The 60,948-nt window shown below is 34.8% G+C and overlaps 3 protein-coding genes across 20 annotated transcripts in view; all 3 read right to left on the reverse strand.

The window, feature by feature from the left end:
* LOC137828459 (ATP-dependent 6-phosphofructokinase 4, chloroplastic) overlaps positions 1-11,243 on the reverse strand; it is a 13,062-nt gene extending 1,819 nt beyond the window's left edge. For 2 of the 6 annotated variants that reach the window (XM_068635047.2, XM_068635049.2), the window contains exons 1-12: positions 10,945-11,243; positions 9,624-9,670; positions 9,437-9,476; positions 9,279-9,341; positions 9,070-9,207; positions 7,044-7,202; positions 6,903-6,956; positions 6,609-6,677; positions 6,145-6,274; positions 5,939-5,979; positions 2,575-2,799; positions 1,895-1,943 (exon numbers count right to left, since the gene is read on the reverse strand). In XM_068635047.2, coding sequence (XP_068491148.1) covers positions 1,895-1,943; positions 2,575-2,799; positions 5,939-5,979; positions 6,145-6,274; positions 6,609-6,677; positions 6,903-6,956; positions 7,044-7,202; positions 9,070-9,207; positions 9,279-9,341; positions 9,437-9,476; positions 9,624-9,670; positions 10,945-11,199 — 1,270 coding nt within the window. In that variant the 5' untranslated portion in view covers positions 11,200-11,243. Of the gene's footprint in view, positions 1-1,894; positions 2,096-2,574; positions 2,800-5,938; positions 5,980-6,144; positions 6,275-6,608; positions 6,678-6,902; positions 6,957-7,043; positions 7,203-9,069; positions 9,208-9,278; positions 9,342-9,436; positions 9,477-9,623; positions 9,671-10,944 lie in introns of all 6 variants that reach the window. The other 4 variants (XR_016522862.1, XR_016522863.1, XR_011083891.2 and 1 more) reach the window with 4 other exon arrangements.
* A 765-nt stretch (positions 11,244-12,008) lies between these two features.
* LOC137828462 (uncharacterized) lies at positions 12,009-17,569 on the reverse strand. Of its 2 annotated transcripts, none has more exons than XM_068635053.2 (6): positions 17,142-17,569; positions 14,890-15,378; positions 14,110-14,331; positions 13,959-14,031; positions 13,177-13,284; positions 12,009-12,710 (listed from the first exon to the last, which is right to left on the reverse strand). In XM_068635053.2, exons 1-6 carry the CDS (start codon positions 17,256-17,258, stop codon positions 12,343-12,345), a joined length of 1,377 nt encoding a protein of 458 aa, XP_068491154.1. In that variant the 5' UTR covers positions 17,259-17,569; the 3' UTR covers positions 12,009-12,342. The 2 variants fall into 2 exon arrangements, with proteins under 2 accessions (XP_068491154.1, XP_068491153.1); XM_068635052.2 differs by having other exon boundaries at positions 13,177-13,287; positions 17,142-17,531.
* A 9,559-nt stretch (positions 17,570-27,128) lies between these two features.
* LOC137828466 (ubiquitin C-terminal hydrolase 13) lies at positions 27,129-60,214 on the reverse strand. Of its 12 annotated transcripts, none has more exons than XM_068635063.2 (32): positions 60,024-60,214; positions 59,763-59,811; positions 58,809-58,941; positions 58,554-58,711; positions 57,647-57,912; positions 57,327-57,545; positions 57,121-57,229; positions 56,918-57,033; positions 55,851-55,949; positions 53,454-53,563; positions 51,627-51,701; positions 50,859-50,937; positions 50,592-50,738; positions 50,427-50,507; positions 50,193-50,312; positions 48,995-49,117; positions 44,765-44,842; positions 44,576-44,664; positions 44,391-44,499; positions 44,230-44,298; positions 43,973-44,083; positions 41,247-41,302; positions 40,859-41,036; positions 40,633-40,734; positions 40,481-40,552; positions 33,598-33,663; positions 33,036-33,101; positions 29,427-29,513; positions 29,168-29,284; positions 28,862-28,936; positions 28,635-28,721; positions 27,129-27,471 (listed from the first exon to the last, which is right to left on the reverse strand). In XM_068635063.2, the coding sequence occupies exons 1-32, from the start codon at positions 60,042-60,044 to the stop codon at positions 27,391-27,393; spliced, it is 3,348 nt and encodes a 1,115-aa protein (XP_068491164.2). In that variant the 5' UTR covers positions 60,045-60,214; the 3' UTR covers positions 27,129-27,390. The 12 variants fall into 12 exon arrangements, 11 of the variants coding, with proteins under 11 accessions (XP_068491164.2, XP_090160657.1, XP_090160663.1 ...); XM_090304531.1 differs by having other exon boundaries at positions 58,554-58,655; positions 60,024-60,129; XM_090304537.1 differs by lacking the exon at positions 60,024-60,214 and having other exon boundaries at positions 50,592-50,649.
* Positions 60,215-60,948: the final 734 nt, after the last annotated feature.

Raw genomic sequence — 60,948 nt, forward strand, 5'->3', positions numbered from 1 at the left:
ATTTTTCTCTTCTATAAGTAATAATAGAGAATTTTGTCTGCACAAAGTCTATAATTCTTTTAAAATTACTCTTGAATCCCTCTTTATATATATATATATATATATATATATTACACTGCTCTTATAGCTTGCTGAATTAAATGAATAAATTAAAACTTTGTTATGTCTCTGCCGTAATGAAACGTAATGTATATATATCCGTTAGATGAATCAAATTGTCCAATTGAAGCAGATTCCAGCTCTTTTTGACTAATGAAAGTGTTGATCATCAAAGCCAACTCCACTCCACGTGGAGGGCTTTTTCGAATAGAATCACGACTAAAAAGAATTTACAGAGAAGGGGTGAGAAGGGGTGTTGCAATGGAGGATACTTTATGCGTTTTATGTAGGAAGGAGGAGGAGACAACTTCGCACATCTTAGTTTTATGCGAGGAATCAATTAAAGTTTGGAATTTGTGTCTCAGTTGGTTGGGGATTAGTTCGGTGAACCACAATGATTTGTTTTGTCATTTCGAACAATTCTCATGCTTATGCTTAAATCAAGAAGGCAACAGATTATGGAAAAGCATGTGGGTTTCAGTCGTGTGGTGTATATGGAAGCATAGAAACAGGGTTATTTTTAATCAAGGTAGATGCAGAGGAAATCTTTACTTTGGCACAAGTACAATCCTGGGTTTGGATGAAACATAAAGAAAGGAAAGTGAACTTCTCTTATTCTGAATGGGTTTTATCACCCCTAACCTGTATTAATATGGTAACAAAATAAATTCAGCTTGTAGCAATCTGTGTAACTATTTCATATTCTATTCTTAAAGCATGAAAGGCTGGATGGTACTAAGAACTGTGTTTGATTTGAATATCCATGGTTATAGAACATTCTGTTTTATGTCTTTTGATTGGAGTAGAAGGTAGTTGTCTTGTGTTGCAGGTAAACAGGATGAGGAGATGTTCAATAATAAGTAGCAGAGGACAGAGAAGCTGGCATAGTTGGAAGGGTGAGGTTCAATATTTTGTTGTGGAGCTGTGATGAATATACTTGGAATTTTTTGCAGGGAGGAGTAAGAAGTGTTGTTTAACGGCAAGAAGATAGTAATGGTAAGAAATCCCTGCAGACAACATAGTAAGAGGAAGAAAACAAGATGTTAAGAAGGTGAGAGAAGTGAACCCAACAATGATAGAGAAGATGGCAGTCACTGATAAACAACTGGGAAGGAAGAAGGCATCCATTGGCGACAATTTATCTAAGAAAGGGGGGAAAGGGTAAGATGAAAGGTAAGTGATGACAAAGAAGGGATTATAATTTAGATTGCGTAACAATTAGCCAAAATGGGACAATGGTGAAGGAGTTCTTCTGCTGAGGGATTACGTGAAGAATGCTGGTATTGAGGAAACAAATTCTGCAGATTTGCTGTTATCTTAGAGAGGTGGATCAAAACTTGTAAAGGGAAACAATTTGTTAATGTTATTTCTATTAAGCTTAAACAATTAGTATAATATAGCAATCTGATCAGGATGCAAGAATAGGTAGAGAGTAGGTTGTATAAGGGTTGGGACACCCCTAAAGTATTCCCTTTTATTTTTTAATTTAATTAATTATTTGCTGAAAAAAAAAAGGAGCCAGGATGAAGGATACACAAAAACACACCCTCAGTCACACTCTGAGCCAACACACACCTTTCGACAACTTTTCTTTGTTTAGTCTTTTAGAATCAACTAAGTTGTACAGTTAAATTCCTTTCCATATGATACAATAGCATGTAAAATTGACAAATATTCAGATCTACTGGATAACACATTTAAACGAGATTTCTTCCAAAGATTAAATGATATCAAGCAATTGTTAGAGGCGGGCAAAATAAATAAAAAAATATTCGTGGAAAACTAAAGAAAATACCTATATATTTCATATTCACTGTCATCTTTCGAAACATTGTGAAATGATTCTGCAATAAAAAATATGTCAATGAGGAGACGGTGAATAACTTAAGAGATGATAAATCCCAGTTTCTGCACTCTACAACGCTCAGCTCAGTCTTTTTTGTCAGTCCCTCCATAGGTAGTCCTTTCCGGTCTAAAGGTGACCACAATAAGATGGCTTTCAAACAAAGAATAAAGCATAATCAGAAAACTAAAGTGATGAACTAGATTATGAAGTTAGGATCGGATAGTTGTAAAGTCCACATCAACGAATTTCCAATCTCACAGCAATCTCTCAAGGTGTCGTGATTAAAAGGAGAGGAAACATAACGTCAAAACGAACTTAACAAGAAAATTACAGATAAGTGTAATTGATATTTAACACTCTAGAATCGGTCTTTTAGCAAGTTAACTGGTCCCATCGGCATAAATCAGATTCTGAAAAGAAATGCAAGACTTTCTTTTGTGTAGATGTTTTAGCTATGGTCATAAATCTTTTTAAGTTCTAAAATCAACTATCGAAAAGATATGCAATTTTATACAGTCTCAAGTCCAGTCAATTTCAAGGTGCTCACGATATAACTTGTACATTTCTTCAGATATTATATATTTATAACAGAGACGAAATACAAGTAAAGGAAAGATAACGCAACGTACTTTGATTTTATCAGATAACCATGGACCAACATCAAGAAGCAGCTTGTTTCCTGATGCATCCTTTTTACCTGCAGCATGCCCTTCTGCAGCAACATATTCCTGACCTGCTCCTTCAGCTACCACAATAACTAAATGCCCATTTTCTTTTAGCCTCTCTTCAATAAACTCAAAAAGCCCACCTCTTCCTTCCAAATAAAAGGGAGACTCTGGAATCAAGCAGCAATCCTGTAATGACTCTAGCTATTATTGGCATTTCATTTCTCCTCTTAATCATGTTCAAATAAAAATCTATGAAGCCATATAAGAGTTTCATGGTGAACTCTGTTCATTCATTTAAAATATCTTTTACGAAGAGGGGTGAAGTGTCCATCTACCAAGAAAATGAAATTTTAAAAAATAAATATCTATTGAAATAAAAAACAATTCATACATCAACATGGTAAGTCTTGGAATCTAGGTTTGGACATAAGCCAACTACACAAAACCAACTTGAAACTTGAGAATAAGCTTTATTTAAGTTATATCTCAAGGGAATGTGAGTTTCTTGATGTTGAAATTAAAGCAACCCCCAAAGAGGCCGCAACTAAGGCAGGCCAGGTGGTAACCATAATTAAGATAGCTTTGAGAAAAGTTGCAAGCTAAACAGCTTATTATCCGGCGGGCTGATGTTCTGACAAAACCTTTGTCTCTCGAAAGGTGCTAGCTATACAGTTTCTCTTACTCAGAGCTCATAGTGGTTGATCTACCTACAATATCTCACCCACCTTGAGCTTTGGGGAGGGGGGTAGTTAGAGAGATTTTTCTATGTAATTTTTCACAATTCACCTTACTTGCATCTACTTGCTTCGGTCAGTTAGTTACATCTAACACCCGTCAGTGATGATCCTCTGGGCTCTCCATAGGACTTCTGTATCAGATCAATAATATTAGAGTTCTCTGTCTCTACTCTGGTCACATCTCAATAGCAGAGAATTTAAGAAAATGAAACAATTGATTTGATGAGAAAGTCCAAAAGCCACTGAATCACCAACTTACAGCCCTATATATACTGTCAGGACTCAGCCAAGAGTCAGTTATAACTGACTAGAACAGATAAAGTAAAAGGAATATAGAGAAAAAATATCATAGATATACTCAAGAAGTGTATTCTCTTACAGTAAATAATCCAGAAGAGGTTGGCTTAAAGATAAAACTATCCCACTGTTTTATTGGTTGACATTTGATATCAGGAATAACAGTAATATCTCAGCTTTATACGATTATAATATTTTTGAGTTGTTAGGTGTTTGTGTTCTACTGAGAATACAATACTTGGTATAATATATTTTCATTACAATATGTATTTTAGCAATTTTATGTTGGGAACTAAATTTGAATGTTTACATTAATTTTGGATATTATACCACCACTGGATTTCTAGCATAATAAAACATGTCCAAAACTATTTTATAGGCCAATATGTAATAGAACTTGACTGGAATGTAAAAAAGAAGCTCCACAATGTACACTAAATAGAATAATTATATCTAAAGATATTCCAATATTATAATTACTGCAAGACAAAATATTATTAAACTATTTACTATCATCCAACATTCTTGTAGTTCCAATTCTACCATTTTCCGTGGATTTGGATCCTCTTCTGTTTAGGTTATGTTTAATAAATTTTAACCATTTATTGCATTTATTATTTAATATATATGGTTGAAATAAAAACTACCTAACCCATTATAGCACTAAATTAGGCATCCATGATCCTCATTCTTCTTTTATAGTTATAGTTGGTCTTTATTTGAAACCACGGGATGCGCGTTATGCGAAGGCTCGGTAGAAACCTCTTACCACCTTTTCTTGGAATGCAGAGTAGCACAACAGGTGTGGTCTTTGTGTCTAAGGTGGATGGGGATTTTGTTTGTCCAACATAAGGATTTAAAGGTTCACTTTGAAAACTTTCACCTGGTACACTTGAACACAAAGCAAAACCTTGTGTGGAAAGGTTTGTGGGTGACAGCTGTGAGAGGAATATGGGAACAAAGAAACCTAGTCATTTTCAAGCAGGGGAAGCCTGATGCGGAAGAGATCTTTCACCGGGCACAACTCAACTCTTGGCTTTGGTTGAAAAACAGAGTACACAATTTTAACTTCTCTTTCTCAGATTGGATCTTAAATCCTGAGCTATGTGTTAAGAGTTATAGATGAAGCACTCTGCTGTCAAGAGGCAATCCCTGGATCGGTGGTAGATGCTCGACTACAGGCATGGAGTATGGGGTTTGTTCGTTGTCAAGGTGGTGTTGTTGAGGAAGTTTGAGGTTTGTGGTAACAAAGCCCGATTCTGCCTTTGTAAGGAGGGGTGAAGGTACAGGTTGACAGGCAGGCCCCTCAGTTTGGTTGAGCTGGTGGTTACTATACCGATCTAGGCCATCATGGCTTGTGTTTTCGCAATTGCTCTTGTATGAACTTTGGAGGTATCGGCATTGTTGATATGCTGGTTCTGCTATATAAACAATGCACTTGGTGTTTTTTTGGTTTTGAGGCATATGCTGCGTTCTATGGTCAAGCTATTGATATGCTTGGTAGATGCATGGTGGTATGTAGTGGTTCAGGAAGCAAATGCAGCAAGGTCTGGAGACCTTTTAGTTTTTGCTCTACTTGGTTTTGTTGTGCTGGTCACACCTAGCGGTTAGCATGTTTCCCCTAGTAGTTTTCCTTCATCACCAGGATTCTGGTTTGTGTTATGCTGGTGTTATGCAGTTTCAGGTTTTGGGACTGAGTATCTTTAACTAGTTTTAAGTTTTTGAGTTAAGTGGTGTGCCGCTTAACTTTGATCTAATTGTTGAATGCTTAATTAGGAGTTATTATGTATAAGGGTTGGAACATCCCTAAAGTGTTTCTTTTAAATTCTATTAATTCGTTGCTGATAAAAAAAAAAAGTTGGTCTTTATTTTAATGGTTAGATTTAGTAGTAAATATAATAAATAGTTAAGATTTATTAAACAAGATCTCTCCTATTAGCAGTAAATAGGAGAGGGGGGACTAAATCCATTTTCAGTTAAATCCACTCGAGGTCCTCACCAATGTTTTTTTTTGGTCAGCAATGTGCAGATAGTGTTTTTCCTCTGTACTATCTTGTACAACATTGTATTGCTACCCAAATTTACTGAAAATAAATACAAAGACCGCACCCACATAGGGTACACTTTCAAAAAATATTCCTTTATTTTACAAGTTCTAAAACTTATGATGCATCAGACTAATTTGTAGAATGGCAAGAAACAGTTAACGAAATACAAATCTTACACAACGAAAAGAATCAGTTCAAATCTGACCATCACTGATAAATGCTGATATTAGACAAATGTCTTACCACATCTCGACTTGCCTGTGTTGCATACATTGCAATGAAACCTGCATATGGAACCTTGTAAAGTTCTAATAACAACATTTCATTCATAGATAAAAGCTCCCATTTTTTGTCATTTCATTGAATGAAATTATTTAGAAAAATTGAATTGCAATACTAAAACGAGAAGCAAAAACAGAATATAACATTTCTGTAATACTACTATTTACCACTGTATCTGCCCATCAGCTTCACAATTCCAACTCCATTTTCAACACTTTCAACCTCCACATGTGCAGCATCAATGGCTCTCTGGGCTTCTTCCACAGCAGTATCAAATCCAAAAGATTTGTCTATCACCTAGATCCAAAATCACAAGCAAGCAGAATAACATAAAAAATGCTTTCTCTATCTTAGAACCTCTGCTTTGCTATTCGTAAATTTAGAAATGTCTTAGTTTTAGGGGTTTCTTTATCTGATTTCCTGAAGAATTTTTCTTGTTTTCCTATGATCTTGGCACATGGTTAGAAGACTTGCCAGATTGGATAGTCATCCTACTCTCTCTTTGCCATGAATTTTGGGTTGTAACATATTTACATTGTTCTATAAATCAAACTACAAGAATATTTCACTAATGGCCTAAATATCTCCATGTAAGTATAAATTCAAAATATATTATGGACTAAGAACTTACAGCAATATCATTATCAATTGTCTTTGGAATCCCAGCCACAGCCACTTGAAGACCACGCCTTTTAACTTCCTTCATAAAAAGATGATTATATTACATTATTTCATAAAGAAAACTACATGAATGAGGGAATGGATCCTGTGCAGTGACATTACAACAGCAGAGGATCTTAGCCTTTTATTAATATAACAATTTTATTATAAAAAAAAATAATGGCAGGATGATAAGACTTCACAATATCATGTTTTTTTCACTGCAGGAAATCCAATAATTACTTTCGTGAAAGTAACCAATTACCTCATAAATGAGTGAAGCTCCTTTGTGTGTACCATCACCTCCAATAATGTATACCTAACATAGATAGATCAGATCATCTTTGGTTCAGACATCATGTCCAAATTTTATAGAAAATTTAAATTTTTGTTAACATGTATACACCTGATTTATTCCTCGGTCCTCAATGTTATCTACTATCTTGTGGGTATCATGTCCTCCACGAGATGTTCGAAGAAAGGTGCCACCACGTTTATGGATATAGTTAACCACTTTAGGAGTCAACATCAAGGTATTTTTTGAATAAAACCCTTTATATCCTCCCTAAATCAGTTTCAAAAATAACATGGTGACCAATAAGAACTCATGGAAAGATCATAAAAGGAAAATGCTAAGTTGCTAACAATGCCCAAAGGGCATAGGTTAATGAAACAAAAAATAGTAAGTATTTAATATTTATTACTCCCTTTCCTTCTTGTAAGAATCAAACTACATCTTTTTCATGATTTTTTTATAAGAATCAATCTAGAATGCTCCTAATTAACTCTTTGAAAAAATGTCCCTAATTATGAGTCAATTCTCATACATAGTAGTAGGCAGGAAACATTAGTCTTAGGCTCTTCTGAGGCCAGGAAATCAAACTTCACCTCTTCATAGGCAGAGCATTTTTGGGAACTTTATTTGCCTCTTCACATGCATAGCCAATAAAACTCAAAGCAATAAACATATCACTAACCAGAGAGATTAAAAGAATTAAAGCTAGTAAAAGTATAGGAAAAAAGAATAAAAGTACTCATTAATGTTAGGGGAAATTTATAAAAAATGCCTTTAGGATAAATTTGATGCTAGTAACTCAATTTAATTTCCTTAATTCTTATGAATTAGTTAGTTTATTAGGAATTATAAAAATGACAGGATGGAGCATATTGAAAATATAAATTCACTTCATAGTTGACTGTCAAGTAATTAAAATCATTTAAGAAGGAGGAATCAATGCTTTGGGACATTGATTAGCTAGTCCCTTAAAAAAACTGCAAAGCTAAGCTAATAGCGGTAATAATATTTTAAAACTCAAACAATAAGGCTGTTGAAATTACAATTACAATACCAAACCTAAAAGTTGATAAAGTATATATTATTTCCCATCTCATTCACTTTAAACATAGTTTTCTTGTAATACAAGAATTCAGGAAAGAAAAAAGAAACAGGTGGATCAGAAATTCACTAGGCTAGTAACAAAAAGAGACATTCCGACAAAGCAAGTAGAGATTATCGCATTTAAGTATACATAAAATACCTTATTATCTCTCCTGCTCCCTTAACATTTATAATGATTCGGAAAATTACTTCCAAATTAAGGGTCATAACCAGTACTCTTCTTAAAGCTCAAACAGATCACTCAAAAGTTGCCAAGCTACCTAACCTTCAACATAATTACATCTAATGTATGGTTTAAGGTAACCATTAGGCAGGTAGTTAGTTCCATTAAATAATCGGTGTATTTGATGAATTTTCAGTGTGGTCATTCAGTTTAGAAACCTCAGATCAAATTAAAGGCTTTTGGTGAAAAAGGAGCCCAAACTCTGACAGGGTAAATTTATGCAGTTCTTTAAGGACACCTCTTTGCCACTAGATTGTTAAGGGGAACAATATACAACTGCATTTATGTTATGGCTTCTCTTTGGTTAATACCCTAATTAAATTTTTTTTTAGGAAGAATGTGTTTTCGGTCTCTGTACTTTTTGTTGAACTTGGTTTTGGTTCTATACTTTTAAATTGATGAATTAGTCATCCAACTTTTGAAAATATATTTGAATTTAATCATTCTTGATACTTAAACTTAACATCTACTGGCAGATTTTTAATCGCCACAAATAAAGGAATGACAAAATTCACATGTTTTTAGAATTTGAGAACTAATCCATAACTTTAAAAGTACATGGACTTAAAAACATATTTTTCTCAACTTATATTATTTGTATATCATTGGTTTTTAAGTTTTCTTTTAATTCAACTAGAGAGAGTTTTTTTTTATATCTCATTGCATTTTTGAATATGTTACAACAAAGATTATAATACAAGTAGCTTGCTCTATAAGGAACAGAAACAGTTGCAGACTGTTTACAGTAAGTTGTCACACATCAGCAAGTATATCTTGAACACCAGAATATTATAATTTCACAAAACTAACCTCAATCCCGAGTATATCTTGAACACCATACATGATGTTCAAGCCGCATACAATTTCCCTAATCACTGTATTAATTCCTGGGCATAATCCTCCACAAGTCACAATGCAAGCACGTACTTCTTCTGGCTCGAAATAAATCTAATATTAGAAGAGAAGGCACCATCAGTTTTTAAAGATTACAAATGGATAGACGTTTCCAAACTTTATACCTTTTCTCGAGGTCCCGCACGCCGAAAATGAACTCCTCTTGGACTTTCCTTTTGAATAACAACCTGGACATGAAACGTTACAAGAAATGTAGACATCGATCAATCATTATAAAGAATATAATTTCACGAAAAAGAGCGGAGAGGATTGTGTCACTTACATTTTGAGCAACCACGTCTTCTGGGCTCACAAAATTTTTCCTTAAAGTATAAAACAATTTTTATAAAAGAATCGTATTAAAATAATTAAAAGAAACAAAAATTTTGGGAACTTGAAAATTTAATCTTTGAAGTAACAATACAAAATCACAAGCATTATTTAAAGCAAATTGCATGAAGTAGACTTACTTGACAATTGAGTAAGCTTGGCTCTTCATCAATGGGTTTGGATATGCCTACAAAAGACGAAGAAATGCATTAAATATTAGAAATCACCGTGCAGCTAGAAAACAAGAAAAGAAAAATCACCATTATTTTTTGAAAAAGAAAATGATTTACTTAACAAGAAAAGAAGGAGGGAAAAACCCACCGCTCCTCAAATATACTGAAAAACTGATATCATACATGTAAATTCATTCTTATTAAACTTTGCGACTGGTCACTTGTATTACGTATCAACCTTATAACAGAAGTCCTAGACTTTGATGAAGAGCTTTCGCCTTCAAAAGTGTGTCTAGAAAGGAGAAAAGCTCAAATAGTTGGATTTAGAATTAAAATAAATTTATTTACAAGTTTCTATTCGACCAAACAGGCTAAAAGTTAGTGATTGGGTATTGGGAACAATAATTCCCTAACTCTAAAAGATCAGAGAGTGCTTTTCTGATCAATCTCATTGTATTTGACAACTAACTTTAGTATAAAATGATCAATTAGTGATTAATAGTAAAAAGTTTTGCATTGCCAAATAGTATGCCTATAAGTAAAAAATATTTAATAGTTGAAAGTATAAAAGTTTAAAATATGAATTCATTTTAAGAAGAAAAAGTTTATGTACTGACAACGTAATTTTTTTCTAGAATAACCAGTTCAAAAGTCATATATAAAGTGATTTTTTAACTGATGTCGTGTACATGAATTAAACATTAAAACCTTGTTTGGTTTACGGAAGGAAATAAGATTGAAATAAGTTGGTATTCCTTGGTTTTAGAGACATAAAAAATAATTAATTTTGAAACTCACGGGACCATATTATTTCTCACTCATGTGAATCTCTTCTTGATTTTTAACCATGGTGGTAACACACATTGGGATCTTAACCACAGACAAGTTGAGTATTACATGTGTAATCAAAATAACATCATCAAAATTCGATCCCTAAAGACTTAGTTAAGAGACAGAAATAGGTATTACTTGTGTCATTGTTCTATTCTATTTCTCTTCAATAAAGATTTATAGTTTCTATTTTATTTCACACCTATTTTAAATTATCTTTTTATTTTAATTCACATTGTTTCTCTCCACTCTGCCAAACAAGGCCTAAAGCTAACTAAAATATGGAAAACTACGATTGCATGATAGTATATTTTCATCAACAAAATAAGAGAATGGTATAAACAAGTGGCGTTTGGGCACTAGAATATCACAATCAAGGACGTCATCCTAACAAATTGAAAACAAGAAATGCGAAATGGCAACAGTTTCGGTGAAGTAAGGGAAAAACAAGTAGTACCGGCAAGTCGGGAAGGTAGTTGGTGAGATGTGGAACGTCTTCGAGGACAAAATCGTCATTCTCAGATTGAGTCGAAACCTGAATTGCAGTGACGACGGCGAGCTTGTTTTGGCGGGAAATCGACGGCGGTTTCCGGAGAAAGAATGCGGAATTTCTGGAGAATCGCAGCCGTTTGGGAGCGTTTGGACGGAGGGAGAAAGAGAATGGAGGAAGAAGAGTTTTAGCGAGAGAAGACGAAGCAACTGAGAGATCCATTGTTGTTTCCTTCGTTTAACTGAAAGCCTTCTTTTGCATTTGGATTATTATTATTATTATTATTATTATATTATTGTTTCTGTTAGTTCATAAAACGACCTTTCTATTTTGCTCTTAATATATAAATAAATATAATAGATATTTTCTTTTAAACAAATTGTTCTTAAATTATTGTGCATGTATGTTGTATTAACATCTCATTCTTTCCTAAAATTAAGTATGTAATTTCGGATTTAATTTAAAATTATCAGGTGGTTCAGAAAATTAGGGAATACTTTAGTCAACTATTTATGTATGTAAAAAATGTGTTCTCCTAATATCTATTTCATTTCATTAATATAACTAAATATACAATTATTCAACACGTAATTTAAATTGAAATATTATATTGGTTGAATTGGGATAGAGATCAAGGTCAAGTTGAAGAAAAGGGATCATTTTTAGGATTGTGAAAACAATTGAAATGAAGGTTAAAAAATTTCATGAGACACAAACTAGTTTAGTTTCCTAAGAACACTAGTTAAAAAATAAAAAGAGTGTATTTCTTTATTGGAATGCATTAAAATATTCTCCTTTATGATTGCACTCCTATATAATTTCTAATAAAAACTATTGAAATTTATCTAAACTTTTTAGTGTCATAATCCCTTGAGTTTCTTATTTCACATCTGTATATTAGAAATTGAGAATTAATATGCATTTTATTGGCGACTAGTATTTTAGAAATAATTAATATTATTCAGTTCTAAGACAGATTTTATGGTGTAGCCTCGTAAACTTTTGTTATATTATTTTAGTTTAACATATAATTTTGAGTTCAAAGTCAGATAAATTAGATGGCATTTCAATCAACACAACAGCATTACAGCTTAAAAACGAAACAGGAAACAGAATGCTGAATTCATCTAAGCTCCTAAAACAAGGGCCGAGATGGCCATTGAATTTTCTCAAATGCTCCTACATAAATTTGCTCCATTGCCTCCTTTCCTCTACATGCAGCATACCCTCCTTCCACAAGGATAACAACCAACCCTTTTTCTCTTACAGCTGCATCATTTTGCATGATCTTAAGCCTTGGACTCTTATCTAGCAGATGCAGAGAGAGAGATAATGGCCATTCATATTTTCCATTATTGCTTATCATCAATCATCTGAGCTGTATTCACTAGATTCCGGCAATAAGGGAACAGCAGCACAGCAGAATGACTCCTTGTCCTTAAGAAGTAGACAACTGCCATCCGAATTCCATTTCAGGTCATTTATGATAAATTGTGAAAGAGGGGCATGAACACAATAGGCACCAGATGGAGTCCACAAATACAAGTGACTACTTCCGGTGCAAAGCACGAGGCGTGTGCATGTGGGGTCCCAAGCAGCTGCCCTTATAGGATCTTTCTGGACTAAGATTGCAGCAAGCTCCAGGTGCCGAATATCCCATATCCAAAGTATTGTAGGCATACTATCATTTCGAGTGCATATGTATTGGCTATCATTGCTCCATGACAAAATGCCTGCAACAAAAATAGTTTAGTCACAGGAACCTTGACTGGTAGTTTCCAAAAGCCATCAAGCAAAACCAGCAACTTAAAAATTCAACGAGTACAAGTCAAGTAGATGATTCAGTCTCTTCAGTAAAGTAATATTGAAAGGAAACTGATGAATATGAATAATGCAAAGATAGCAATCAATATGAATGGCTGCATTTCCATATACAGTCACTTGATTACTTTGCAGCCTGATCAACTAGTTCAAGCTACCAACTGTCTTTAATGTCATGGTTCTGATTTATGCTAGGGTTTATGCTAGACAGCCCAAAAATATCAGAAAATCTCATCCATATCATGAAGTTTCATTTCTTCCTGTTTATTATACAAATCATGGAATTAAGAACCATAGTTTTGCTTCTATGGATTGTTGAATTATTTAAAAGAAAGCTCATAATTAATGGCAGTCGAAAATTAGAGAAGCGTAGCTTACCAATTCCTTGTTTAGGGTTAGGTTTCTCAGCAGGAGGCTTTTGGAATGGTAAATTGATAGGAACTTCCATGACCTCATACCTGACTCTAAAGGGTTCTTCAGGAGAATCTGCTCGGAGAAAGAAATATAAAAAAAGTAACAAAACAAAAGAATGTGAGTGTCATGAATCAACAACCATAAATGCCCAAGCTGTTACATCAATGCATGATAAATGGTTTCAATACTTTTATTTATAACACACCCCATGCAGAAGGGCTTTGAGCTTGAAGTGTGGAAATGCACAGTGCACATGCCCACATAACTACCTTGTGATGAATTCCAACTTTTTATTACAAGAATGGGGAAAACAAGGATTGATGGAGGAAAGTGTACATGAAAAAAAAAAGTCCTCATTTAGAGATACTTATGTTGATTTTGTAAATAGATGAAAGCATAAATGCTATTTAAGGGCAGCCCACATATGGTAGTTTTCAAGCAGTGGTTCTCTTCCAAATTGTCACAGGCAATAAATCATATCAAATAGGAAAAATAAACTAAGTAATTTTCAATCTCTTTGGTCTCTTGAATTAACTTGGACACGACCCCTTTTATGTTCATGACATGAAGATGTTACTCAAGAAAGCTTTATTGAAAATTTAAAACTAATCTAAAGTTAATTATCAGCCAATCCCGACAAGTTTGCACAAGAAAGGCTAAAGAAACAACTGCCTGCAGGCAAACTACAAAAAGTAGCTAACAGCCAAAATAAAAAAAGAGCTGGTTCCCAAAGTAATTGTTCTTACCATCATTCCCTTGTGAAAAATCATCACTCAAACATAGTTCAGACATATCAAGTTGTAGGGGCTCATCTACTTCCTGCAATTTCAGGGACAAAGTAAATATTTTTTTCAAACTGTGATACCATCAACATGGGGAAGTGTCTTAAAGGAGTACTTTGAAAACAGCAGCATAACAAGGGCCACGGACTGTATATGGGTGCATTAGCTCTGCAAATGTCTTCCAAGTTAGGTGATTCAGGACCCGCAACATCTGATCATAACTGCCCACTGCCAGAAACTGACCACAAGGAGACCAGGACACACTTTTAACTCCCAATCCACTTTCATATGCCTGATACTTGAAAAGGCACCTTCCATCTGGAGAATATATTAGGACCTATGTCAAAGAAAAGTTTTAGAAAATTGTAAATTACAGCATAAGTTTCTAACAATAATTTATAGCATAACCAGTGGGTTATACAAAGCAACAGAGTATAATTAACACTAAATTGTGATAGATTGTATAATGTGATATATGACATGCATGAAACTTTGGTAATCAAATGCATGTACTTTAATGATGATAATTATGACATTGCAATAATTACTCTAGCATCCCCTGTCAAACTTGGGCAGTGTGGGACTAATAACCAGTTTGAGTTTGGAAACTAGAGTTTGGAAACTAGAGTTTGAAACTGACTGGCTGCATCAATATGGTATCTCTAGCCAATGTACACACTCGTGAGTGTTACCTGGGACGATCACTTGACATTTAGGGGCCAAAAACAAAAATTCAACCTATTGAGGAATAAAACCAAAGAAAGTTTTTTGAAGGGACTAAAACTAAAACTCACTAATTTTACATGGATTAAAAATATACTTAAGCCTATCTTAAATCATAATATTTCACATGTTAAGAGGGATAGAAAAGAAAAATAGAATACATGACGGTTACCTTGTATTCAAGTGACGAATCCCATATCACTATAGCACTATCATCAGGAGACCATTCAATATCAGCCAAGTCTAGAGTGTCAACTGCAAAATTGCCCATTATTTCCCATGTCTGACAAGATAACAGATTTATATAGTCCTTGCAATCACGCCTTGTGCATATTGCTGCAAATTTTCCATCTCGTGTGAAAGAAACTCCTTTGGAAGCATGCTTTGGCCACTGTAAATGCACACAAGCTGTATTTAACAATGACCAAACAGTTAAACGCAACTGGAAATCTGATGTTGTGAGTATGTGGCGACTATCTGGACTCCACCTTGCATATGCAATACCAGCTGGTCCTTCATCTATCTTGCATGTCCATTCTGGCTGGGTCAGCGACCAAGCCTGTATCATTGGCTTTTTGTAGAGACCACAAAGAATATATTCAGAATCAAGGGCCCATTCAATATAGCTAATTTTGTCCAAGCATGAAAACAACTGGACAACCTGCATACACCAAAAAAAATGATTGCAAACCATGAACTAGAGGCAGACAGTCGGAATAAAGCAGCTTAATCAGTGAGTTAGGTGGAAATGTGCATGACACCAAAGTGTATAATTGACATAGATCACATCAAAACCAAGAGAATAGTCCCAAAGAAACTCTTTGACTGTCTTTATACCCATGTCTTTTAGTATACATCATTCATAATCGAACCACATATATATTTCCCTTTTCAAGAATAAGCTTGTACTTTAATGCACTATGTAATTCTTAGAATAAGCTTGTACTTTAATCCAATCTTACAAACCCATATTGTAAGGTTTGCACCTATTTATATACTCTATTTTAGTCATATATTTACATAATATAGAATCTCCAACACAATCCCTCACATTAATTACTGAACATCTCCAGCCTCATCATAGAAATAATGAGTTTAAGTCTACCTCAACTCTACGTAAACGACTCGTACGCTGAGGGTTATCCTCACTTTAATACTCTATTTTAGCAATATGAGATGTGTATCATTAATCAAGTCAAGAAACAACAGCATATGCACTCACAATTATAATTTAAAATAGAAAGATATGAGAAGCACTGATGAAGTACAGTTAGACATCACAACAAACAAGGTGAATAATTGCTAACGAGCCGACTGATTTATGGTTTTTGGAAGATTGAAGATCTTATTCCTCATAAACTACAAGGAAATGTGGCATACTATGTGTTCTCGAATGACATTTAAACTTATTCAAACATTTACTGGTTTATTAGCACATAGCTTTTACCCCTTAATTCAGACCCTCGGTTCATTCGTACCATCTTGGAATTTGGATCTAAAGAACCGGAGCCATCACAATGTAGTGTTAAAAACCTATGGAATTTAAAGTCTTCCTATCTCCATACAATCATTTTACGGTCAAATTTAGTGTTTCTCTTCCTAAGCCTGAATTTTCCAAGACACCAGTAAACTGCCTCGTGTGCCTGTAAAAATTTTGATACCAGTACCGGAATCTAAAACATCAACTTTCATGATAGCTAGTGTCTAGTTGAGTTCCAAGTCAAAACTCCAACTTCTTTATACAGAAATCACCTCACTCCACAGGATCACCACCTTTAATTTTCCTACAAATCTAAGTACTTAAGAAAGAACCTTCAAGCTTTGCTTCTACAAGAAACCCATGAACATAACAACTTTTCCACTCATCAGAAATATGCACGTGCAAAGCGATAAATAAAAATACGTTTTTGTCATACTGCCTCGTGTGCCTGTAAAAATTTTGATACCAGTACCGGAATCTAAAACATCAACTTTCATGATAGCTAGTGTCTAGTTGAGTTCCAAGTCAAAACTCCAACTTCTTTATACAGAAATCACCTCACTCCACAGGATCACCACCTTTAATTTTCCTACAAATCTAAGTACTTAAGAAAGAACCTTCAAGCTTTGCTTCTACAAGAAACCCATGAACATATCAACTTTTCCACTCATCAGAAATATGCACGTGCAAAGCGATAAATAAAAATACGTTTTTGTCATACTCATGCAGGAAACTGAATAACCAACAAACAATAAAAACAAAAACCAGATCCCGTTCCTTGCCATGAGTCCCAAGTGCCCAAAAGTTGAAATTCACAAACTGGGTCTCTTAAAAGTGTCCCAGAAAACCTAAGTCCCAGAAATTCAAAACTACAAAGACTGCAGCCACAGAAGAAAGATTGAAAATTGAAGCAGTGTGGTAAAAAGGGTAACAAAAAACAAAACCTTGAAGGAAAGGGTCTCCCGAATGACGAGGCGATAATCAACGGCGACGGCAATAAAACGAGCATTGGGAGAGAAACAACAGGGACCCGTTTGCTTGTAAGATTCAGTGAACTCCATCAATAGATTATCACCAAATGGGAAATGTGGTGTTGGTTATGGTTAAAGTTTGAACTTTGCACAGAGAAGAAGAAAAAGAAGGAGGAGGGTGCATGGAGTTAAAGTATGCAATGGTGAGTGAGAGAAGAGGTGAAGATGGTAAGTAGATCTGGGAAAGGAAGAGAAAGTGTGTTGTTGTGTTGTACCATTCGTTTGAAAGTGAGACAGACAAGATTTTAAATCCTTTTATGCAACCAATGTACCGCTAAATCATAAATCCATTTGGTGTGATGCTTTTTGTTCTTTTGCCTTCCACTCTCCTTTGAACGGATAATTCTATTCAGTCAACCAAGCTTATTTAAAAATACCCTAAATTATAACTTTTATTTTTTGTCTAATTATTATTTATATATATTATTTTGGTGTTTTTAGCCAGTTAAACTTTAGAAATGTATATACCTTAAAATAGTTACTCAATCAAAATATAAATATAAAAAAGGAAATTAATACAAAATTCAGTATTAAACTGAATATTTTTTTCAAAATACAAATTGAAAACAAATATTGTTCTCGTCGGTTAACCTTGAATAGATTAAATGGGCAAGCTTTCCTTTTGACTTGTCTCCAATTGGTGCTCCGAGATGCTGCTCCTTTGGGACAAAGGGGCTCTACCTTTTGATCACACTCTGATGATCAAGTCATTCAAAGCAAACAAAATAAATATTCAATTTCAGTCTTATGTATTCATAAACAATGTACTTTTTACTCGGGGTCTCAGGCCCCTTTTATAGATATCCCTCCAACAACTTTCTCTGATGAGCATATAATCTCAACAGAAAGCATATAATCATAACAGAAAAACATTCTACTTACGTGCACCTTTATTCTCGGGTGCTAACAACATAAAAACACTTTGTTCACAGGCCACCTTTATTCTTTGGTGCTTGTTACTTTATTCCCAACAACATTTATTTATATTTAATTAGTGTATATATTATAACCAATCTGAATATTCTCTCTATTCTTAATTATCTTTTTCGAGCTGACCACCAATATCTGGGTCGAGCTCATGACTCACCTTTTGGGTCCAAAACCGAGCTGACCATACCCAAATGCTTAGATCGAGGTCTCTAGCACTCATGTCTAGTACATAAGCCCCCAGACTCGAGCCAAGCTCAACTAGGCGAAGAGGCTTACCAGCATTTGGCGGTTGGCATGACGTTTTCCCTAGTGGGTAGGTGAGGCGTGGTTACTGAAGCGTTTCCTGACAAGACATCTCACCACACTAAATCTGAGACATCCACGTGGCACGCGCATCAACGACCAGGAAGCACTACTGCTTCATCTCCTTCTTTCAAACAATTAAAAACTCATTTCTTCCTCACTTACTTGTTACGCAATCTCTCTTCTCTCCAAAACTCTCTTGCTCTCAAATCCTCTCTTACACCAAAACTTCTTTCGCACTCCTTCTCCTCCATCATCATACCAGGTATTTTCCTCCACTAATCTCTATTGCCAGATATTCATTCATCTTACTGATTGAATTGCCTGAACTGTGATTTCCTGTCAATTCGTCGTCTCTGGTTGGCCTGAACTGTGCTTGTATCTTGTTTGTGTTTATGATTTTGTTCTAGCTATTTCTGCAATGGATTACGATTCAATGTATCTCTAGTCCAAAAAAGAGCTTCTAAAAGAGGTCTTTTATTACACCACCCATTTACGTCTTAGAGAGTTAAGAGAAAACGAGTATACCATGAGCAAAAGATATGAGGGTAATGTCAAAACCGTAGAGTGTAGGAAGGGTGAGCCCATCTGCTGTGATGAGTCATCGTACCCTGGTGGTCCATTTTGTTTCTTTTATGCCACGTTTTTCAAAAAGGTTCTCTTGCGTCTCCCTTTATCCATTTTTGAAAAAAAGCTATTAACCGAGCTCAATGTTGCCCTTGCCCAGCTACACCATAATAGTTAGGCATTTAGTCGTTCTTTTATCATTTTGTGCTCACAGTTCGACGTCTCGCCATCTGTTGAAGTTTTTCTATATTTCTTTGAGGCTAAGCACACTAGATGCCAACTATGGGTGTCCTTAAACGGTTCCCCTGAAAAAGGTTTGCTTACCCTCTTTCAGTCTTCGTATAAAAAATTTAAAGGAAAATTTGTTAAAGTTCGAGCTTCAACAGGAGATCCAACCCTACTGGACGGATTTCCCCTTTACTGGACCCCTGAACCTAAATTCCAGAGTGTTCGGGGCCTGGAAGATTTGTCGCCAAAAGATCAAGGAATTTGTGAGTTCCTGACAAGCTTGAAGGTTGTTTTTGACACCTCCTACTTGTTGACTAAAGAGTACATCCCCGGTGCTCTAAAAGCTTACACTGGTACCTCTCATTTCCTACCCTTGGTGAAAATAACTCTGCTACCGTTATTAACCATTTACTTGTTTTCTTTGCAGAGAGGATGTTGTCTAACATTAGCAAGGAAGAGCTAGCCGAGCTAGCTAAGAGATGAGGACGGCTGCTAGCCTGCCCAAGGAATCTTTGAAGCAGAAAAGTAAAGCTTCAGCTTTGATCACTCAAACCCCACCGAACAGGATAAGGAGACCGCCTTCGGGCTCATCTTCAAGAGGAAGAGGAAAACGGATACTCCTCTCACTGAGCAGTCTCACTCAGATGGTTGAGCCCCACATCAAGACGTCGCTCATTCAGATGGCCATGCTCCGCACCAAGACATAATCAACATCCAAGAATGTGAAGTTGGGAGCTCTAAGGGGAAGAGTTTGTGGAATCTAAACTTTGACATCCCAACATATGGTGAAACGACCTTTCTGCCCAACAAGGACAAAGATAGTCTCATGGCCCGCGACGAAGATCATCTGCTTCGTGATGCCATGAAGCAATTTGGGCAAGCCTTTGCCATGGGTTACTTTGTCGTTGCTAAGACGAGAGATTGGAGAGCAGCGGAGGACCAGAGAATCCAAGAGAATGTGGAGCTTTGCAAAGAGATAGAACGCCTTCAATATGAGCTCAAACATTCAAATGGTTTACATCAAGAAGCTGAACGACTTCAAGCTGAGAAGACTAAAGAGGCAGCAGAACGAGCTCAAGAGGCAGCAAGCTGATGACTTTTTACGGCAAGTGCACCGCGTTTGTCAGAAGTAATAATTGTCCCTAAGGACGGATATCGATCCCACAAGGAACAGTGAATTATCGAGTACAATATTCGCTAAATATAATAAGAGAACAATAAAAAGAGTTTGAAGTGATGATGTTCGCACTGATCAATAAGAAAACAAACAAAGAATTAGTTGCTTTAATTGGAAAAATAGGGATTAGGTTTCATCTCTTCCACTCTCATGTATTTTGATTAGCATGTTAATATTAAGTTCTTTGATTGAAATTGATGCCCGTAGAAAATTCATTTATATCGATCTCTCGCATATAAAATTCTTAAGAATGTTTCCTAAATATCGATCTCTCGCATACTTATAAAAACAACTTAGAAATCACACTCAGACGTTAATGGCAATTAACATTTCAAGTCTATCTCTAGCACTCAAATATGTTAAGTATTGATGTTTAGGTCTGAACCCTAAAAATACCTCTCGGTCATATTTAAGATTCTCAATTTGTCACGGAAAGTTAAAAGTAAAACAACAATACTAATAATCAATCAAGAACCGAATATTAATATATAAAATATCACCTCAATACACAAGAGTTTGAGCAGATTACTTTCAATCCCAAAGGGTAGAATTAGCCACGCATACTTCTAGCACCTTCCATTCTCCCAATTGGGTTACAATTCACTCTATGGTGTTTTTCTCTCAATCTGGCACCCTACAATTGAGCCTTTAGCCCTATATTTATCCTAGTTTTCTAGGGTTAGGTTGCTTCATATATCGCGCTAATGGGCTAAATGATAGAACATAAAAAAAGCCCAATCTTTCTTTGCATCTTTTTTCCATTCTGGGAACTTCTATCTTTATCTTTTTAGCTCAAATCAATCATCTTAAATCCAAATCTCCAATCTTCCTTAGAAATTTTCAATTAACACCAAATTTGGAAAATTTACTAGTAAGGTCCGCACGACCGAGACCATGTCTTAGACTTGGTCATTACGCCAACCAACACCACGAAGTCAATTACGGTTAACTAGAATTAGTGCAGCTAATCAACAATCAAGAGTTAGATAATACACTTCTAAACATGACTCAGCTCTCTAACCTGACCAAATAAGAAAAGACCCATCACAATCATATAAATAGGCACAAAATCCAAGAACCAGATACGTCATTATACAGTACTTAGAGTACCGAGTGTCAAATACTAAATCTGACTTGAGCGTCAGAGTGCCTTCTACAGGTACCATCCAAGTCTAGACTTTGTGGAGACCGATAAGTAGAGGGAGGAGAGGAGAGTAAATTGCTTGTTAGGAGAGAAATAGGAGTGCAGACTGACCAATCGAGGAGGTAGAGAAGAGGAGCAACTTGAATCGTTCTCTTGGTTCCAACCCCATTCGAGAACAATTGGCGCCCACCATGGGGCCGAGAGAATTAGCGTGAAGAGGAAAATAAATGGTATCAACCAGAAGCATGGCGAGCGAAAGGATGTCCGAAGCTGAGCAGATGACACTGTTGATGTTTGTGTAGAGAGAGATGGTTGAGATGAAGAGAAGGAATGAGGAGATCACTCAAAAGAATGAGGATGAGATTTTGGCTCTCCGAAAGGAGAATGAAGAGATGAAAAGGAAGTTCGTGGAGGGGGGACTGTCTACTAGATCGACTAATCTTGTCGGGAGGTCCTTCACTACCCCCACCAGCCCCAAGACTGTTGAGCAGCCGAAGGAGAAGACCCACACCCAGGATGTTGACGACGAGTCCTATCCAACCAAGTCAGTCCCCACGACCAGTACTCTGGAGTTGTCTCGCTGACACCTCTTCATGGATTCCATAATCGGGGTCCCACTATCGGATAAGTGGAAAGGCTTTAATAGGGAACGTTATGACGACACGACTGACCCTGACGAGCACATGGACATGTACACCACACACATCAGTTTGTACACCTTGGATGCCGCAGTTATGTGTTGAGTGTTCCCTACATCATTGAAAGAAGGAGCTTTGAGCTAGTTTACGAAGCTCCCTTCTAACTCTGTCAATAGCTTTGAGACACTAGTGTCCAAGTTTGAGACGCAATTCGCCACTAGCTGACTGCATCACCTCACCCAATTCGAAGTCACCGATTGGTGGTGGCCCGTTGTAGAGCAGTTGAGCCTATCAGATGGCTTGATTGAAACTCTGGCCCAACATCACCAACGTGTCGTCAATGGTCTGTTAGAATATATGGCCTTAAACAAGAGGGGTTGAATTATTTAAGAGGGATTTTTGAAACTTTTTAAGCTTTAACAAAATTCTTTGTATGAATCCATAATAGAAATCAGGTTAGCCAAGAACAAGATCAATAAAACAGTAAAGCAGCAGAAAAACAATCGGTTGTTTCTGCGAAACAATCGGTTGTTTATACCAATAAAAACTAAAAACAGAATGTAAATGAGTTTAAGGGTAAGAGAAAGATACACCAACAGTTTATACTGATTCACTCTTAACCAAGAGTTACATCCAGTCCCCAGAAAACCACTAGGTAATCCACTAAGTAATCAAACCAGATTATAACACACAATCCACCAAAGCAATGACCTTGAACCCTTCAAGAAACACACTCACTTTGGCAATTCACACACAAGAGTTGATCTTGACAACCTCAAGAGCACACAACACTAGAAATACAAAAGGTTGAGAAGAGATTACACTTGTTTACAGAACAATCTGAAATCAATACAAATGAAATCCTATTCCACTCTCTTAGAAAATCCAAAGCTTTGATGTGAATGTTCAAATCTTAAATAAACTCTTTCACAACTGAAAACTCAAATCTGTTTTCTTACTTGTTTGAAAACATAAACAAACTATTTATATTTTCCAAAGATTGATCAAAGCATTTAATGAAGGAGCGTATTCAGTTGGAAATCATTTAAAGCTCATTCAACTATCAAAACAGAATTCGGTTAGGATTTTCAAAGAAACAATCGGTTGAAACCACGAAACAACCGATTGTTTGGTTTGGCAGTTAAGTCAACCAAACTTAAACAGTTTTCAACCTTTTCAAAAACTCCTAAGAGTAAAACAATCGGTTGATTCGACAAAACAACAAGTTGTTTTTCACTTAGTTTGAAAAACACTTTATTTTAAAAAGGATTTAAAACACATCAACTTTAGATTCAACAAAGGAGTGGATTACATATAAGACTACCCAGATCCCTCCCAAAACACAACAGCAACACAGTCTTGCATCAAGCACAAAGGGTTTGGATTCTTCAAAGCACTTGATCACTCTTGATCAACATGGTATTGTTCAGCCTCAACCGAAGCCTTCTCGGAGTTCTCTGCCTTGGCTTCCTCCAAAGCCTTTTTCAATATGGCTACCTCGATCACCTTCTCTCTCTCGTCTTTTTGTCTCAGCTGACCTCACCTCTCCTATCTCCAGGTTAGCTGCCACTTAGGCCATCTTCCCCTCAAAGGTCGAGAATGCCTTCAAGGATTGTTTTAGGGAGCTTGAGGTCTCGGCTAGCTCATGCTGCAGGCACGGGATTTCCTCGACCCTGCGACCTCGGGTATCAGCACCTAGTCGGGTCATGATGAGACCCTGACACAGCATCTCAATGTCGTCTTAAAGCAGGTCCTCCTCGGGAACAACCCTGAGTAACTCCTCGAACACAGGGGACATGATGACATAGACGCCCCTTGAAAATTGCAGATCACCCCTAGAAGAGATAGGGGGTCTTCGGAGCCTCGGGGACAGAGATAGCAACGACATAGTGACCGGCAATGTCACCGGCCGGTGGAGGAGACTCCAGGTTGATTGGAGAAGGATGTCGTGGAGAAGTCAGGATGTCGCCCGGAGATCTGGTGGTAGTTGCAATGTTACTCGCATCCCTCCCCTTCTTCTTGTTGTTTCTGGCAACGACCGAGGAACCAACACCAGAAGCTGAGGGGGTGCCGGCAACAACCGTATCAATGCTACCTCACACGGAAGCGCGTCACAAGGTTGTCCGACTAGGGAACTTCTTTGTGCATCGCTTCTACATCCAGAAAAAAGAATACATAAGCCAAAGACAAGAGAACCAAGCGAGACAAAAGACAACGAAAACATACCCTGGAATGCCACCCTTCGATGCAACGACTAGTACACGACAAACAACTTCCGTGTAGGGAGCCTTTGAATGAGCTTATAAAAAAGATAATAAATCTTTTGCTCCTCGGCATTCGGAGCCAGACGAGTCCACTCCTTAAACCAGGTAGGATTCCTAGTCCGATACATAGGAAACCTAAACCGACCGACTTCGTAAAAAAAGAATCTCGTCCCCTCGGGCTCAACAAGAACCTTGAAGAATTTACCTTTGAAGTTTTTGTAAGAAGTGGTGAAAGGGCAAAAAGAATGTTACCCGATCGACTGATGAGCGAATGCTAGCTAACAAGTTTGGTTGGGTGAGAGGTATAGTAACTTAGAAAAGTGGAAGGAGTTGTAGACAAACGAAAAAGCGTCGCATATAAGACAGAAGGCTTGAAGGGAAGCCTAGATATTTGGGTGAACCTGAGTGGGGGCCACGTTGAGCGCCTGAAGGACGCCCATCGTGAAATCATCAAAAGAAAGGGCGACGTGCACATCGAGAAAAGACAAGAGTATGAAAATAAGAATGGACCCTCTGAAGGAGATCGAGCCAAACATATGGTATCAGTTGGTCGATAATGTTCAACGGCCAAAATACCATCGTTGGCATCCAACTTCAAAATCGGGTACCTACCCAAGAAGGAAGAAATGAAAGCCCCGTCCAAAAAGGTAAAGGTAATCCTAGTCACCTTAGGGTATACCCAGTCAAGCCCCAAGAGGGGGGATGGCTGCTTAGGGGGATCCGACCAGTCAGCAACACCTCCCGAATTGTTCCCCCTAACTACATTCTCCATAGGGGCCAATATTTGAATTTCCCTGACCGATAAGGGCTCGGTCGTTGAGGAGTCGACAGAAAAAGAAGAAGACGAAGGAAAAGAGGAAGAGGGAGAAAAAGACAAGGAAGACATGACTAACTTTTCAAGACGTGAGTTAAGCAACGCACCAGGACGAATGCGGGTTTTGAATTTTGGAGCAGTAGCTCGATATTGTAGGGAACCACTATTTATAGCCTAGGAGGGACTCAGTAGACAAAACGTCACATTCATCTCAACCATTAGATCTTCCTCGATCCAACGGTTCTTGTTAAATTGCGTCAAAAATGCCCTCATCATGCACGTCACGTCATGCGATCGTACCACCAACGTCATGTCCAACCTCGGGAAGCCCAATCGTCACATCGGTCTCAGCCAAAGACTCTTCAGATTAACCATCCTCGAGCATGGGGGCAAGTGTACTGCTAGACTCGCTCGACCGAGACCATGTCTTGGACTCGGTCATTACACCGACTGACACCACAAAGCCGATTATGTTTAAGTAGAATTAGTGAGGCTAGTCTACAATCAAGAGCTAGGTCACTTCTAAACATGACCCAACTCTCTAACTTGACTCAATAAGAAAAGGTCCCTCATAATCACATAAATAGACACACAATCTAAGAACTAGGTACGTTATTATACAATACTCAGAATACCGAGTGCCGAATAGTAAACTGACTTGAGCATCAGAGTGCCTTTTGCAAGTACCATCCGAGTCTGGACTTTGTGGAGATCGAAAAACAAAGGGAGGATAGGAGAGTAAGGAGTTTGCTAGGAGAAAAATAGGAGTGGAGACCGATCAACCGAGGAGGTAGAGAAGAAGAGCAGTTTGAATCGTTTTCTTAATTCCAACTCCCAATTCCGTTTGAGAACATGAGATGGCTAAATACAATAATAAAAATTAACATTATTACGCATAAAATAACTTTGACTAAATAGAAGTAAGTTAAAGTTGTTTCGTCGAAGAGAGAGTAGAAAAATAATTTTAAAAGTAATGAATCACATTATATTATATTTAATTTTCTTCCAATCAAATACTTTTAATTTTTTACCTTAATTCCAACTGTTTTTACTTTTCATTATTATTGTCCCTCTATTTTTCTATTCTCAACCAAGCAAACCGAATTAAAAAATAGTTATAGTTAAAAGGTTACATATATATATATATATATTCATTTTTAAACATGTAGTAAAATAACTGATTCATATCCATATTAGCTGTTTGAAGAAAGGGAATAGTTGAAAAAAATATTACTCCCTTTAATAACTTTAAAAACACGAGATATTGACGTATAAATATTACCATGGAGATATCTTGAGTTCAATAAAATTCAAACAAATATGTTTACATATATTATAAATTTTGTATTCCGATTTGATTTGGTGATATGAATTTTTTGCTAATTTTAGAACAATGATAGTTTCTATACAAATTATAATAAAAAACATTTTTAACCGAGCTTTTAAAATGCTATTCAAATTATGCTCTTATTGTACATGCTTTGTAATTCGTTGTGTAAAAATAACTTCTCAATTTTTCACATGAATTGAAAAAAAAGTTAAAATTGGTAAAAATTAGGATAATAATTTTTAAATGTGAAATAAATTAAGTTGTGTTTCCAAAGGTTATTATAATGTATGTTGAATAGAATTCTTTTAGAAAACATGGAAAACTTATTTGTGATAAATTATGTTAAAACTACACTTTTATCTTAAAAAAATTGCATTAAGTGTAATGCTTTTTTTCTTTTCTTAGAAAGGATTTGGGTGAAACCATCAAGGGGTCTAACTTAGTTTGTTGAAAAATGTTACAGGTGAGTCTGAACATACAAGCCTGTAATGTAATAGAAGGTGCAGAAGTTAAGTATACCTATAATTATATACAAAAATCCAACCCAAAAACTTATTATTTATTATTTACAAGGAATTAAAACCAAAAAGACAAGGAGTGATTGAGGTTTAACCACCAGGAAAGACAGATAAAAACTGTACACCTATCCCTCTAAGTAAAGTAATGAAGCTATAAAATTGGCAAGATTGACTCTACACTACTGTTATCACTTCATAAAACTGCAAGTGTCACTGCCATAAGCTATTATATACTGATTCATAGATTCATTAGTTGTAGATTTTTACAGGCTTCTCAATTGTGTGACGGTTCTGCAAAATTGAGAAATGATCGTTGTAGACTGCTGGAACCTGCGCATAAAATTATTTTCAGTGACTTGTATTCAGCCGTTGTTACATTTGGATATCCAGTGCAAATGCAATAACTTATTTTCATTCCAATTGTATAATCAAGTTGTACATATAAATATTAAATAAAATTCATCTATGAATGTTTCAGTAAGAGCAAAGATATACCATGGAGCTATAGGTAGGAACTAAAGACTCATGTCTGTGTTAAAGATTAAATTATCTTATATTGTTTATTTTAGAGTATGTCTAATTCTTTCAAGTATTCTTCATTCATTTCACCCAAAACACCTGAAGATACTGCCATAATAACAATTTTGCACTGGCAACTAGCTTAATCCTATTAAAAGTTACAATCATTGGCATATGTGTGGTTTAACTTTTCCTCATGTTCAGTATGTGCTATATTTACACAATTTCATTCACTCAACTTGCATCTTGTGTAACATTCTTATTAATATCCCCATCACTTTGAAAAATGGATTCAAGATAATTAAACCATGGAACTTGTGATTTAGTGTGTCCCCAGTTTCAACACAAAAAACATTGCGGATTCAAGCCTTGGCCCGATCTTACACTGCATATACCTTGGTTACATCTATTTAGTGAAACCGTACGATTCTAAACTTCCTCTCAACTTAATCTGAGAATTAGCTCCTCTAACGTCATCAACTAGGACTATTTCAGAGACAAAAGATGAGCATTGAGGTATGGCTCTCCAATTTTCCCAGCAAGTATGTCCAATACTAATGTGAAAAAGGTATAGAGTCATGTCAGAGTTTAAAGGGGAGAGTGAAAAAGAAATGTAATATTAGAACATATAACTTGCCTTCTTCCGTTCACTTTTCTCTAAAATATTTTCAAGACTGCTCTCACAGCGTAACCAACTGAACTGTTTTCAGAGAAGTCTAATTCTATGTTGCTATATTTTCTTAGAGATTAGAAGTAATAGAATATAATCAATTAACCATACATAGAAGTAATGCCATTTTTTCTTTATAAATTGTATATATTTTTGTTTTATCTACCTTAAACTTTGAATGACTGCATTATGGATCCACATTTTAAGGTTTTGTTTTTATTTAAGACAGAATGCATATACCATCTACACAGCTACTTTGGGCAATCTCCCAAAAGAAAGAGAGAAGCCAGTCCCCAGCGTTTACCTGGTTAACTGCGTAAGACCTTTTTGGAGCACTGTCAGTGTGTTCCAGTCCAAGATATTGCTCCCAAGAACCAAAAACATCCCTTCTCTAAACAAACAAACAATTCAAATTTGTAGTAACTTAATCATGTAGAAGTCAAACAATAAGCCTAAACAGATTCCATTGACAGCCTTAGGCTTCAAAACCAAAATGAAAAATCACATAAGAGAAAGAGAATATTGACAGACCTGAAAACAAGCACAGATAATATCAGAATCTTGTAGGTATTCAGGACGACCATGTAACACAAATGCAAACTTCCACTGGAAAGACAAACATCATGGATAAAAATATATCAGTTATGAAATAAAACCTTGTTAACTCTACATCCAGAGAAGTAATTGAAGCAGGACAGTAGTTTAACTACAAGCAGAAAAACAAATCGAACATTGTACATAATTATTAATATGCGTCAATATATCATAAAAAAGTTGACCAAGCTTTAAAATGCCTAAAATGTAGTGCAGATAATTGAATAACACATTCATACATACGTTTGAAAACTCTGCATCTGGAACTTGAAGCTTTTTCCGTAACCGCAATTTGACATCAGCTAATGTCTCACCACCATGGATAACAAATAGAAAAGGATCCCCAAAATTATGAATTTGCTGCAAATTTTGTAAGTTACAGGAAAAAAGAGTTTGTAAAGAAATGTATCACAGCAAAAATATGATTCAATTACTGGAAAAAATTATATTCGGACTGAAAAAGCACTGAGAAATTATAACAATACCATAGATTTGATCTTACCAAATACTTATGAGCAGTATCTTCAAAGAAATGATAAACATGGATCAATCGATCCAGTGGACCAAGATTTCTATCTTCTTCAGGAATCTTCAATAGTACAAAAGAATATTATATTCGTAATGAGAAACCAAAATGACGAGGAATCATGAACTAAAAAATTAACAGCATGTCACAATAACAAAACACATAATTATAAATTCACAGTCAATCATGGATAGTTGTGCAGTGTGGCTGACAACAAACTAACAAGGCAGGATTGTGACAGTGGCACAACCACTATACCTAGAGATTATGGACACAATTGCAAATAATTTATACTACAATTTACACGTGTGAACACTAAATTGAAGATACATATAGAGGGACAGAAGCAGCAGGACACAGGAAACAAGAATCAAGTGAGAACATAGTAAAGAAGTCACAGCTAAAGAAAAAGAGAGACAACAGGGCACAGACCTGTCAAGTACTAAAGTCTGACTCATGGAACAAATTATATTTGCCAAAACAGGTGGAGTTGGAAGACTATCATTGGATGATAGCTAGAGTTTGGGCTCAAAAAATGGTAGGCTGCAAGAAGTGGGGGTTTTTTGTGAAGCCCGTAACATAGGTGCAATTGTCTAATAAAATTCTTCTACAGGGATGGTTTTCAAACTCTGAAAGCCTTTGGCAACAGAAAACAAGCGAGAAACCAACAGAAATTAACCCTAAGAGAATTGGCGGAAGCCACAGAACATAACTTAAGGGTAAAGTGAGATTTTAGCCACATAGAGATTAACAGCTGTGATGACATCTGGCCATGATGAAGGCAACAAAAAACTGCACCATCATGTGCTCATCATAAACAAGGAGGCGCAATGACACATTGCAGTGGCTACTATTACAAAATGAAAACTGAACTTTAGGGACTTTACAAAATTAGAATTAATGGAATTGCAAAGCTATCAATGAAAATATAAAGTATGGGTAAAATTTTCTATTTTATTAACATGCTCATCAGGTAAGTCTTTCTTGACACAAGTCACAGGCTAATTTTTTTTATGATATAAAATAATAAATTCAAAAAGATGAAGAAAAGATAATTCTTACAATTTTGGATATCGATATTAAAAAGGCTGCTACTTGCAGTTTTTGTTTCAAAACCACCACCGGTGTTATTATCTGGGCAAAGAGACACTAATCTTGGTCCGACAACTCAGTCCAAAATGGCTTTTGATAGTTAGAAGCAATGAAATCTTTTTCGATTGTTTTTTTTTTGTTATCTTATGATGCTATTATGGAACATAAGGAGTCTGGCTCAACCTAGAGCAAAGAGGATACTCAATAATTTGTCTTCTTCATAAACTAGATTTTCATCCTGTGGCTGAACCTTCTATAAAGATTCATATCTCTCTTAAGTTTTTGGGAATCCTTACATCTTAAGTTCTTTGCACAAAATCAAAAAGATCTTCCCTCTCTTGGGTGTTGGTAAAGATATTAATTCAGCCATCCTTAGTTCTTCTACACAACAAGTTTCTTTTTCTTTTAAACGTGGCTTATAGGGCATTTGTGTGTCAGAGCTATTCAGATTTCAGCTCCACGGTCCTTTATTGGTGATTTTACTGTTGTGCTTGGGTGTCATCAATATAGAGGTAAAATTTATCCATCTCCCTTGGGTTGCAGGGAATTCCAGGATTGTTCTGATCAGAATTCTTTCAATTACTTGCCTTCACCTGGAAGTCAGTTTACTTGAGCCGATCAATGGTCACATTGGGGATTCTAGGACTAATAAGAAGCTGGACAGGGTTGTTTGTAATAATAATTTTTATAAGTTTCTGATCTTTTGTCTCATGTAATGTTTTCTATATAGTTAAACTTGATCACCATTTTCTTCTGTTTGAAGTGGATGATCAAGCTAAGGTAAAATCCCCTTTCAGGTTTCTTTCGATGTGGTCTAAACATCCAGATTGTCAAGATGTGATTCATGATGCATTGCACGGAGACTAAAAGGTATGGTTGTCCTATGTTTGTTCTCTCTCAAAAGCTTAAGGAGGTTAAGACTAGGCGTATTCAATGGAATAGAGATGTCTTAGGTAATGTTGCTGCTGCTTTGACTACAGTTGACTAGATTCAGGAAAACATTGACAGAGAAAGACCTATACTTAATCTTTTAGATGCTGAAAAACTCACTCTTTTAGATTTAGATAAAGCTCTCATGCTTGAAGAGGAATTCAAGGAGGAGAAATCCAAAATTAAATAGCATCTACATGGTGAAAGAAACACATACAAAGAGTTCTCTTCAACTTATTGATTTTTAATTCTCTTCAACTAAAGAGATCAAATATATACTGCATAGAAAGAGTAGAAGGGAAGCTAATACACTTGTTTTGATGTGGAATAGACCAGTTAGCTTACAAAGAAATCAATTGTTTAACAACCTAACAAATTGATTAAAAACCTATAGTAAATTGGCATAAACAGTCAGATTAAAAACTTGAGAGAATAACTCTTTATTACTCTAATAACAACCCACTTACATACTCTATTAAGTCATATCACTAGTGGATGTGTGACTAAACTTTGAGGATGTAATTTAGTAACCCCCAAAAAGATTGCAACTTAGATCGCAATTTAAGGCGGTTTTCCAATATATCTTAATATATAACCTGTTTGGAACTTATTTTGGGCTTTCGGGATTTGAAGTTCTAATTATTTCTACATTTGATTTTGAGGGAAAGAGATCATGCGGAGAAAGGATATGTGCCCCTGCTTTAACAACATCCATAAATTGTTTTAACAATTAAATTACCAAACTAAATTACAATAGTCAAAAACCACCACAAATCGAAAAATTCAAAACTACCATCCATAGTGTCTCTGACTAACAAGAGGGACTAAAAGACAAAAAAATTCTGAATCAAGGGACTACGAAGTCAATTTTTAATTTGAGGGACAAAAGATTACCCAAATTTGAGAGACTAAAATCGTATTTAAGCTGAAATTTATTATTTCAATGTTAAAGAGATATGATCAAGAGGGTTTCTCATGGAAAAATCCAAAAGGCACTACTCAAAACATGACAATCATGCTACAACCCAACCCAATCTTTTAGTTTACAAATACATGTCTATTGTCGATACATTTTTCTCATACATAAACTCCATGATATTTATAATAAAAATAAAAAACACTTTGTAGTAGTGTACTAGATTTGTTTTCTTGTCCTAGTGGTCAAGGGTGGCTAAACATTAAGGAAATGGAATGTTAAATGACAGTTACATTTCATACTATTTAGCTTAAACCAGTCATGGTCTTCAAGGAAAACTAAAATATGGTCTTAACCTTTATTAATTGTGTCAATCAAGAACTAAATTATCATCCTTCCAAAGGCCAATGTTGCTTAGAGGTTAAGCATTTCAAATATGTCTTAAATTACATTGAAAATTTTTTAAAAAAAAATGGGACCTTTGATACTCTTTTTCTTTCAATATCAACACATTCTTGTAAAACAAGTGAAGGTTGACAAGAGCTGAAACAATGTCTATCACGTCCAAAATAGTATCTCCCTGGTCAAGATGTTGTATTTGAATACTAATTATAAAAATAAATATAAAAAAGTTAACAAATCTTTACCTCCTCCGCTCTTAACTTCCAATATTCATCATTAATATTCTCAATTGTTTCACTCGGCAGGAAAATCTGCAAAAGGTTTATGAGTTTTACAGCTATCCAATTTGAAACTTCATAAATAAAGAAGAACTTAACAAATGTTGTAAACAAAATTCTATTTTTTACTCCCAAAAACAAAAACAAACTTATATGCCAACAAATTTTCCTTATCCTGCACATAAATTACTTGGAGCTGAACATTTCAAACTTCATTCTCATTAATATTGAGAAATATCAGTAATGTGAAATCTTAATTTCAAGACAAAATGAGCAACTTTTAGCTGGCCACCAAGAGATTTATGAGGCAAGCCAGTAATTAATAGGATAATAGTATATATGAATTTTTATAACAGTTATCAACAATAAGGCTACATTGCATAATGGCATATGAGAGAGTGATGCAGATGAATTGATTTTTTTCCCTCATCACATTGAACGCCAACAAAATTAGTCAACTCAAGGAAATCATGCTTGTACGACTAGCATTTGAACTAAGAAAACAAAAAGTATATGACTGACTCAGCACCTTGTATATCTTGTGATAGAAAACTTCAAGCAATCTCAGTTGTGCATCAGGATGAGATAAATCCACCTATTTCACATAACACAATATTAATTCCATTACATTTCATATAGCATAAAATACAAGAGCTCAACAAATACTTCCAAAGGAATGCAACGGTAAAATATAAAAAAATGTTTCCTTCAAATAGACAAGAGGATAGTTAAATCCAGTTAAAAACAATATGAACTAATCTAAAGGATGATAACAACATTTGATTAGATAAAAGAAACACCCTTCTAGCACTATCAAACAGTCTCGCCATCACAAGGAGAATAAGGCTTCATAAATTTGAGTTGCATGAGAGAAGTACGGCTAGCTGAGTGAAGTATACAAGGTGTATCAAGGATAATGTCTAACTTAGGAATTCAGTACACTTGTTAAATTTAGATACTGAGAATTTGAATGTTCTTATTTTCCATCAGAACCATACCTATTATACATCAAAGAATCCTAAAAGTCTGGTGTGTAGTTGATAGAACTGGTTCATTGTCTAAAGAAAAATACCAATTGCTTGGCAAATGCCGTAGCATCCCTAGACATCCAATAGACCAGAACTGTCCTCACTATGAAGAGTCAAATACTTTCTCAAATGATAAGTTCATTTCTCTCTCAACCTCCTTTCTTTAAATTTCTTTTCTTCTACTATCTCTGTCTGCCCAACTAATTCCCTCACAGAGAGACACTTAACTAACAAGTAATGGGTATGTATCAATACACCCCCCTCCGACAAAGATTGAACTTGTTCTCAATGAAACCCCCTTGTGACTGCTAAAATTAAGTATCATTGTTCAATGGATTGAAGCATGATTAACAAGACAACTGCATCCTGCAGCCAATTGGAATAGCTCCCGCTGAGATGACTATAATATCAATTGATAGAAATTAAATAAAAAAACTAGAATGAAAAGAGATTTTATCCATTAAATCCCTAATTGCAGTATGATAGCAAAATGGGCAAGGGTAAAACCTAGAAGAATGAATGAACGATCTCCAAGGAATTCAAGAGCCTTGTCAAAACGTATTCCCAAAACGTATTCCCACCAACAAAATTCTCTTAAATTTTTTGACTATTTATAACAGCTTAACAAATTACATACAAGTATTCTAACAGATTATAAGGTTTACTCTCAACTTACAAGGCCCAACTAACAGGGAGCATCCTAACAATACTGCCTTCTTAAACATTGACCTTGACCTCAAGGTTAAGGACATTACTCCCTACGCCTGAACATATAGCAGATAGGTAAACTATCATTTTATAATATCAGGTTGCCAACTTGTATACAATTAATATAACTGGCTGCATATGGTGCCATAACAGAAATAGTAAGAGTACAAGCTACGCAACCTCACCACTACAGTTCCAAAATAATTATGACTCCAGCATCAAACACAAACTAAGGGAGTGCCTGCTACGGATGGCAGCGAGGCGGGACGGGTGCGGGTTTGACTATCCCATTTCTATTGCCGAAGTAAAAATTCATCCCCATCCCCATTCACGCCTATACCCGCCCCTTCCTGTTCCAAATATTAATTAAATAATTTTTTGCAAAAATTAAAAGTCAAAACAAAAAACATAATATTATCAAGTATTCATTTTCAAAAGAATACACATTTTCTTTTCTCCAATATCAAATGTCAAGAAACAAAAATGTAGTTGTATAAATATAAAAAGAGAGTATCAAATTAACAATTGGATAATGTTAGTTATAACAGTCAAAACTGTTTTACCTGTATTCTATGCAGCACTGGGTACTATTAATACCCAGTCTTTTCTGTTCTAAATACAAGTTCAGTTAGCCTGAATAATATAGTTCTCTCTTTTCTCTTATTCTCTCCTCTAAATCTTTTGTTCTTTCTCTATTCTTTTATGGTATCCAGAGCCAAAAATGGCCTCATCATCCACCACTGAAAACAATTTCCTAGTCTGGAGACAGCAAGTTAAACCCTTCTGGTCCTGGAAAACAACGCTTTTATTCTAAACCACGCTTTCCAACATCCAAGAACTTCACCAAGATGCCATCTAACTCATCTTCGTCTCGGGTGCAATGTCAAATTTGCGGAAAATATGGGCACACTGCCCTTCATTGTTGGCACAGGTTTGATTCTTCCACTCCCTCTCAAGTTACTGCTAACACTGCCCATTTTTCTACATCTCTTAGTGATGATGAACCTTCGATCCTCGGAACCCCCAATACTCTACATGACCCTCTTTGGTATCTTGATAGTGGTGCCTCACATCATCTCACTGCTCACAGCAACAATCTTTCAAGCACAACTCCTTACACAAGTTCGAAAAAGGTTGTTGTAGGTAATGGTTCATAGCTCCCTATTACATCTATTGGCTCTGCCACTTATACTGATCTTAATACCCATAATACTTTTTCTTTACAACATCTTCTGCATGTTCCTACTATATCTAAAAATCCGTTGAGTGTTTCTAGGTTTGCACATGATAATCCCGTATTTTTTGAGTTCCTTGCTGATGTTTGTCTTGTTAAACGTTAGGGAACCAACGAAATTCTGCTTCAAGGCAAGCTTAAAGATGGTCTTTATATGTTTCCAAATCTTGTTCAAATTGCACCTTATTCTGCATACACTACTGCCATTACCACTCCAGGTTTGGTCATGCCCAACCAAGAGGGATTCATCAAATTATGAAGATTTGTAATATACCTATTCTGTGAATCTTGTGTTGTTGGCAAGTCCCATCAACTCCCTTTTACTGCTTCTCAAACTATATACTCTAAACCTTTTACAACTTGTTTTCATTGACATTTGGGGGCCGTTTGCTACCCTTGCAACTAATGGTGCTAGTTAATATATCTCTTTTGTGGATGCCTACACTAGATATTTTTGGTTCTATTTAATTCATACTAAATCACAGGCACTCACTGTTTTTAAATCTTTCAAATTATATGTTGAAAAACAAACTGGTTTTCTACTTTTAAGCATTCAAACTGACAATTGAAAAGAGTTTCTCTATTTTAAATCTTTTCTTTCATCTAATGGCATAACTCATCGTCTAACTTGCCCTCACACCCATGAACATAATGGTTCGGTTGAACAGAAGGATAGGCATATTGTTGATATAAGATTGACTTTACTTGCTCGTTCTAATTTACCCATGCATTTCTAGGGCTACGCTTTTACTACTGCTGTTTCTATTATAAATGTTTTACCCACATCTATTTTAAACAATCAAAGCCCGTATTATCTCTTGTTTAACACACACCCCGATTACTCCTTTTACAAAATCTTTGGATGGGCTTGTTATCCTCTTCTTCGCCCATATAATAAACATAAAATTAGTTTTCGTTCATCTTTATGTGTTTCTTGGCTATGCCTCTAATCACAAAGGATACATGTGTCTCTCTCCTACAGAGCGTATGTATATTACTCGTCATGTTACCTTTAATGAAACTTATGGTGTTTTACCTAACCTTTTTCCTCTGTTTCTTCACCCACTAATAGCCCCTCCTCCCCTTCACCCACTCTAACTGTTTTTCAGCAATTACCTGCTTTCATTTCTCAACCAGCACCTGGTTCCCCACAAGACATTCATGATTCTTCTGCATCTATATCCTCTCAATCTGACTCGTCTTCCCCTGCTTTGACTCCACCCAATCATGTGCCTCAAATCTCTCACCCTATGCTTACACAAGCGAAGGCAGCTTTACTTCAACCACGTGCCTTTACTGCAACACATGTTTTGACCCTTCCCAAATCCACCAAAGAAGCCTTACATCTTCCCCGATGGCTTTTTGCCATGCAGAAAGAAATTGCGACTCTAACTACCAACAAAACATGGGTTCTCACCTCTCTTCCTCCTGGCATTCAACCCATTGGTTGCAAATGGATTTTCAAAATCAAGTACAATGTCGATGGCTCCTTTCAGCAAAATAAAGCTCGCCTCGTCGCCAAAGGATTTCATAAGCAACCAGGTTTTGACTACTTTGAAACATTTACTCCTGTTATAAAGCATGTCACCATACGTATTATCCTCACTCTTGCTCTTCAATTAAATTGGTTTGTCCATCAAATTGATATTAACAACGCTTTTTTGTACTGTGACCTGGAGGAGTCTGTCTACATGGTCCAACCTCCTGGCTTTGAAACTGGTGACTCCAACACTGTTTGCAAACTTACCAAAGCTCTTTACGGGTTGAAACAGCCACCCAGAACTTGGTTTCACAAGCTAAGTGCCATTTTAATCTCGCTTGGTTTTAATCCCACCAAAAGTGACACCTTCCTTTTTCTTCACTTCCACAATAATATCACTCTATTCATCCTAATTTACGTTGATGATATTCTTACTACAGGGAACTCTAACACTGCCATTCAACGTCTGATCCACTCCCTCAATCAGCATTTTGCCTTAAAGAACCTCGACACTCTTCACTATTTCCTGGGTGTTGAAGCTACTTGGACATTGGATGGTGGCTTACATCTCTCTCAAACCAAATACATTCTGGATCTTCTTCACAAAACCAACATGCTCTCCTCCAAGCCTCAACCTACACCAATGCTCTCCACCTCTTGCCTAACAAAAGACGCTACCAGTGTTGTAGATGATCCTTCTCTCTATCAAACCGTGGTTGGTTCGCTTCAATCACTCGTCCAAAACTTGCCTATAGCGCCAATAGAGCGTGTCATTTCATGCACAACCCCCAACATCACCACTGGAATGCTGTTAAACGCATTCTCCGCTACCTAGCTAGCACTACCACTCATGGTCTTCATCTTCAACGCCTATCTCAACTCACGCTAAATGCCTTTGCTGATGTCGATTGGGGCTTTGATCCTGATGATAGGAAATCAACTTCAAGCCTTGTTGTCTACCTCGAATCAAATCCTATTACTTGGCTTTCAAAGAAACAAAAGGTTGTTTCTCGCAGCTCTACAGAAGCAGAATATCGCAGTATTGCTGTGACCCTTAAGCAGAATACTCAAGTGGATACAAAATCTACTCACCGAACTTCGTCTTCCTCCTACTCTTCCCACCATTCGATCTGATAATCTTGGCGCTGTTCTTCTTGCATCCAATCCAATCATGCACTCCAAGACCAAACATTTTGAATTATATCTTCATTTTGTTAGAGATGTTATTCAACAAAAGAAACTGCAGGGATCACGGATATCTTCACCAAACCATTAACTGCTGGCCCGTTTTCTAATTTGTCACATAAATTAATGGTGTATCCTAAACCATTAATTTAAGGGGGGGATGCTAGTTATAACAATCAACTTTCTCTATTCTTTTAGATAAAGATTAAATAATTATAAAAAAGAGAAAAAATGATCAAATATGACTTAAAAATAATTTATGAAACTAAAGGCCAAAGAAAAGTTAATATAAGTTTTTATAATACCTAATAAAATAAAGATATTTTAGTAATTTAAAACGAGGATGGGTATGAGGACAAGGATGGGTATTTGAATGGGGACAGGACGAATATGTACATACCTATCCACGTCCCCATACAATTTAAAAAATCGGGTATTACCCAGACTCGTACCTAGTCAATCTGTGGATTCCCCGTCAAATTGGGACAGGTTTAGACTATACTCGGGGGACAGATTCATTACTTAGATGGTGACCTGGAAACCATTCAACATTAGATAGAAATAATTTATTTCTACAAAATTCCAATTCCTTCCTTTACCCCTTTGGTGTGAATTTCATATTATCCCTGCTTCCTTCTCCCTCCCATGCTCACAAATTCTAGGTGAAGTTTTCATTCTAATAGTGTCTCCTATACAATCCTCCAAACAACCAATTTGACAGTTCTACCAACAAAAGCTTATTCAACATGCTTGGGGAGAATAACTCAGGCATAACTAAACAACCCATACGTTTACTTAGGATAAAATGAATATTATGTTCATGGGTTGATCATCTTGTTGAAACCCAAACCTCTTTGGTTACTGGATGTTCCTTCCATCTTTATTCCAACATTGCACCATCCACAGGGATGACCCCCTCTCAATCTTCAAGCCAATTTCGTAAGGTTGAGTTAGGTTAATCCCGCTTTGCAATATAGTATCAGTGTGTATCATAGATCCATTAAAAGGGTCACTTACCATGTTATCCATGTATCAAGCCCAATAGTGTTGGACGCGGGGGGTGAATTAGGAAGTCACAAATTGCTAGAGATAGTACCAAAATTCAATATACAAGTGGGAATAGTCCTACATGTCGGTTTGTAGGACTGAGTTAGGATAAGCCTACTTTGCAAGACTACCCAGATGAAAATGTGTTTCCTCCTTCACCCTGCAACACATAAGATTGTCTCCTCGTGAGATAAAGCTCTTTTTCAAACATAGAAAAATCTATTGCATTCAGTACATCTCTGTCTCAACCTTTTCTCGTAATCACTAGACCATCCCACTTTCGATTCTTGGTCCCGAATGTCAACTTGTTCCCCAAAGTATCCACCTTCTTACCAAGAATTTTGTACACTGGAAGCGTTCACAAGCATGAGCCCCAAGAATTCAAATCGAGCCAACCAATTTAAATACTTACCCTTAGGTAATTTGAGCATTTTGATCAAACTTATTGCTCATTAGGTTGGGTTTGTTGTATTAAGAATAGTATGTTACACATATATGTCACTAATAGAATTTTTAATATTATTTTTTAAATTAAGTAAACTCTCACAAGTATACAAGTTGAAACTACAAATTGAGTTTTAGTTAACTCTCAAGTTTGACAACCTTCACATTCGTTGTGAAATAAGATAGTTGAATTGGGCATACAAGCCAGCATGTCAATATGTCTTTAAGTCACCATAATCAAAAACAGCTTACAAGATAATGTATCAACTTTAATTATAAGGTTTACCTTTGACTTGATATCATTCAGTACATCTTCCACTGTACTCTGTTTTGGTAATCTAACAGTAGAAATGACCACCTGAGGAATTATAACGTATAAAACTTAATATAATACAGTACATTAAAAAAAACGAGCACAAAACCACTAAGTATACTCACTTCATCCTTCGTAGCAAGATGGAAAGCAATTTTAAGAGTTTTTAGGCTTTGCAATTCTGGAAGAGGGATATCCAATATTTCATAGTATAGTATATCAGAAATCTACAAAAAAAAAATAATTATGATACCAGGAGCATAAGTAAAACAGACAGCCATTTGGAAGTCATGCAAATTGCAAGGATTTTAAAATATTTTTATCGAGAAAGATTTGGACTTAAAATAATACATGATTGAGGTGAATCAGCATGTCAGACAAATTTTCAACTCCTTGATACTTTATAGGCAGTGATTTAGGTTGCTGGGAGTAGCAGTTGTGAGACGTAAGTCTGATTTTAGAAGAATCACTCAAGCCAAGATGTTGAGCAACCTTAATAACAACATCATCATATGTGTGAAGCTTTGACCTATATGATCACGGAATGCATACGGATCATCAAATATAATTTAATTACAAGAAAGGTCCATATATCTTCATCAATGAGAAAAGGTCATCAAATCAAGGTTGCATGGCTACTTGTGAAGGTTTATTTGTGCAAACAACTTTTTAACTGGCACTTGAAACTCAAAATATTAATTAAGATACAAAATTAATTGTATGTACAAAAGAAACTTACAACTCAAGACTGAATTCATCCTCTTTGGGTTTCTCTAAAAATCGGAAGCGTACAACCTGAAAATCAATGAACGTAGTATAATGAAAAGGAGTTGAAACAATGTGCCACGGAAAACTAGTCTCCAAGACCAAAAATTATTTTTGCAATATTATTTCTATTTCTCCAAGAATTTCTTTTAAGAAATCCTATAAGCAGGTAGCTTTCGTTTCACTTAAAGAAATATGCAGCAGACAATTAATCTAACCATGTGCAATAAAACATCACACATTCAACATCAAGATTACATAGAACAATAAAGTCAAGTCAACCAATCTGTTCTGAACAATTATCAGAGATCTCCAAAATAAGCCAATATATGATAGTGGACAATTCAAATACCACCATGTGGAAAAATTCTATAAGGAAATTAGTAACCAGAGTCTGTCAAATGCATGTATTGAATTATGAGGAATGCAAACTTTCAAAATTATACTTGCTAACATCAGCAGCGTATTTATCGCCAGCCACCACAGCGTGGCGCTAGCTATTGTGTGTCCTTTAACCTGACTAACCCAATAGATTTAAAAACAAAAACGAAATTGGGGTATTTCTTCTTCCACCTCTATAGTTTCTTCTTTTCCCGCCTTCATATTATACAAAATGATTAAGATACCCTTGTCATAATATATTTGGATATATTTCAGATTATGTAACTCAACATTCAAATTAGGTCAACCGGAACAATATTCCAGGCTACGTAATCTAGGATTAGGATTACGAGATTCCGGATTACAAGAATATATTTTGGATAATTATAGATTGTGTTATCCAAAACTAAGATTACATTCCAAAATATAGTTTTGAATTGATTATGAGGTGTTACGATAGGAACACATTGGTAATTTCTTATATAATGTGAGTGAGAAGAATTTATGGGAATGTTGGAGAAAAAACCCAAAATAAATAGAAAAAAGAACTAAGCTAACCTTCGCGAAACAGCCAAAATATAAGGTTCTCACTTTTATTCTTTTTTCTATTACCTCATTAGTTAGTTGGTTCTGCTCTTATTCTTCCATTCCCTTTTTTGTCCTTTTTTTTGGTTCTTTTCTACTCAATACTCCTCTATAAAACCCCTCAACATCTATAAGAAAGGCAGTTCAACTTGGTTGGATTTTGCTTTGAGTTTATTTTAATTTAAATTTCTCAACTTACTATTATTATTAATTGCATGATTGTTTTCATTATTTATGCATTGTAATTATAGATCTGCATTTTTTATTTATCTGTGTGTATATATTGTATTTTTTTTTTTTTTGCTATGCTTCCTCCATAACCGGTAATGACTTCAATATATCTCGAAAAGGATTAAATACAAGTCAAACTAAAAAAAACAAAGTAAAGGGAAAAAGAACCTGAAATTTTTTTTACGTATACATCATACCTAACTATAATACTACTACAAAAAGTTAGTTAACAGATCCACTAACTACCTAACTAATATACCACACTAATTGAATTATCTACAATAAAATCAAGCTTCAACCATGAGTTAAATTTAACTTAAGCATCATACGCTAAAATCAACATTTTTAAAGAAGTTAAATGAGACAATTTCTATAAAATTTTGAAGTCCATAACTTGATTTATTTATGGGAAAAGTTTAATCATTTTACCTTGTTATTTTCTTTTCCTACATGTGTTTGTTGAAAATTTTATCCAAACAGTGCAAACACATTCAGCCACATTCTAGTTTTCAAAAAAAGAAGTTTCATATTTTAGTTTCAAATTACTGACAAATGTGCCCGTTTAAAGAAAGGTGACTAAAATAGAAATGGTAAATATGCTTTGGCTAATACTAAATAGTAATGATAGAGGAGCTTATTCCTGCACTGCATTTCGCTGATTCAAAACATCAAGATTTTTTTAAGCTGCACATAAAAAGACCATGACTAGAACAGCACAGCCCATTGTACTAGATATGCAACGATGGAAGAGGAAGGGGAAAGTAGAAGATAGCAGCCATGTATACCGTAGATTTTTCCTTGCTTTTTCTATATTTTTACCTCCTTCAGTGTTGCTTAGTTTTACAAAATTGGCTTAAAATTTTTAATATGAAATAAACTTTTGTCATCAAAGCAAGGATGCAGGCTAACTAGGATACTTTTACTCTAAGAATCAAGTATGTTGTTGAGTATTGCAGTAAATGCTGTCAGATGGCATTGCTTAGCATCTAATTGTAAATGGTAACTATTGGTTAACTGACTGCCAGACTGGCAGTACTGAGTTATAACTACATCCACATCGTATTCTGTTGTTGGGCTCGGACCTCTCTCTATATACTATTGTACCCTAACTGAGATAGAAATCTAACAAAAAATCAGTCTAGGTGTGTCTTCTCCCACACTCCAATTTTAACATTTTCTATTCGATTCTAGAATCAGAAGAAATGTATGCACATTTAGTTTTATCAATATGATTATTCATTACTATCCTTTGTGCTTTCAAATACCCGACCAATGTTTCAATCAGGAGATTCAATCAAAAACTTGATCAACAGGTGAATTTTCAAGCTATCCGTGCAAATGTAAAGATTTCAACTGAAAAAATGGATGAAGGTCACAGCATTATACTAAACAAGCATATTTTTTGCAGTATATCAGCACTTAGAAGACCAAATATCTAAAATTGAGGATCCAAAATTTCAGAATTTATAAAAAAGTTATAATTTTTATTTTAAAATTTCAAACCTGACGGTTATGCACATATTCCAAGAATGAATAAACAGTGGGACAGCGAAGCTGCTCGCCACTTCCATCTTTGGGAAATTTCTGATAGCAAATAATATCACCATCCTCAAGCTGTCAAAAACACAAGGAAGTAGAAGTTGCAATCAAGTACCCAATACAACACAATTTAGGATGGAGATGATTGTTTGTAATAAACCACCAAAGCATATATTTAAAAATCACAGTAAAAAATCTACAGTTAATCACATAATTTATACCTGATGGTCAATGAAAGCTATATTCTTGTCAACATATTCACACATGACACGAGGTTCAAATTTAATTTCCTGGATGAGAACAAAATAACGAAATCATACTTACTCTGCCTTTAGATTGCAATAATGAGAGATAATGATACATGAGATGCAGATAAGCTAACCTCAAATAGTTCAATTTCTTCATCAATAGCAAATCCTGCCATTTGATTTAGCCTTGACCGTATATCCAAGGGCTTCCCATAACCTTTGACATAAAGACTCCCAACATACCTGAGAAAACAAAAGAAAAGGCATTAGAGTAACTAAATGTAGCTTCACTCCAAAAGGTAATAGCAAGAGCAAGTACCACAGCTTTTCCTGAGACGGATCATAAACTTTAAAGAATAGCAACAAATCTTCGTTTGTCTTCACAGTAGGAGGACAAAACCCAAAACCCTAATTCATTGTGCAGCAAATAAATAACAAATCCATGTCAATTAAAAGTCACTACCAGACCATCAAGAACTACGGTGAAAATTAAAAGAAACAACAGTACCGCCTTTGCTTCGAATTCCAGATATAAATTCAGCTCTGCATTATTTCCCTTCATGAAAATTTCTCTCAACTCTCCAACCTAAAAGTGATCAACAAAATATCATTCTAGAGATAGCAGTTCAAACATTGAAACTTCACTCCTACTCTCAATCTCACCTATTTTGGTTTTATTTTAGGTTAGCGTGTAACAAAAAAGTAAACAATCGATGTTTGCCTAAAGCAGCAGTATACACTTCTTAGTTCAAATACTTTTTTGAAAATTGATAGCCAAAATTCACAGGGAGCACCACTAATCTGTCAGAGTAAATAGGATACTGTAATTCAAAATCTTCCTCCATAAAAATATACTTGGGAACATATGAAAATAAGGGAATATCAAGAAATTTATTTCTTTTCATTTTGTGTTCGTGAACAGTGGACTTGAAATAAGAATAACAGGATACAGTATTATTGTTGAAATATGGGTGTAGATATTGTACATTTATTATACAATAAATATAAATTGAATGGATAACAAAAATAGATTTGTTTGTAAGAAATCCCTAAATTTAAAGGATTAGGATTAAGAATTTATTTGGAAGATTTGCTCCAGATTTTGAGTCTCTATGTCTAGAGATTTATTTCCTTTATTTCTGGAAAATTATTTCCTTTATTTCAGGAGATTTATTTTCTTTACTTAAGGAGATTTATTTCCTTTATTAGTTAGGATTTTGTTTTCCCTTTAACAACCAATGTATTGTATATTTTTGAGATCAAGAAAAGTAATTCCATAATTATTGTTTACTGACTACACCTTTTTTTCCACATGGTATTAGAGCTCTAGGGTTTTCCTGGAGCCTTGGTTTCTCTTTTACCACTTACGGTGGCCTTCATTGTCATTTTATCATCAAGAGGGTGCAGCCTTAATTGCTGCAATTTCATTGTAACGGTCTTCATTGCTGTTTTTTCTTTTATATAAAATCACCATTAGACAACCAATTGCTGATTTGCATCTCCATGATGTCTGAACCAAAATGAACAAAGGGAGGATTGAATATTGAAGAGATAAAAAGACTGGAAGACCTACTGGCAACACTTCAGAAACCTTCTTAATTGTATTCTCTTGCTTTCTCGGGTAATGTTTCCTGTATGAGTGTCTCATAGTGCAAACTCTTGGATACTGGATTCGGGAGCTACAGATCATATGACATACTCGCCTCAACTCTTCCATTCTTATACCTCATCTCCAAGCAATAGAAAATTATTCTTGCCAATGCCTCTTTAGCCAAGGTTGCAAGATATGGAGATATATATTTATCTCCAAACTTATTCTTAAAAATGTTCTACATGTCCCAAAACTTTCAACAAGTCTCATCTGCATCAAAAAACTAACATATGGCTTGAATTGCTTTGCAATGTTTTCACCATCTTTGTGTGTTTTATAGGAGCACAACTCGGGGCAGTGGATTGGACTTGCTAAGGAAAGAATTGGACTTTACTACCTATAACCATTTCAAAAACCCCATTTATTTGAATATCTAGATACCTCAAGCATGCATTCTAAGGCTTGTGAATTAGCTAAGCACACTTGTGTATCTTTTCCCATTAGCAATAATAGAAGCTCAACCTTTCCAATTAATCCATATTGATATATGAGGACCGTCTATTGTACCTAATATCTCCAAGGTGCTTTGGTTTGTAGATCGATTGACGATTGCACTAAGGTTACTTGGCTCTATTTGCTTAAACAAAAACCACTGTTATTCCCATTTTTCATTCAATGATTCAAAATCAATTTGGGGTCAACATATTTAGGTCAAACAATGCTAGGGATTATTTCAACAAAGATGTGTCTGTTTATTTTCAATCAATTAAGAAATGGATTTTAAGCCTAACTCAATCTTATAAAATCGGCTTATAAGGTGAGGTTTGCACCCAATTTATACTATCGGATGTCCTTATCTCTAGTTGATGTGGGATCTTCGACACACCCCCTCATGCCGAGACTTGCCAACTCGTGTGTGGGACTATATATTATGGTTCGGCCCATAGCGGCCCGATAGCGGGTACGCCGAGACTTACCAACTCGTGTGTAGGACTATATATTATGGGTGCACAACTTTTGTACATATCCACAACCAAAATAGAGACAAACTTGATCCGGGATGTTAGATGAGTCTTTCTCAGTTATTCAGCAACTCAAAAAGGTAACAAGTGTTATAGCCCTTCATCTTAAATATTGTATATCTACATTCATGTCACCTTTATTAAAACTAAATTTTTTTTATCCATTGCTGGCTCCCAAGAACTTCTTTCAGAAGGTTGTGATGACCACCTTGAACCCTTTATTTTGTCATATACTCCAACTACAGCCTCCAAAAATGAACCTACAACTAAACAAATTAATTATGGGGCAAAATTGGAAATTGAAACTGATAATATGCTATTGAATTGCAACTAGAAAATAAAGGAATAGTTAAAGCTTCAACCCGAAGAGTTTGTACCTATAGTTTTCCAAGATTCAGCAATGTTATACAAGAAGCAAGTGCGTTCCAAAAATGTGGCAAGTCCATAAATTCAATCCAAGTTTTGAACCTAAAACTTCAAAGAGTTACCAGAAATTGAGAACCTTCTCAACTCTCCAAATGACCTTGATTTGCCAATAGCTATCGGAAAAGGCACTAGAAACTGCACAAAATAACCTCTATCCTCTAACAAATTATGTTTCTTTGGAGAGATTATCAGCTAACCATAAAAGCTTTATTGTTAGTTTAAATTTTGTTGTTGTCCCTAATACTGTTAAAGAAAGAATGGAGACATGCCATGATAATGGAGAAGGATGCATTGCAAAAGAATATTGTTGATTGCAGATGGATATTCACTTTTGGGTTTATTGAAAGGTACAAAGCAAGGTTGTTTGCAAAGGGATACACTCAAGCTTATAGAATAGACTACAAGGAGACTTTTGCACCAATTGCTAATATGAATATTGTAAGGATCCTTTTATGCTTAGTTGCCCACTTTGATTGGAAACTTCTACAATATGATGTTAAAAATGTCATTCTCCATGGAGACCTAGAAGAAGAAATCCAACATCAAAATTTCACCTGGGTTTGAAGGAGACCAAAAAATAAAGTGTGCAGATAGCAGACTGTGAAAGACTCTATGGATTGAAATAGTTCCCTATAGGTTGGTTTGAAAGAATGACAAAAGTTATGAAGGAATTTGGCTACAAACAAATTCAAAGAGATCACACTTTCTTCACTAAACATTCATTGGAAAAAAGGGTGGGGTATCGTACTTCTAGGTTATATTGATGATATTATAATGATTGGAAATGATGAAAAAGAGAATGAAGAATTGAAACAGAGACTAGTCCAAGAATTTGAACTAAAAGAGCTAGGAAGATTAAAGTATTTTTCAGGTATTGAAGTAGCCTACTCTAACCTGGAACTTTCATATCTTAGCAAAAATATATAACTGATTTTCTGGCAGAAATTGGGAAATTGGGTGCAGACCAGTGTCAACTCCAATGGATCCCAATCACAAGTTATGTAAGGCTGAAGAGGAATCAGCAGTAAAACAAAAGTGGTTGGAAAATTAATATATTTGACTCACACATGGCCATCATTGGTCATTCGATGAGCGTCATCAGTTAGTTTATGCATGAATCGGTGTAATCTCATCTTCAAGCAGCTTATACAATCCTATATTACTTAAAGGGTAGCCCTAGAAAGGGAATATTGTTCAAAAGCAATGGAAGACTAACTCTTGAAACCTACAATAATGCAAATTATGTAGGTTCTCTTGTTGATAGAAGATCAACAACTAGATATTGTACTTTCCAAGGTGGCAACGTAGGGACGTGAAGTCGCAAAAGACAAAATCTGGATTTATCACGAGATTTATTTCCTTTTATTAGGATTTTGTTTTTCCTTTAAATACCATTGTACTATATCTTTTTCAGCTCAAGAAAAGTAATTCCATAATTATTGCTTAGTGTCTACACTTTTTTTTCACCATTATGGTTCAGACAGGACAGCCTATTTAGGAGAATCAAGAAATAAAAATTTAAAAATAAAAACACATATGATTAAGGTTAATATATAATATAATATAACATGACATAATATAATATAATATAATAGAACATAACATAAAATAACGTAACATAATATAATATAATATAATATAGACACAAATAATTATACAATTTAGGGACACAAGATCGGAATTTGGGTGAAGAACTAACCAACTGAGTTTCGTCATTAGATGTCATTGGTCTATTTAGCCGGAATGTATGATTTTGCCGCTTTGCCCATAACCAAAATCGTTGGCATGGGACAGGTATATTAAACTCTCTAGCAACTTCTTCCTGATAAAGACTTCATCATCAGAAATATAAGAAGAAATTTAAGAATCAAGTTCTGTTTCAGCAGATATCAAACGAATTACAGTTCAGCATGGAGTACACAGCCGGTAAAATAAAAATGATTATTTAAGCAGTACTGAATTATTGCAAACCAACCCTTTCACTCATTCAACTTCAAATGGAAATCCTATTGGACCTCATTTTCCCACCTAACTCCAACCTTAGTTCAATAACTTTTGCCAGGTTCGACTGGTTCCTTACTCGTACTTAACTTCAACTGATGGTGGCTGGGTAACAGGATTCAATTGGGTCTGATTATTAGGTTTTGATCTGGGCGGGTGCTTTCTGGTTTGTTTTTACTGCAACTGTGTTTCAGTGATTTTGTTGTATCTGGGAGGATGAATTTTTTTTTCTTGAAAATTCAGAATTTTAATGAAGACACAACAAGGAAAGTATACCAACAAGGATTGGGTATTCTTTTAGAGTATAAAAAAAGCAGATGAGAGTGGCAATAGGTAAGAACGCAGCAGGGCTGCCAAATACCTCTACAAGACAATACATAACAGATGACAATCACTTCATGGGCAAAACCCAAGTAATAAACCAAAAACTAAATCTTATATGCAAGAAAATATTCAGGGGCACAGAAAACCCCATTTGTATATGGTCAAACAACTGCCACTGTAGGTCTCAAAACAACCGGTAAGGTAGCTGTCACCAAGATACCAATGATCTAAAAGAAACAAATCCATGAAAAATAAATATACAACGAGCATAAGAGAAACCCTACTGCAGAGCTCAGCAAGAGAAAAGAAGAAAATGACATAAAGGAAGCAGAAATTTCATACTTCCATGGCCAAACAATGACAAACTTGATGAAGAAATGATTCTCCACTTCAGTAATTTATATCTTACAATTTTTTTCATATGATTCACATAACTGAAAGATGAAACATTTTCCAACTGAAAATAATTTGAAAGGAAAAAATTCTTGCAAAAATGAAATAGAGGGAGCATTGATGGCCAGACATGAATAATTCTTATCTGCAAATAAAATGATAAAAATAATAGTTCATACCTTAACCAACATAAATGGCATTTGTTTTTTAATGCGAAAACTCCATACTTTATCATGATCAACTAGATCAAAGAATATATCATTTCCAATCTGTTTACGCATATCTTCCTCACGTGCAACCTAGATCCAATAAATAGTATCATTGAACAAGTTCTTAGGACCCATGAAACCAGAGAAAGTATAGAAAGATAGGACAAACTGAACTTAGAAGGGAGGGAAAGCTAGAGTTGTAACCTTTATGATGGTGTACAAGTGAGCCTCTGCCTTTTCCTTCCTCTTCTTCTCTTTTTCTTCTTGTTCTTTCTTTAATCTTGCCTGAAATGTAATTTGAAAGTGAAAAAAAGTTTGCATCAGAAATATAACAAAAATAATATGACATCAATGAGTCAAACATCTTACTCTTAGGTGTTGGGCAATGTCCTTCTCATCCACATTACAAATTATCTTATCCTTGTCACTGTCACGAATATAAACAAGCATATATGCATTTGAATACTTTGTAAATTTGAAGGGAGAGTTGTTGAACCCAGGGTTGGTATGAGGTAACTATGGAAAAGAAGAGAAATAACAAAAAATAATTGTGACATACAATCTTAAAACAAAATGACAAAATCAGTATCCAAGAATGTATGATAAAAGGACCAAGGAAATACTATTAAGTATTACCTCTTCTTCACCACCATACTGTTCTTCTATGGCCCTCTTTGAATCTTCTCGTGTTACTCGTTCATCATCAAATTTAAACCTGAAACAAGAAAGTTGCTAGTGCTTATAAAAAAAAGAAATCAGTAATATACAATGAAAAATGAAGATAAGGGAATGAAAACCAGCATAAAATGTTAAGCATGAAAATATAATGGGGGTAAACTCTCATCTCATGCTAGCTATACCTAGTGTGATTCGAACTTTATATCAGCAAAGAATGAGCATGGTACAAAACAATACTAATAAACAATGGACAAAGGAAAACTAAAAAAAGTTAGCAATTCTTATGGATCCAACAAATCATCTTCAGGATCATCCATTAGCTCTAAAACACACAACAACTAGGAAAAAAACCTCCTTTTTGTTCCCACACAAATCCTTAAACACTGAAATTGGAAGAAAGTGAAAAAGTAACTCTTTTGTGATTATTAGTTAAAACTTAAAATATAAAAGTATAAGTTGAAAGAAATAGATGAAATATATTTCTGAGATAATTTACAAATGTGATTACCGTCTCAATTTATAGACGGTTTACAACCTAATTAAGGAAATAAATAATAGGTAATGAAAGCAAGAAATAATGGGTAATTAAAGCTGTACAAATCAAATCAAATCACTAACAAATCTGTCCTAATAAATAGAGAATGAAATCTGCACTTAATTACAGAATAATTCTTCTGATTATGCAACAGCATATTTTCTCAAAGCAAACAGACCTCAAATACTCACCACTGATTTGATAGAGTTGGCCTAATATAAGCATAATAATGTCCACCATGAACCCCACCACTGTGAACCAAAACACTGAAAACAAAATGGTGATGCAAACAAGATCCGTAAGTATATGATCAACCAAATGAAAAATCATAATTAATATAGATATAGGGCAGTGCCATCAATCTAAATTCTAAATCCATAATTAATTTTGTTATCAATTTTTATCATAAAATAAATAATTCATTAAGATGAACAGAAAAAATTGCAAAGAATTGAGGACAAATAGTCATCCATAACAAAAAAGATGTATACATACAAAATAAAGAGAACAAACAAATTAAAAGAACCTATAATCCTTGAGATCAATCTCTCCTTAGAAGGGCCATGTATTTAGCACAAAGCAAATCATCGTTATACCACATTTTGACAAATATAATCCAATTTTGATCTTCATGAGATAGACAAATGAATTCCAATTAGTTCATGACTATCTTACCTTGTATAGGAACACTGTGCTCTGACAATGAATTATATTTTCTTACCATATTGATGACTGCATCCATCACATATATAGCCAGCAGTTAACCTCAATCTAATCACTTAAACCTCAAATTACTGTAAATGGATTCCAGAAGAAAATAACTGAATATCCTAAAATTTAACATGCATAATATTGTAACAATACACGCTTGTTAGTCTACAAGTAGCTTGACTTAACATGGCCTGCCAAATGTATAACCATTTACAAGTTAACATTTTAAACTCTATACAGCTTCCTACCTCAAAATTTGGTCAGTTTCAGGAAATTCTACTGGGATCAAGCAGCATCTAAACATACTTAACCTCTTAACTCATTATGTTGTGGACCCAACAATTGCCTACCAATTTATTTACTACAACTACAACATCAAATAAATATAGAAAAGTCATGCCAACTACAAATATATAGTATTGTATTGAATAGTAACTGTACAGCTACAGTATAGAATATTCCACTATATTAAAGACTACTAGTGAACAGTGTGATACTCTAACACTGGATTCTCATAAAGAAAAAGAAATGAGAAAACCTCAGTCTATAGATGTAGTGCTGTGTCCTTTAATTCAAATTTCCTACCTTCTCTAAGACTCTTAAAGTGAAACTGTAGCTAAATGCAGACTGTTAAGTATTTTGAAACATAAGTCACCACTCTGCTACATGGCTAATTCCTAATTACTTGATTTATTATGAATTTATGACTATATGGCAAATAAGGTCAGTGAAAAGATATGGGATTTAGGGTGTGTTTGAGTAAATAGCTTAAGTAAGTGCTTACTGAATAAATTCTTCCCATAAAAACACTTTCAAAAGTTGTTTTCATAATTGAAGAGAAAATAGAGTTAAAATGTTATCGCATAAGTTATTTTGAACATCATCAGCTATTTTCTTAAGTTGTCCTGGACTTGCACAATTGTTATTTCATGAGATAAGCCCTGTCAATAAGTTCTTTCAAATTCACCCATAGCGATTTTGATTTTCACTTTCCCGGTATGGGAGTGGCTAAAATTCAAACATCATTGAGTGTAAAATAGGTGCACTTCACTTTGAAGCTTCCACATTTTTACCATACCAATTAAATTGAAGTGATTTTCATTCCAAATTCTGCACCTTGCAATTTTCCACCATTCAGAGACAAGTGTAGCCTTACTACCTTAGTTTCACAGTGCAGTATATCATACAATTCCAAAAGGACCAAAAGAGCCATTAAATAGAAAAAAGTCAACGCTGAAGTACATGGAACATTTCATTGAACAGAACCTCAGCTAATTATAAAATTGAGGATGTGGAAATACCAATACCTGTGAAGTGTATAAAGGTTGCGAATGTTTCTATTTGCTTTCGGAGACAGATACTTGCCATTGTCCCTATCAAGATCTAGTTGCAGGGGGAACTCATAGTAGTCATTGATCTGTTGGAAATCAAGTTGATGGTCACTCTTAAAGATGCTTTAGAATAAAAATTAACAATTTATAAATGAACATCAAGGGCAAAAATTAACAATTTACAAATGAACATCAACATCCAAGACGAGAAATAACATATTTTCCTTCAAGTAGATGATACTTAATTGGTAATTACATCATCATAGTATGTACTGAACAGAGGTAACCCAAAAGAATATTGTTGACTAAGTGGGTAAGAAAAAACATCCTATCCTACTACTCTTACCTAACCCAGCTCTCCCACCGAACAGATAATTTATAAACTAATGGGCAGGATGGGATAAGGTGACTAAAGTTTATCCTAGCTTTGGCTCACCAAACAATATATTGAAATAGGATAGATAGCTTATTCTATTCTATCCCCTTGTCCTCACCAACAAAATCTTCATGATGGGCAAAGGAAGGAGAATTGAATTTTAACCTTTTTCATAAGATGGCAAGAGGGGAATTAAAAAGAATATGATTAAGGAGTAGCAAAAACACGATGGGGAAAACCTTCCTTCCTGGAGAGACCCTTTGAAGAAGAAATGAAGATTCTTTGAACTATGAAAACGTAAAAGGCTCTCTGGCCAGAGGATTTACATATAGTTTTTCTACCTAAGCTAGGACATCATTGATGCTTCTTTTCGGATTAAATTTAAAACTGAAATAGAGAAATAGTTGTTCGGATGGATAGAAATAAGGAAAAAATGGGGAAAAATCTTTTGTTTATTTAGACGAGTCAAAGAGAGGGTAAAATAATAAATAATGAAATATACTCTTACTAATTAAAAAATTATAATCTAAAAATTATATTTTTATTCCATTAATTTCTTTACATACAACTAATTAGTATTTTTATTTTTAAATTGCATAAAATTGATTTATCTTTTTAAGAAAATAAAATGAAAAAGTGAAAAGAGAAATAAACTTTCTTGTGGAGCTGTAAAAATAAACTTTCCTCCTTCCAAGTTATCCTCTGAAACAAATGTTGGGAATTTAATATTTCCATCTTGTCCATTTCCGTCCTTCCTATTCCCACTAAATAAACAAGGTGATAGATCCTTTTAATTGTTTTATGAATTCCAAAAATTTAAAATTTGGGTTAACATTAACTCTACTTTTATCTCTTGGATCCCCATAAAACATAGACCTGTTAGAGATAAAAAAAAATATCATAGAGTCGTCAATTTTGTCACTTATTTGCATATAATATGTGAGGTGTTAGTAACTTTCTATTACATCTAAGATATGGAATTTTTGTTTGCATGTGGATTGAACTTTTATGTTAAGTGATCAACCAGGTTACGACACCCGTGAAGTGGTTGATGATATGATGTAAAGATACAATACATATTTGATACCAGAAAATATTTATTCATTCAAAAAATAAATAGGATTCTTTAAATGTAAGATACATAAATATATACATATATATGTATAAAAATTAGAACAATGACAAACAAAACCTTATGCTACTTAAGTGCGAACAAACATTACACAATAAAAAAGCCAGCTAAGAAAATACTTCTTTCTTAGACATGATAAAAGCAAAATAAAAATTATAAACCCTTATCATCATAAATTAGTTCCTATTGTATACAAATATTAAGAGTCTCGAGGCTTAATTAAGTTATTATCAAAAAAATCGTTTTGTTGAGTGGTCAAAATACTTTTTGTTCTTGTCTGAGAACCCGGTGGCTTAATTTTGTTATGATGTGGTCATTAATTCTGTCTTCTCGTCTCCAACTTGCCGATCAACTTGCATCTTTCCTCTCCAATCTCCTCCAATTTGCTGATCAACTCACTTTTTGAGAGGGAAGAAGCGACTTGAAGGAGATTGGAGAGGAGGAAAGAAGCGAGATTATCGATGAGTTGGAGACGAGAAGATAGAAGTAGTCATGCCATCCCATCCCTGAATAAAAAAAAAAATATTTGAGCACTAAATAGAACAAAAAATATTTAATAGGAACTCAATTAAAAATATCCAAATTTCTGAGGTACTTAAAAAGTAAGTAAGCCTGTAAGTATCAATATAATTCCTTTTCTTGAGATCATCCATAAAGAGAGGGACAATGTCTTTGTGTTTCTATATAACACATGCTCCTATGTCTCCTACGAAGCTATGACAGGTAAAAATTACATTGAAACATACAAATATATCAAAAAAATGGAAAGAATTCAATCTGATTCTATTCAATGCTGACAAGTACATTGAAACATACAAATATACAAAATAGGAAAGAATTAAATATGAATCTATTTATTGCTGACCTTTACCATGGTGTCGCGCATAAAATCATATTCAAACCGTTTTAGTTGCAGCTGAAGAACAGGTGGAAGATCAACGAACAAAACACCCTTCCTAGCCTCCTGGGTGATTGATCGTAACAATAATGAAGAAAAATACCAAAATCAACAATATTAAAGAAATAGTTTTACAACAAAGCACCACAAAGAAAAACGAAGTCCGCAGGCTCCTATCATTATGCCATCATGAAAAGCTTAGATGTACAGAGTATCACTTCTCTTAAATGGTGTATCCGTGTCGGACACACGTATCGGTGTCGACACTCGTACGACACTCGTAGGATACTTATCGGTGAAGTGTTCAATTCAAAAAGTATTTTTTGGATTTTTGAAAATTCTAGCATGGTTCTATAACACAATTTTAAAAGGTATAAATACAATAATTTTCTAAAAACTCAAATTTATTGTATAAATTTTTATTATGATTATAAAAATAAGGAATAAATTATTTTAAAACAATCATGAAAAATATCTTCCTGCTCCCAAAAGAATTTAAAACATACTTTTGCACATAAATATTTATTTTCAATTTATATAATTCAAAATTATATAATATATAGATTTGTGTCCTCATGTCCTACATTTTAGAGATTATACGTATCTCCATATCTGTATCCGTGTCGTGTCAGTGTCCATATTTGTGCTACATAGCTTGTTTATTTTATTTTGTTTTATTTTTAAATTATAAAATTAGAATAAAAATAAAGAATTTATTCATCAATACAAAAATTTATTTGTATCCTTATCTAATATTATCCATGGCCTTTTTTATTTATTTAATATATTAAAGAATCCCATAAGTTTCTTTCAAAATGAAAACTTTTTACTTGCATTCCCTTGTTAACAAAACCAATATATTTTATATTTCTGGAAATCAAAACTTGAAGAAAATAAAGGAAAAAAATAAACAAAATAGAGTGAGGCTCATAAAAAAAAGAAGTATCAACAATCAAGTTCTAAACCAAAAAAAAGGTAAAAAATTCAGTTTGACAACAAAAATAAAATAAAAAACACTTGGAATTAGATTTTACCTGTAAACCATGCCACTCAGCATGATACTTGTTATCACCTTCAAGCTGTTCTACTTCAATATATTTGTCAAAGGAATCGTATACATTCTGACATCCTTTAACATCAAGCTGAAGATCTGTGATAAAAAAAAATTATAATTTCATTCCATAAGATATAAGAACATGGATTTATGAAATAAACAGCAAGCTCATAAGTTGCATACCATAGAATGATTCTTCTCTCATTGATTTGTAATCGACATTGATGCAATCAATATAGTTCATGTGGTGACCTTCAAACAGCTGCTGTATGGTGCCTTCGACAACAGTTCCCTGATCCAGAAGCAAATCTGAATACAATTACCACCTTAACAAGAGAAATACAAATTCAAACATTGCTGTAAGTTGTTGCCAAGAAAAAATATTGTACCTTCATTTTGCTTTCTAACTTTTCACAAAGAACTCTATTAAGTTCTTGGACATCATGCTGCAAGAATGAATCATGTGTATCCCATCCAAATGACTTGGTTAACTCTTTTGTAGCTACACTAGTGTCATTATGCTGCAACTTGTAGAATAAACTCTGCAATGCTAGAGGAATGCTCCTTGATGGAATGTCATTCTCAGTTGTAGGCATGTGGTACAAAGCCTGTTAGTAATAATAATAGTTCATGTAAGATGCTTAGTTTTGTATAAATAAACAATGTCTACTTTTGTATAAATAAACAATAGCTTCCACAGTTTACTAACCTTTCTAAAATAAGGAATGTGAAACAGTGTCTGAAGAAGTGAATTCATGTAACAAGTAGCTCCTTGGTTTTTCAGTCCAACATAACCAGTTTCCTTTTTTGAGTCATGTGACCAGTAATCAAGAACCTTACGAATAGCAACATCAGCTTCAACTATGCATGTATCATTAACACAATAACCTCGACTAGGATCGTATAATTCAGCAAGAGGCATGAAATTAGTGAAACCCCAGTCACTCTCACGAGCATTGAATAGATGCTGTGATTCTGTCATATACAAAGAAATAAAAATCAATCCTTTTTTTCAATAAAAGAGAAATACATCACAGAGGAGATAAGGTATCACTCAAAAACAAAGATAATAAAATAGCTTAGAAAACAACCAATCAAACTGCCATCAGACAAGCAAACTACATTAAAGAAACAAGCAGAACATCAATAACTAAGGATAAGCATGCGGAGAGACTATAGGGGAAGGACATTATAACTGAGAACAGATTGGACTCAATTCAACACGGAAAGCATGCTCAAGGGAAGAAGATAGCTCAAGTTTTTAAAGGGACCATTGTAGCTGTATGTCTAGCCAGTGTGAAGTTTGCAAGATTGCACATTTGTGAGTTACCTAACATCAGTACTCTAGTTTCAAACTATATAATAATATGATAATATCAATTATTAATTGATATTATGACTAATAAACTTCAAAATGATTAATAACATAAGAACTGAACACTTGAACACACAGGTATAAAATCTAGTTTGTAATAACCATGGAATATCATTCAAATTCCTAGTAGTAAAAAACTCAATTTATATCCAATCAGAATTTGGGTCTTAATTCCTCATTTTCTGTATCCACATAATAAAGAGGATACATTTTTGTGAGACACCTGTCACAGAGAAACTACCTTTTCTGAAAGAGTATTGAGTATTGAATTGATTAACAACAGTCAAACAAAACTGGGCAAATCTACTCCATCCAGTAGCCAACATCATTGAATCTGCAACATCTAGATATAGTGATAAATGATCAACACTATTCCCCTTTGGAAATAAAAGTATCTTCCTGCTCATTGCAAATAATGTCAGTCAGCACCACCATTCAAAACTTGCGAAATTAACTAGCATTGGCAACAAAAGAACACAGGAAAAAATCCACTCACCATCTATGACCCCCAACATTGAAAATTTCAGAATATACTTTCTTATCAAGCCTTGAAAAATTCTTAATAGTCCATGTGAACCTCCCAGATAACAGACTATCCACAGTTAGTGCATCAACAGAACTCGAGCTTTCTGTTTTGAACAATTAAAGAAAAACAAAAAAATTGATCAGCCATGCCAACATTAAAATTATTAAATCCTTATTGATTTATTTCCATAAAATTCCCTGAATATCTGAAGGTCAGCAATCAACGAGAACGAAAGAATATTGACACTAATTGCTCACTTCACCAATCAAACAGGTCAGTACAATGCAGAGGAAAAAACTTTCAGAACTAGTTACCCACTTCCGCGATCAAGCAGATCCAGACACAAACAAAATGGTGGAAAAAATCTGGAAAGTTTACGAAATTACCCACCTCCCAATCAATCAAGACCACAACATGAACGACAAAAAATCAAGAATCTCCGATTACACATTACCTCAATCAAACACTCCATGCAATGCAATGCAGAGGAGGGATTCTTAAAAGTCGGGACTCACTTCCCAAGTTAAAGAGAACAAGTAGCACTAGGCCTAGGTGGAGCTTCATTCCAAACCCAATAACAAAGCAATTTTTAAACTTCCTAACAACATGCAAGCCTCAACAACAGAAATACTGCAAGAACGGAATCATTGCTTACAAAAAAAATTAAAAAGTATATACCAAATTACAACATTGTTTCCTAATTCTTCAGCAATTAGAATAAATATCTAAATATCAGTCAAACGCAGCCCTCTTCTCACACTATAAACCTTTCAATCCGCAAACTACAATTCACATTTGCAGAATTAAAAAAGAAAATCCAATAGCGATAACAAGTTCCCCTTCATTCAACAGTCCACGCACACTTGCGGTGAACACATTATCATTATCAACAACAACATAAACAGCGTCGTCATTTCTTTATACCTTCCATCTCGGGAGCATCTGAAGGAGGATCCGGCATCACCTCGTCCTGCTGCAGCACCACATCACCACAACAACAGCAACGACGTCAGAATCATCCGCCAATAATAAAAACAAAATTATAGCACTAACTAAGCAAAAGAACAATCCAAAACAAAAAACCGCCAATCAAGTTCAATTGAGAAGAAAAAAAAATCGTATCGGTGATTGTCATTAAATTCGTATTGGCCGTATAAAGAAAAGCAAGCGAGTGTTGATTATCACGTCTAGTGGCAGAGGCGGCATTGGTGTGGTGTGGTGTGGCGGTTACAATTGAATGAACAGCGAGAACAGAGTGGACACTGAAAAACCAAAACCCCAACTGAACAATAGGGGAGAGTGACGCGAACAGTTATAAATATAGAGAGAGAAAGGATATGATATGAAGAAGCAAATGACGTATATTTTATTGATACAAAGGACTTGTCACTTGCGTTAGTCAAGTCTTTATCAGTACCATGATTGTGATATGAAGGATAATTTGGGAATTCTAAACTACATGCACATACTAATACTAATATAACAAACACCCCATGTGTACTGCCTATAACAAGACTTTCCTTATCACTTTCAAAATATTTTTTATGTTAATTTTTAATTTAAATTTTATATATTTTAGTGATTTATAAATATAAAATTGTTAAGTTTATAAATGTTTGAATACGTATCAATGTCATAATTAAAAAAACATAAAATTGGTAGCATTTAAATAAAAAATTATGTTATACTTTTCTATTTGATAAAACTTTTTTATATGTTGAAGAATTGTCAATATTTTTCTATAAATTAAAATATATATGATTATTATGTGTATTGAATTTTGAGTCTTGAATTTTGTAATTCTGCCTAATTCCAAAAAAAGGAACTTTTTTGCTGTGGGGATTTTTGAGTCTTGAATTTCAAATTGTGTGGAACTTTTATAAGTAAAATTTATATGTTTATGATGTGTATTGAATTGAGTCTTGATTACTTTTCTCTTTCAATATTAAGGGTCAATAGCAAATTTGATCTAGTGATTTTTAAAAAAGTCATTTTCGTTCTAAGTTTTCTTGTAATTGTGTTTGGTATCTTCTGATAAATTGGCATGAACAATGTTAAGTGGTGATGATGTGACACATAGAGTAACATTGTTATACACACATGGACTATA

This window comes from Phaseolus vulgaris, chromosome 7 (assembly GCF_051622355.1).
Source record: "Phaseolus vulgaris cultivar YP4 chromosome 7, ASM5162235v1, whole genome shotgun sequence".
Lineage (NCBI taxonomy): Eukaryota > Viridiplantae > Streptophyta > Magnoliopsida > Fabales > Fabaceae > Phaseolus > Phaseolus vulgaris.

Bases quoted from the DNA above. Each gene is read 5' to 3' on its own strand.
- LOC137828462 (XM_068635052.2), bottom strand. From the start codon at position 17,258: ATGGAGTTCACTGAATCTTACAAGCAAACGGGTCCCTGTTGTTTCTCT. The intron at 14,332-14,889 runs GTAACCGTCATG...TCTTTGACATAG, and splicing joins ATTCGTCACTTGAATACAAG to GTCCTAATATATTCTCCAGA. The intron at 12,711-13,176 runs GTAAGCTACGCT...TTTTTGTTGCAG, and splicing joins TAACCCTAAACAAGGAATTG to GCATTTTGTCATGGAGCAAT.
- LOC137828466 (XM_068635063.2), bottom strand. From the start codon at position 60,044: ATGCCGCCTCTGCCACTAGAC. The intron at 58,712-58,808 runs GTGAGTGGATTT...TGCAATGAGCAG, and splicing joins AATGTTGGGGGTCATAGATG to GAAGATACTTTTATTTCCAA. The intron at 50,938-51,626 runs GTGAGTATTTGA...TTCTTGTTTCAG, and splicing joins CCAACTCTATCAAATCAGTG to GTTTAAATTTGATGATGAAC.